Source organism: Wyeomyia smithii, chromosome 3 (assembly GCF_029784165.1).
Source record: "Wyeomyia smithii strain HCP4-BCI-WySm-NY-G18 chromosome 3, ASM2978416v1, whole genome shotgun sequence".
Taxonomy (NCBI): domain Eukaryota; kingdom Metazoa; phylum Arthropoda; class Insecta; order Diptera; family Culicidae; genus Wyeomyia; species Wyeomyia smithii.
The window spans coordinates 129,428,430-129,500,518 of record NC_073696.1 but is presented as its reverse complement, the minus strand read 5'-3'; the positions used below and the strand labels follow the sequence as shown (position 1 = coordinate 129,500,518).

Genomic DNA, 72,089 nt, shown 5'->3' with positions numbered 1-72,089 from the left:
TTCTAAATCAGAATCATCGAGTTTCGAGTTATTTTGAACTGAAATTTTTTTCCATGCGGTCACTATGCACCGCATAAATAAAGGATTATTCATTAATGTTGTTGAAACATTGTTTTTAAGCAGTTTATCTTGTGCGGTCCCTATCCCTCGCACAAAAACAGATTCGACTGTTGTAACCTGTGCGGTTGCAATTTCAGCATCGAGTGGAAGATTTATCTAATTTTGGGTAACGCTGCAAGAGCGTGTTCACGTAAAAATAACCCTTATTATGGGTACTTTTGCGAGGGAGTGTATCAGTGAAAATTACCCGCACTTGAACACCCCCGCAGCAGCGTGTACCCAGAATGACAGTTCTCACCACTTGCGCTGAATGTCGTTCACGTAAATTTGTTTAAATTTGTTCGTTTTTTCGTTTGTGAACGACATTGTCGCGTTAGTTAGCTTTGATAATTTTTTATATTTGTTTGTGAATTAATGTTTAGGGTTAGAAAGGCCGGAATTTCCCTCTAGCTGTGGAAAAGTGGTGTGCTGAATGCTGACTTCGACGTCACGGCGGGTTTGTTGTGGTCGGCAACAGAGGCATCCATCGCGGGAAGAGAGGAGTCTAGCCTCGATCACGGTACGAGTGACACGCGTCGTTTGTTTTCGTCATAAAAGTGCGCGTTTCAACTGTTTCATTTTTACAGTTTGTGTCCCGTAGGAGCGAAGGTTGTTCCGCTTTGGTAAGACCAACGAAGGTTGTTCCGTTGGCCCGTGAGTTGAGTGCTGTGTTCTGTGTTTGCTCGCCGGAGAGGGTAAGCAAAGTCATTAGCTACCCCCGGCTAAGTGTCAAGGAGCAGATTTAAACATTACCCCACCGGAGTTCGTTGCAGCAGGAGCTGTTGGAAACGGCCATCCTGACAACGAGAAGCAACGTCCCCGCAGCACCCCCGCCACCGACAGCAAGAGGAAATAAGGAATAAATCGCGATAAGTGTTTATTTTGTTTTTTCTTTTTCCTGTGTTCTAGCAAAAGTCCGTAATCCGATAGAGGTATCTGGCCGCCCTGTAAGGGTTTCGCCGGGCAAATTTTCGTGTGCACAGGGTAACCCCCTGTTACACTGTATACAAAATACCGTTAGTCACACATAAAACTTTGAAAAATTCTGTATTATTGTTAAAGTTTGCTGAATCATTTTTATAATCAGCAAACAAGTGCTGTCAGAGAAAAAGACCGTGAACTAGGTTGTTCGCGCCAAAACTCCCGCCTCAGCTGGGCATTACTGTCATCCGTGAGTGCTGAGGCCCAAGCGACGCTGGTTTGCGCGCGCTTATTTTCAGCTTTGTTCTGGCTCGACAATGCTGCCGTCCAAGAGGCAGCCTATAAAAGCGCTCTCTACAGCTGCGCTTGTGTACAGTTCATTTGTAATTAGTCGATAAGCGTACGGCGGCAGCGCCGTCACGCTGCCAGTTTGTAAATACTCTTAAAATAAATATACAGTAGCTAAGTAAAGTTTGTGCGTTTCGTGGTGCGCGAAAGAAACCTTCTCCATGGGCCTTAATTGCCCATCGTGGTGCCAAACGGCGAAAATTAACACAACGTAGGGCCGTGCGCGATCATATTTGGTGCCGTGACCAGGATCGCGCCAATTTGGCATCACCCGCGAGTGTTCGAGCGCCAATTTTTACTAACGGGACGTCACCCGCATCGAGCTAAACCTACACGGCTAAGTAAAGTGTTGACGTTTTTACGTTTACGATCCATCCCTCACGCGTTGAATGTCAGCCGACAGTTAGCAGTCGGTAGTCAGCAGTGACGCAACGCTGTGCCAGTCTGGCCGCATCGCAATGGCAACAGGAAAAATGGCAAATGTGCGGTGCGGTGAGTGGAAACAATAGTCAGATGTACATTTGTACGTACAAAAGTGAGTAGATATCGGACTACAAAGTTGTGAGAAGAACAAACTGGCGTATTTTACCAATTTGCAACCGATTGTGTGAAAATCAGTAGTGTAAAACATCTTCGGACAATGATTCACGTGTGCCACTCAGTGCTGAGCCAACGACGAACAAGAAGTAGGAAGTTGCCTTCAACAATTGGCGGAACATGCCGTTCGCTAATTTCAAGGAATGCTGATCAACGGAATGAATCGACATTCATCCGTTTCATCATGGGCAGCCACAAGCTAAAGGTGGCCAGGTGGTTCCAGTAACCGATGCCTCTAGGGGTAGCGCGTTTAGGTCAACCGCGGCGACCGAAAACTGCTGCCCCACAATCCTGCTTAGTTAAGTATTTATTTTTACATGCAACAATGCAGTACGTTTACGCTGTGATAATTTTAGTTCACGTCAGTTACCTGACTGTTTTCGACGGAGTTAAGCCTCCATCCGGACCGCTGCGTCCACGAGTGTTCGGAGTCGAACCTCCGCCTGGACCTCTGCGTCATTGTGTGTGTTTGGAGCCGTGCCTCCACTTGGATCCATGCGTCCCCGCCATGGAATGGTTAGCAGCCGTGCGTGCTTTCGATGGAGCTGTGTATTCATCCCGGACCCACGCGTCTGTACGAAGTGATGTTTATGGAACAGTGCCTCTAATGACGGACCTGTGCCTCCACGCTGTTGTCGGAGCCGTGCCTCCACCCTTTCGGAGCGATGCCTCCAGGAGCCTAGCCTCCTTTGTGTAAATATTCGGAGTCGTACCTCCACCCTTCGGAGCCCTGCCTCTTCGTGTAGATAGTCGGAGCCGTGCCTCCACCTGCCAGACCCCTTCATTCGGAAAACGTTGAAACCTATGGGGTTTCAAGGGAGGGAGTATGTTCGCGCCAAAACTCCCGCCAAAGCTGGGCATTACTGTCATCCGTGAGTGACCAGCTGTCACGCTGCCCCGTGGTAAATATTGTACGGTATAGAATAAAGTTGTACAGTAGCATAGTGAAGATTTGCGTTTGTGTCGTCGGGCAAAAGAAAACTTCTCCCTGGGCCTTAATTGCCCCATTCGTGATGCCAAAGGGCGAAAGTAACACACAACGTGGGGCCGTGCGCGATCATATTTGGTGCCGTGACCAGGATCGCGCCAATTTGGCATCACCCGCGAGTTGTTGAAGTTTTTTTACTCTTTCGATTAATTCCTCACGCGTTGAATGTCAGCCGACAGTTAGCAGTCCGTAGTCAGCCGTCGGCAGTGTAACAAAGCCGCTAGCCTTACCGCAACGGCAGTAAGAACAATTAAAATGTGTGGTGAGTGGAAACAATAGCTATTTGTACGTAGAAAAGTGAGTGGATTTCGGACTAGAAGGTTGAGTGAAGGTCAAACGAACAAATTTTACCAATTTGCAACCGACAACGTGAAAATTAGTAGTGTGAAACATCTTCGGACAATGATTTCCGTGCGCCACTCAATGCGGAGACTGCGACGCACAAGCAGTAGGAGTTTACCGTTACCGTGCCGTCCACTAATTTCAAGGAATGCTGATCAACGGGACAAATCGACTTTCATCCGTTTCATCATGGGCAGCCACAAGCTAAAAGTGGCCAGGCGCTTCCAGTAATCGATGTCCCTAGGGGTAGCGCGTTTAGGTCAACCGCGGCGACCGAAAAACTGCTGCCCCACTATCCTGCCTAGTTAAGTATTTATCCTTATCTGCAACAATGCAGTACGTTTACGCTGTGATAATTTTCAGTTCACGTCAGTTACCTGACTGTTTTCAACGGAGTCGAACCTCAACCCGGACCGCTGCGTCTACGAGTTTTCGGAGTCGACCTTCCGCCTGGACCTCTGCGTCATTATGTGTGTTTGGAGCCGTGCCTCTCCTTGGATCCATGCGTCCAGCCATGGAATGGCTAGCAGCGGTGCCTGCTTTCGGAGCTGTGTATACATCCCGGACCCCACGCGTCTGTACAAAGTGATGTTTATGGGACAGTGCCTCCATTGACGGACCTGTGCGTCCCCGCCGTTTTCGGAGCCGTGCCTCCACCCTTTCGGAGTCGTATCTCCACCCTTCGGAGCCCTGCCTCCACGTGTAGATAGTCGGAGCCGTGCCTCCACCTTTCGGAGCGATGCCTCCAGGAGCCCTGCCTCCTTGTGTTGATAATCGGAGCCGTGCCTCCACCTGCCGGACCCCTTCATTCGGAAAACGTTGAAACCCATAGGGTTTCAAGGGGGGGAGTATGTTCGCGCCTAAACTACCGCCTCAGCTGGGCATTACTGTCATCCGTGAGTGACCAGCTGAGGCCCAAGCGACGCTGGTTTGCGCGCGCTTATTCCAAGCTTTATTCGACAATGCTGCCGTCTGAGAGGCAGCCTATAAAAGCGCTCTCCACAGCAGCGCTAGGGTTTCATTGTAGTTAGTCGATAAACGTGCGGCGGCAGCGCCGTCACGCTGCTGCCAGTTTGTTAATAGGCTTAGAATAAATGTACTTAGTATAGTGAACGTTAGTATTGTGTTGTCGTGTCGAAAGAACGCTCGTCCCTGGGCCGTAATTGCCCCATCCGTGATGCCAAAGGGCGAAATAACACACAACGTAGGGCCGTGCGCGATCATATTTGGCATCGAGGCATCGATTACTGGAACCGCCTGGCCACTTCTAGCTTGTGGCTGCCCATGATGAAACGGATGAATGTCGATTCGTCCCGTTGATCAGCATTCTTTGAAACTAGCAGACGGCACGGTAACGGTAAATTCCTACTTCTTGTGCGTCGCTGTCTCTGCACTGAGTGGCGCACGGAAATCATTGCCCGAAGATGGTTGACACTACTTATTGTTACGTTGTCGGTTGCAAATTGATAAAATTCGTTCGTTTGACCTGCACACAACCTTGTAGTCCGAAGTCCACTCACTTTTCTACGTACAAATGTACATCTGACTATTGTTTCCACTCACCGCACCGCACATTTGCCATTTTTCCTGTTGCCATTGCGATGCGGCCAGACTGGCACAGCGTTGCGTCACTGCTGACTACCGACTGCTTACTGTCGGCTGACATTCAACGCGTGAGGGATGGATCGTAAACGTAAAAACTTCAACACTTTACTTAGCCGTGTAGGTTTAGCTCGATGCGGGTGACGTCCCGTTAGTAAAAATTGGCGCTCGAACCAAATTGCCAAATGATGCCAAATTGGCGCGATCCTGGTCACGGCACCAAATATGATCGCGCACGGCCCTACGTTGTGTGTTACTTTCGCCCTTTGGCATCACGAATGGGGCAATTAAGGCCCAGGGAGAAGTTTTCTTTTGCCCGACGACACAAACGCAAATCTTCACTATGCTACTGTACAACTTTATTCTATACCGTACAATATTTACAACGGGGCAGCGTGACGGCGCTGCCACCGTACGATTATCGACTAACCACTAACGACTAACACTGGCGCTGCTCTGAAGAGCGCTTTTTTAGGCTGCCTCTCGGACGGCAGCATTGTCGAGCCAGAACAAAGATTAAAATAATCGCGCGCAAACCAGCGTCGCTTGGGCCTCAGCTGGTCACTCACGGATGACAGTAATGCCCAGCTGAGGCGGGAGGTTTGGCGCGAACATACTCCCCCCCCCCCCCTTGAAACCCCATGGGTTTCAACGTTTTCCGAATGAAGGGGTCCGGCAGGTGGAGGCACGGCTCCGAATATCAACACAAGGAGACAGGGCTCCTGGAGGCATCGCTCCGAAAGGTGGAGGCACGTCTCCGACTATCTACTCGAGGAGGCAGGGCTCCGAAGGGTGGAGGTACAACTCTGAATATTTACACAAAGGAGGCTAGGCTCCTGGAGGCATCGCTCCGAAAGGGTGGAGGTACAGCTCCGAAAACAGCGTGGACGCACAGGTCCGTTATTGGAGGCACTGTTCCATAAACATCACTTTGTACAGACGCGTTGGTTGGTCCGGGATGAATACACAGCTCCATCGAAAGCAGGCACGGCTGCTAACCATTTCATGGCGGGGACGCATGGATCCTAGGAGAGGCACGGCTCCAAACACGCATAATGACGCAGAGGTCCAGGCGGAGGTTCGACTCCGAAAACTCGTGGACGCAGCGGTCCGGGTGGAGACTCAACTCCATCGAAAACAGTCAGGTGACTGACGCGAACTAAAAATTGTCACAGCGTAAACGTACTACATTGTTGCATATAAAAATAAATACTTAACTAAGCAGGATTGTGGGGCAGCAGTTTTCGGTCGCCGCGGTTGACCTAAACGCGCTACCCCTAGAGGCATCGATTACTGGAACCGCCTGGCCACTTCTAGCTTGTGGCTGCCCATGATGAAACGGATGAATGTCGATTCGTCCCGTTGATCAGCATTCTTTGAAACTAGCAGACGGCACGGTAACGGTAAATTCCTACTTCTTGTGCGTCGCTGTCTCTGCACTGAGTGGCGCACGGAAATCATTGCCCGAAGATGGTTGACACTACTTATTGTTACGTTGTCGGTTGCAAATTGATAAAATTCGTTCGTTTGACCTGCACACAACCTTGTAGTCCGAAGTCCACTCACTTTTCTACGTACAAATAGCTATTGTTTCCACTCTCCACACATTTTTATTGTTCTTATTGCCGTTGCGGCAAGGCTAGCGGCTTTGTTACACTGCCGACGGCCGACTGCGGACTGCTAACTGTCGGCTGACATTCAACGCGTGAGTAATTAATCGAAAATGTAAAAAAACTTTAACACTTTAACTAGCCGTGTAGGTTTAGCTCGATGCGGGTGAAGTCCCGTTAGTAAAACTGGCACTCGAAGTGTCCCAGCAGAACCATTTGCGGTGGTTGCGAAAATTTGCACACTAACACGTTGCGAACAAATTCATTCAAAACTTGCGCGGCGGAATCTAAAACGTCACCGGTGGCTTGCGATAGCCAAACGTGGCTGCCACGTGGGCAATGATTTCCGTGCGCCACTCAGTGCAGAGGCAGCGACGCACAAGAATTAGGAATTTACCGTAACCGTGCCGTCTGCTAGTTTCAAAGAAGGCTGATCAACGGGACGAATCGACATTCATCCGTTTCATCATGGGCAGCCACAAGCTAGAAGTGGCCAGGCGGTTCCAGTAATCGATGCCTCTAGGGGTAGCGCGTTTAGGTCAACCGCGGCGACCGAAAACTGCTGCCCCACAATCCTGCTTAGTTAAGTATTTATTTTTATATGCAACAATGTAGTACGTTTACGCTGTGACAATTTTTAGTTCGCGTCAGTCACCTGACTGTTTTCGATGGAGTTGATTCTCCACCCGGACCGCTGCGTCCACGAGTTTTCGGAGTCGAACCTCCGCCTGGACCTCTGCGTCATTATGCGTGTTTGGAGCCGTGCCTCTCATAGGATCCATGCGTCCCCGCCATGAAATGGTTAGCAGCCGTGCCTGCTTTCGATGGAGCTATGTATTCATCCCGGACCAACCAACGCGTCTGTACAAAGTGATGTTTATGGAACAGTGCCTCCAATAACGGACCTGTGCGTCCACGCTGTTTTCGGAGCTGTGCCTCCACCCTTTCGGAACGATGCCTCCAGGAGCCTAGCCTCCTTTGTGTAAATATTCGGAGTTGTACCTCCACCCTTCGGAGCCCTGCCTCCTCGAGTAGATAGTCGGAGACGTGCCTCCACCTTTCGGAGCGATGCCTCCAGGAACCCTGCCTCCTTGTGTTGATACTCGGAGCCGTGCCTCCACCTGCCGGACCCCTTAATTCGGAAAACGTTGAAACCCATGGGGTTTCAAGGGGGGGGGGGGGGGGAGTATGTTCGCGCCAAAACTCCCGCCAAAGCTGGGCATTACGGTCATCCGTGAGTGACCAGCTGAGGCCCAAGCGACGCTGGTTTGCGCGCGATTATTTTAATCTTTGTTCTGGCTAGACAATGCTGCCGTCCGAGAGGCAGCCTATAAAAGCGCTCTTCAGAGCAGCGCCAGTGTTAGTCGTTAGTGGTTAGTCGATAATCGTACGGTGGCAGCGCCGTCACGCTGCCCCGTTGTAAATATTGTACGGTATAGAATAAATGTAGTTAAGCAAAGACTTGCGTTTGCGTTCGCCGGGAAAAGAAAACTTGTCCCTGGGCCTTAATTGCCCATCGTGATGCCAGAGGGCGAAATCAATAACACACAACGTAGGGCCGTGCGCGATCATAGGTAGTTGATATACTTATGTTTGTATTTCGATTTCGTTTGTATTTTTTCCGAGTTTCTTCATACATAGGAGGCTAATAACTTCTCTTTGGGATAAACAGAGATCATTACGGCCATTTAAAAATAATATGAGTCATGCCAAAAATTTGAAAGTTGAGTGAGGCTCTTAAGGTCAGAGAACAACATGAAATATAAGTGCACTGCAAAAAATAAAATTAAAAAAAACCTAACGGAATGTTCATCATAAGTCGATAGTGTGCAGAAAAACAATTGCATTATATACGAAAATGAGATGGGCGTGTTCTACTAAGGTAATGAAACTTCATGTAATATTCATTCGTCTTGATAAAGACGGTTGATTAAATTGTTTATTGTTATTTTTAGTATGTTCAGCACTAGAAGCTAAAATTTCTATTATTAAAATTTGCTATGAATCACATGGCTCTAGCTGCACAACAAGACTATTGTTATTTCAGTGAAATTGAACATAAAATTAAAGAAGTATAGGATATAAAAACGCGTCAGTAATAGTTGTTGTTAGCAATTATATCTTGAGATTAATAACTAAATTATCTTCTTGGCCAACATGAGAGAATAATCCATGTTTACTTGAAAAACAATCTGACAAACATTATCACTTCGAATTATTCCTAAATGATCACACAGATTCAATCACACAGTGCAACAAAAATTGACTTTTTTTCTGCTTTGATATCTATATGAATTTTTGTGTGTATTTTGATGCAAAACCAAATTTCCCCGTGTTCGAACATAGTTCAATTTAAGGAGCAACAATTGCGCCATTTTGAATTTTTGAGAAATCGGAAATTTTCGATGTTTTTTCGACGCCATTTAAAGCCAAATATCAAAATTCTCAGAGTTTGTCCACATATTAGCGTTTTCTTACCCATCTTAAAAAAAAAACAGATCTTAAATCAGACAAAAACTGAACTCAAAACGGCGATTTTACAATAACGGTTTTTGCATGGTTTAGTATGTTTCACATAGCAAAATAATATCGAGTATGTCTGAGCATTGATGGTAACGCGCTAATATCTAAAAGTGGTAGTCAAATTATGTCTTATATTGAGTAAAAAACTCTCAGGTAGGTGTCTGTTCCACGTAGAATGTCAGCAACACATAAATTTTGCCCCAATTCCCCTACAATACTAAAAAGGTTTATCTCGACGTTAAGTTCACTTATTCGAAATATGTTTAATATTATATCATGAGTGTAAGCGATACTCAAAGATACAATTACAATTTGTCTTCACATGACCTTCTTTTTTCTGCGGGGATAATAAAATGGCGTCGAAAAAAAGTTCGAAAGTTTCCGATTTCTCAAAAATTCAAAATGGTGCCATTGTTACCCTTCAAGTTGAAACATGTTCAAACTCTAAAAAATTTATTTCAGCATCAAATTTCATCAAAACCCATACGTAGAAGCCAAGGCAAAAAAATTGCACTGTGTAATTGAATTTAAGTGAGTTCAGTTGAGAAACTAGTACATTACACTGAAAATAGGCAAACAAGATATTACAACCATATTTTGCTAGTATGACATTGCAGAAATGCAAAAGTGATGATTAGCAGCAGATGATGGTGAATACCGCCCACGCTCAGTGCTCAATTCCAGGAGTATCACATATCATGATCCTGCGAGAGTATCGGTTGTGTAGCCGAATACGGCTGCACACTGATGAAGGCATCATGATTCAGGATTATTGACTGTAAATAATAAACTTTATGAATATCATCATTTCCATTTACTACACACAATCGAAAGCGTTTATGGCACAGAGATTACTATTAATTTCAGCTCGCTCCGTCTCACTTTGGCATCCACCGGGACCAGCACTTGTCGAAACGGAACGGTAACGGCTCCGGATGAATGCCTCCAGAGAGGTGAATATGAGAAAGCTGATTTTAATGGATAAGCAAATTAAGGAAATGCCAGGTCGTAAATCATTCCTCGCCGAGCCATCCATAAAACTGTCCATATAGCTCGATGCGGAATAACCTAGTGGCAGTGCGGTTCGAGTGAAGATTAGCTTGCCTACGGATTTGATGCGTGTGTTAGCAACATCCTCGAAAACACCCTTCTTGCCACCACCACCATCTGTGCAGTGGAAAAGTATCGAGCAAGTCACCCGCTGGGATGCATCATACCATCATTTAAAATGACTTTTGATGAATTCAATTTAATTAGGAAGCCAAGGGGTCTGCTGCTCACCGTGGGAGATGATGTCGTGAATAATTTGTGTAATTGGATATCGGTCCCAGGAGAGTTTGTTTTCGATAATGGATTTAAATTGCCAATATCCGATGCGACCGGCTTGTGGCTGTACACTAATGGAGACGCCCGGTGTGCTTTATCGATTTCCTTACTTTTCGTTAGAGACGTCCAACCTACCTACCTACACATGTGCAAAACCAAAAACAGTACGATGAATGGCATATTGGCCCCATATTTGTGACTCACATGAGAAAAGCGATAATTAACAGAACATTATTTATAGCAAGTAATTTATTATCACTTCCCGATCGACGGGATAGTCTGGCTTAATAGAGATCGTTATCAATTCATAAATAACGTAACTTTATTATACTGTTTAGTCGCTGATAATATGCTTGGATACGAATGATATGCTAATTGCTACACAGGCTGGTTTTCGTATCCACTAACTGTACGTAATACATTCTTTATAGTTTCATTACACAGCCTCTACTCTGTAGCTAATTCGGTCGAAAACATCTCTATCATTTCACTGTTCATAAAACACTCAACCTTATAAGTGAAATCGTACGATGTCAACAGATTAGTTAAGTCACTTTCTATACAGCACATTTCAACAGTGGCCATAAAATGGAAACATTTTCGTTGTCCGGACTCACAAGCATACAAAATTAATTTACGACGATTTTTGATCCCCTCTAACGATTTTTAAACGGCTGTTCATTTTATTTTGTGTCATAAATTCAGACTTGAGAGCCGGTGATTTCTCCTCTCTGCCGACTGCGGCTGCATTGCATCTCGCATCAGCCAAGTGATCCCCGAAGAAGCCAGGTTGCTTCGGGCTGACAACACACACGGCTGTCAAGAGAATTTATGTCCATTAATAAGCGAGATTCAAAATATTCGAAATAAGGCGCTCCGCGGACCGCGGCATGTGAAGAGCCAAAGATAAATAAAACCGCTGTCGGGCAGTCATTTATTTATTTTCGCTGGTAGCATGTAACAACATTTCGAAAATGTCTTGGGAAGCGGTCCATTTAGGGCGAGAGTTAATTGACGCTGTGACGACATGCCGTGACGACCAAATGAGTTACTCAAATTGAGCGAGAAGTTCAGCTGTCGATTGTCACCTATCGAGTGGAGCTGATAGCAAGGCCATTTAAAAATGGTTAATTTCATCCTTAATCCAGATGCAGCGAAATGCTGTTCATGGGAATCATGAGCGTAGACGTGATTATTTAGAGATAGGCAGAGAGAATGTTGTGAGCCAAGCGAACTGTCAAGATCTGAGCCAAGCGAACAATAAAGAAAACAACACATTGAGAGGTATTGCAATCAGATACAATAAAGGAGGTATTTATTTTCACACGTTTTTCTTGTTCTATTGCCAAACAACAAAATATGAATGCTTCAAAATTGCATTATCACAGTTATTTTTAACCGAATGTTTACAAACCTTTTGTATGATTAAAAAATTATGCTCAATTGTGGAAAAAGTGTATAAATTTAAACATAAACATAAAATTTCAGATCTTCCATCGTCACCACCGATTATACGAGTCGAATGAAAAAAGATCTGGCATCTCTGACATGTGAAGCACAGTTGCCAAATGGGCGGTTTAAAATCACCAATCTCTCTCTCTCCTCTCTATCTCTTTCTCTCTCTCTCCTTTCTCTCTCTCTCTCTAGCTCTCTTTCTGAGAATCTCTAGTATTTACTATCACAAGAAACTGTTTTCTTTTTTTTGTGCAAATATCGCATATTGGCTTTTTCTTCAATTATGTGCAGAGTAGGCGTCGGCGAACTTCTTTCGCCCGTAACTTGTTCTGCGAAACAGTAAATTTATGACAGAAAAACTGAGAAGAGTAGGTACGATGGGGAATGTTGAAATTGATTTGCAGTCGATATTTCCTTCTATAATGTCGAACTCAAACATTGGCGAAAAATTGGCCGCTTCGGCAGTTGATTTTGAACATATTCTATTGAATTTTTTATTGAGGGGCAACCTAGAACTAGCCTTCAATGACTTCAAATATTTCCAAAAACAGCCGGTTTTTGCCTGAAATTCCGACATGTAAAAGCGTTGTCTCGTGTGGAGTAGTTCGGTGGTCTGATCTGACAGAGGTAGCAACTGAAGACGAAAAAGCGGTTTTAAAATGATCTGCAAATAATTCACATTTAGAAGAAATTGTGTTAGCAGACAAATCGCCGGGGAACATGGAAGCTGGTAACCCATTTTCCTTTCGTTCGAAACGAACAAAAGACCAGAACTTTTTGGGTTGTTGACGTAAACTTCTTTGAGTTTGCCCAATGTACCGAGAGTACAGGAATTGATTCCACACGAAAGAAAACGCTAGAAACGTGCGATTTGTTTCATAATTACGGTGAGCAACTTGCCTATAAATTTTCAGTTCACGGAGATGTCGATTTGCCATAGCAGGTTTCATCGGCGATCGTTGCAGTGGAACATGAGCTTCAACTACTGTTTGAATTCTTTTCGGAAAAGCTCAACCTAGATCTGGCCAACGTTGGGAACAAAAGTACATACAGCAGAAATGGTGAGGAGTCGATCATTGATGTGACGTTCTTTAGCCCCGGACTGATCAAAAACTGGAGGGTAGACGATGCCTACACTAATAGCGACCACCAGCCGGTCTGCTATAGTGTAGACAACGACGAGAGGCGGCAAACGACGGGTAGAGCCAACACTCCGGCCGTCCGCAGATGGAAGATATCGCAATTCGATGCTGAGGTTTCCGAAAAGGGAAGAGAAGAGAGCGCGAGGGGGCAGTTGGCTCCGCCCGACTGCTGACCAACTAGTTGCCATGCTATCGCAGGCGTGTGACGCCACCATGCCTAGGACTCGCCATCCTAGAAATGGAGAGCTACCGGTTTACTGGTGGACGGCATGCTTGTCTTTTCTCCTCAGAAAAGCTCTAGAGTGCAGGAGAACATCTTGCACTGCGAAAACAACTGCTCTCACACTAAAGGCAAATCTACGCACTTGCTAGAAGAGAACGATAGACCATTTTTATCTGGTGAGCTTCCAGAAAGCACCGCGGTGAAATCTGAAATCTCTCTCTTGCGAGACAATGAAGTATGGTGTACTTTACGGTAATTACCTACACAGCAGAGCTATCTGCGGTGCTTTTTACAGTTTGTTTCTGAGCATAGCAGAAGAAGAAAAGAGATTGGGTGAAAAACAATAGACTGCGTCGCTCGTGCCGGTCGAGTTTATTTATGTCGAATTCGTTTTCGCGGTGTAGCTACACGAGGACCAAACTTTTGCCCGGTAGGTTTTGCCTTTCTCCTAGAAAGGTATAGCAATCACTGAAAAAACCAAAGGTATAAAAGTGCTCCAAAGGGTCGAATCTCGTATATCAGTCAACTTAGTTCGACGAGCTGAGCATTTTCTGTATGTGTGTGTGTATGTGTATGTGTATGTGTATGTGTATGTGTGTGTGTGTGTGTATATGTATGTATGTAACGGTCTCCCAATCTCACTCGATTTTCTCAGAGATGGCTGGATCGATTTTCATGAAACTAATTGCAAATGAAAGGTCTAGTTGCCCCATAAGACCCTATTGTATTTTATTGTAATCGGATGTTTAGTTTCGAGGTTATGTATCAAAATGTGAAAATCACAAAACTTCATTATCTTAGAAACTACACAACCGATTTGAACAAAATTGGTGTCAAAAGAACGGGCTTGTTTTTTTGAACCATTTCTCAAATAATTTTATAATTATTGGATAAGTAGTTCAAAAGTTACGTAAAGAAACGTGTTTCGAGGACTGTTTAACTCACTCACTTTTCTCAGAGATGGCAGGACCGATTATTACAAAATGAGTGTCATATGGAAGTCCTTGTTGCCCCATAGAACCCCTTTTGAAATTCATAGTTATTGGACTTCAACTTCGTTCGTTATGTATAATAATGTGAAATCAGGCTATGAAAAGAAATATGTTTCTTAGACTGCTTGAACCCATCCACTTTTCTCAAAGATGGATGGACCGATTTTCACGAAATAAGTTGCAATAGAAAGGTCTAGTTGCCTGACAAGACCCTATGAAATTTCATTATAATCGGACTGTAACTTTGTCTGTTTTGTATCGAAATGTAAAAGTTATGAAACTTCATTATCTCAGAAACTACACGAACGACTTTAACAAAATAGGTATCAAATGAACGGAATGTCTTCAAAACCCCTAACTAACGAATGTTATGATGATTGAACATGTTGTTCAAAGGTTATGAAAAGAAATGTGTTCAGAAACTTTTTTTTTAATTTACTCCTTTTGGACTGATTTCAACAATCTTAGTTTTAAATTGAAGGTTTAGTTGCTTGGTAACCGTTTTGCCTTTCTCCTAGAAAGGTATAGCAACCACTGGCAAAACCGAAAGTATAAAGTTGCTCCAAAGGGCTGAAAGGCATATATCACTCGACTCCGCTCGACGAGCTGAGCATGTTCTGTATGTGTATGTGTGTGTGTATATGTGGAACTTTTCATTCTCACTCACTTTTCTCATAGATAGCTGGACCGACTTTCATGAAATTAATTGCAAATGAAAGGTCTTGTTGTCCCATAAGACCCAATGCAATTTCATTGTAATCGGATTTATAGTTTAGAGGTTATGTATCAAAAAGTAAAAATCATGAAACATCTTTATTTAAAAAACTACACAACCGTTTTAAACAAATGTTTCAAATGAACGGGCTACCTGAAATACCCTTAACTTTTGAATTTTATAAAGATTGAACTTGTGGTTCACAAGTTATGAAAATAAATGTGTTCTGAAAACTGTTTAATCTCACTCATGTTTCTCAGAGATGGCTGAACCGAATTTCATAAAATCAGTGTCAAATGGAAGGTCTACTTGCCCCATAAGACCCAATTGATTTATTTTGCAATCGGACTATTCCTTGCCTGTTATGTTTAAAAATGTTAAATCCAGCTATGAAAAGGAACATATTCCGAAGACTACTTGAACTCTCTTACTTTTCTCAAAGATGGCTGACTCGATTTTCACAAAATAAGTGTCAAATGAAAATTCTAGTAACCTCATAACACCCTATTGCATTTTACTGTAATCGGACTGTAACTTCGTCTTTAATGTACCGAAATGTGAAAATCACGAAACTTCATTATCTCAGAAATTACACAACCGATTTGAACAATATTGATATCAGATAGCTATTTAAGGGTTAACTGATGAATTTTAATCGAACACGTGGTTGCAAAATTAGACTGCTTTATACGGTTCCACTCCATTTCATCTTCGAACTTAAACAACCGTTATGTATTAAATTGTTGAAACCCCGAAAGTCTATTATCTCAAAGATTATACGACTTATTTGAACATAACTAGTGTCATACGAATGAGTTATCACTCAAACTTATAAATAACAAACTTCATAAGAATTTGATATGTGGCTCAAAAGTTATGGAAAGAAAAGAATTTCAAAAACTATTTAAAACTATACCTGCTTTGATCAATATATGTGGCCTCAACGTTATTATATATGGTATCGTACTACTTGAACGTTCCCGGTATCGCTCGTGATTAAATTGTTCAAAATTAAGAGTCATTTCTTTTATTTCGCTATTCTTAAGCACTAACATTACGTCAAATGTCACATTTTATACTTCAATTACAACAGCAATATTCTAGAACACAAGGAGTTCATTCGTTGGATTGAAGAGTTCATGTAAATCTATTTCTACAAAAAATAAGTCTGAATGAGAAAGGCTTGGTCTGACCGCTAGGTGGATTAATTTAGGTTTTTTTTTTCAATTTCTGGACAACTCGCCAGTGAACACTGTGGTGTACTTACTTTACTTTTAAGGCGACAGACCGATTATCGATCCTGTGCCGAATCCAGAATACGTCGCCATGCCCCTCGGTCTTGGGCTTTTATCCTCCAATCGCCCCCTTACACTTATTTCGCGTGCATCCTCGTCGACAGCACACATCCAACGAGTGCGGGGTCTACCCTGAAGTCGACGACCTCTATCGGGATTCCTGCTAAATATAGCCTTCGCTTGACGCTCATCCGGCATTCTCGCTACATGCCCAGCCCACTGAAGCAAACCGTGTTTTATCCGCTTGACTATAACCGCCGATTTGTATGCCTGGTACACTTCATGTTTCATGCATCTGCGCCAAACACCATTTTCTTGTTTGCCGCCAAGGATCCTACGCTCAAAAACACCAAGAGCTCGCCGATCAGCCTCTTTAAGCGTCCATGATTCAAGGCCGTAGAGAGCCACCGGAAGAATCAGTGTTTTATAGCAAGTTTAGTACGGATTTGCATACTGCAGGACCTTAGCTGGTTACGTAATCCGTAAAAGGTCCTGTTTGCGGCTGCTATCCGCCTCTTTATCTCACGACTAACTTCGTTGTCACATGTCACTAATGTTCCCAGGTAAATAAATTCGTCGACTACTTCAAATGTTTCCCCATCTAGCACCACCGCAGCACCAACCTCCGACGGACTACCACGCACTCTGCCAGCCACCATGTATTTCGTTTTGGCAGAGTTTATGACAAGCCCTAATCTCGCAGCTTCCCTTCTGAGAGGTCCGAAGGCCTCTTCCACAGCTTTACGGTTGATACCAATGATGTCGATATCGTCCGCAAAACCGAGAAGCATGTGCGACTTCGTAATGTTGGTGCCGCTTCTCTGCACACCAGCCCTCCGTATAGCCCCTTCTAATGCGATGTTGAACAATAAGTTCGACAGCCCGTCACCTTGCTTCAAACCATCTAACGTCACGAAAGAGTCCGATATCTCACCGGCTATCCTGACGCTTGATGTGGAACCTTCAAGGGTGGCACGTATCAGCCTAATTAGCTTTGTTGGGAAGCCATGTTCGAGCATAATCTGCCATAACTCATTTCTCTTAACTGAATCGTAAGCTGCCCTAAAGTCTATGAACAGATGGTGCGTCTGCAAGTTGAGTTCTCGAAATTTATCGAGGATTTGCCGCAAGGTACACATTTGGTCCGTCGTGGAGCGTCCTCCTCGAAAACCGCATTGGTACTCGCCAAAAAAGGTCTCCTGCAACGGCCTCAGTCTGTGGAACAGGATGCGGGAGAGAATTTTGTACACGGTATTGAGAAGAGTTATGCCCCGATAAATGCTACAGTCCAGGCGATGACCTTTTTTTTAGATCGGGCATATGAGACCCTCCAACCAGTCCGAGGGCGATTCTTCACCAGACCACACTCTCAGCATGATCCGATGGATGGCACGATACAGCTGTTCGCTCCCGACTTTGAAGAGTTCGGCGGGAATGCCGTCCTTCCCTTGCCTCGCAGTTTCTCAGCTCATTCACTGCTTTCTTCACCTCGTCCATGGATGGTGGATCCACAGCTTGACCATCATTCTCAATAGTCATCCTGCTCCTTTCGACTCCACTGTTTCTCTCACCGTTCAACAGCACACTGAAGTGTTCCTTCCAACGCCTGGCCACCTCTGTTTTATCGGTTATCAAGTTCCCCTCCCTAATGTTGCACATGACAGGGGCTGACACGTTTCGCTTCCTGATTCCGTTGACCTTCTTGTAGAAGCTCCTCGCATCGTGCCTGGAGAAGCAACATTCCGCCTCCGCAAGAATACGCTCCCAATGCGTCGTTTCTTTCGGCGATGGAGTCTCTTTTCAGCGGCTCTATCATCTCGATATCTACCCACGCTCTGACGAGTCACAGCCGTGGCCAACATGTGACCCATGGCGCGGTTCTTCTCCTCCGTCACTCGCTGGCACTCAGCGTCAAACCACTCATTGGACGCAGCTGCCGCAGTTGTACCCAACACTTCTCGCGCTGTAGTGCTGATCGAACTGTGGATGTGCCTCCACTGTTCATTCAGGTTCCATTCAACTCTTTCCTCAATCCGTTCATCAACCTTCTGCGAGTACTCTGCAGCCACTCCTTCAGTTGATAGCCGCTGGATGTTCAACTGCATCCTCCTCGTTGCCTTGGATTTCAGCACGTTGGACAGCCGGGCGCGGATTTTTGCTATTACGAGATAGTGATCCGAGTCAACGTTCGGTCCTCTGAACGACCTCACTGTGGCGTACTGTGGTGTACTTCTGCGTATACTCTGTAGAGTGATTCACCCCTTTTGTTTCTATCAGATGTGGGGTTAGCTGGAAGTATGTTTGTGTCTCTGTAAGTTGCTTGAGACACTTTGGGGAGTAAAGAAAGAAGCAGTGTGGTGAAGCAGCTACACGCAGGCACATACTGATAGGGCAGTGCGCGGTGAATTTTTTCTCCGCTCTTTCCACATACTGATGAGAATGACAAGCATGGTGGATGGACGATGGCCGACCTTCGCAGTGCGTGCCTCCGTGCAAAACGCAGGATGCAGCGTGCGCGAAACGAAGAAGAGATATATTTTTTCTAAGTTTTACTAGCAACTGCATACATTTCCAAAAACAACTTGAATATCTGACCGCCAAACAATCAAGATTTGCAGAAATCATTTCTGAAAATGCAAAAAAAAAAAAAACATTTCCTGCATGTACCTACTACACTTCCTTTATGCAGAGTTATAGACAAGTGCTACCAAGCCAAATATTACAAAAACAATACTTCGATTATTTATTTAGTTGTTTCTTTGCAACTTTTGTGAATTATTTTCCCTTGGTTTTCCGAAAAATAAAAAAAATAAAAGATGATAAAAATACGTACTTTGTCAAAAATAAAGGCTAATACAATTTAATGTTTATTGGAGCCTGTTATTTAAACACAACACAATTTATTCGAGGATCACATTTACTGCTCTATTTACAAAGTAATACATTGAATTATTGAATAATTTTAATTTTTTAACCCTGGCTAGCAGTTTGCGCATTCAAAAATAAATATTTCATTAGCTCAATTATACAATATGATTGCTATCAGGTTGCATTAGACCATTTCTACACCTGCCAAAAAGAATATTTCCATTATACTTTGTGAATTGTTCGTGATTTTCAGTAGACAAAATTTCATCATTTCAAAGTATACGGCAAGTCTAGGTGGATTTATAATCTTCATTTAACTTGCATTGTTTAAATGTTCTGAGTTGAGTTGAGTTGAAAATGGCATTTCATTGAAGTAAATCGTTCATAATATACACACAAGATTTAAAATTTACTTATTTTTATGATTTAACATATAGATAAATCAAAACTGCACAGCAAAAACGTTATATCGTACATCAGAATGCACCGAATAGCTACAAATACAAACGCTATTTTTTCGCAGTGAAATATACAAGTACACATTAACCTTACTCCGTCATTCAACAGCAAAAAAGCCGGCGTCGGTCGCCATTCCACTTTCAGCGAATGATTTATCACCAGGGTATAGGTGCGCAATCAATCATGCTCAGAGCAATATTTCATAAGTATAATAAATGACTGAAAGCCTCTTTGTTAACGATCATACTTTATTAGTGAGCATTAATAATATCTAAATTAATGAAACGCGAGCTGTCAAACTGTTGTTGTTTGTTGCCTTGTTTCGTGCCGAGACTTTTTGGTATTGGTTGATGGGACTGGAATAAAAAAGGCACCAATGCGGGTTGTCCGGCTGATCTAGGTGACCATGGAAGTGTATAGTGAGAGAATCAACGACCTTTGATGAAGCGATGCCATGTGGGCGCACTCAGAAGTGCTAGAGACCCGCCGGGCGGTGGTGGTGAAAAATGAATTAAAACGAACGTGAGGTCAAAAGGTATGCAATAAACAAAGTCAAACAAAAAAGTTTCATCTATTCACAAAAGAGCTTGTTTCGACGTTAACGAATCGTTGGAACGATTGCTGTTGACTTGTTCACTATAGAGTGCCTTGGCCACAAAGTATGACTCGTTGTCCTGTCATGGCACGGTGCGGTGTGAGCTGTCGGCTGACTGATGAGGCCGCCAGCTGAGCCCTATCTGACTGGGAGGTCGCCCGGGTGGACGGGACAAGCGTAACTGCCAGACAGGAGTGCAGGGGCACGGCTCAATTGTTGCCTTCCCGTCAAGAGCTTGGTTTTCTGAAAATAAATATTAATTGATTATGATATTTTCAGAACATGATTGATTACTCAAATGGTCAACACAGATTGATGGTATTTGTGGATAATTAATAGCTTATTGCGCGATAGCTTCGGCGAGAGTCGAATGTGTTGTGGAGTGCTTCTTACAATGAGATCATTGTATTATTTTACCTTGCACAAAAAATCATATTTATTTTATGATTCTGAGTTTAAAAGTGATACAGAAAACGAATTGTTTAAAAATGGTTAGCCAAATGCAAAAATATTATCATGGTGCTCTCTAGAAGTTGCTATATCAGGCCCGTCGTTTTCTAGATTCTGGAAATATCAAAGACTGTAAATACAATCGGTTGTTTTATGACTATGAAAGTCAATAACACTAAGGGAGCAAGTAAACAATAAGTTAAACGTTCCTTATTTCAAATCCATAATGAATTAAATCGAACAGGTGGAAGTGGTTTCACACTGCGAAAAATATCTACAAAATAAATACTGGACACTGATAATGTTCGAGTGAGCTGTGGAGCCATTTTTTAAATCAATCATAGTGATAATCAAGTTTTTGTCAGACTATCGGCTTGTCAGTCTGCTTAATGGATTACCTACGGCCACGCGGAGCCAAATTAGAAGCTTTTATTATATTTCGTGTAAGCGCGACAGGCGTCCTCAAATGCCACTGATTGTAGGGTAGTAGTCAGCATCATCATCCCTTTATGATTATAAACTTATTTACTCAAAGAAAGAGTTCAGGGTAAAATTGCTTCTGAATGTTCAGGCTAAATATTTTTCATACGTTACTTTCATTTTCAGATAGAAAACACAATTTCAAACATCCTTTTCGCTTTTCAGAACAAATTTAAGTGATTTTTATAAATTTTTAATGATGCGCGACTCGCAGCATAAATATTGGATGTAGGATTTGTAGGTATTCATTTTAATGACATTTTTACTTCACGTGAAATAATATGTCGATAATTAAAAGGTACTTTTCGTTGCTGAGTTGATTAAATTTGGTTTTGTACATAATAAAATAAAAAGAACAAAAAAAGCCGAAATAGACTGAGTTTACCCTAAAGTACCACTGTCGGAGCGGCCGTAACCGGGCAGCATCTATCAAATCGAGCTCCGCTCGCTAATCGCTAACTGCCAACTGACAATCGTTTTTGGTCTGCCATTTAAGTGGCACAGCGGACGTGTTTATGTAAATTTATTACAACTTCTGCTGTTCAGGTGAGACTCGACTGGCGCAGAAAAATGACGCCGCTAAAGAAAAATGTCAGCGGGAAATTAATCTCTAATGCCGCCACGGTCGACTGTGGGATTAATAATTAATGATTTACGACGGCACCGGGCATGTTTTTCTCCCTATCCGATACATGATTTATGGTCGTGTGCTCGCGGTTACGAAATCTGTTTTGTACCGGGGAACCTTTTTAAATGGATTGGGTGATGAATCAGTAACAAAAAGACTGCTTTGTCGGTATCCATTACATATACTTACTAGGCATTCTGATTCGGGAAATGCGTAAACGTGCTATTTGTATTGACGTAAACGGGATGTCGAATCTTTTTTTATTTTAAGCATTATGAAAGTTAGTAGGAAATTATTTACATGTATATGCAAAGCAACGTAGCGCGATATCATGAATATCAATTTTTTTTGTGTTGCAATGAATATGAAGAATTCAATTTAAAAAAAAATCACATTGCTAGTTGAATTAAGTAAAGGTGTCCACAATTGTTCTTAAAAATAAAACAATAAGTAAAATATATGAAAAACGACGCACAATGGGGCAAATTGGTCCGTTGGTGCGACAAAACCTCATAACTCCTTAACAGTTGTTTCCACAGTGTTCATGTCTTCGGCAATGTTGCTCACCATAAAACCATCTTTTTGAAGAATGTATTCATGCCGCTTTAATTTCTTTTTTCTACAGATGGCGCTGACATTTATCTTCTGAATAAATGGCGCTAGCTATTTTGTTTCTTTGAGAAAAGTTGTTTATATCATCAATCGACATGAATATTACAACTTTAGGACTGACCGTTAACGAGATAAAATTATTTTCATTATTCACAAACCCAAAATTTCAGTAATTAATTATAACTGGTACTTAAGAACATAAGTTTCAACTTCAGATATATTCGAACTTATGAGTTATTGACAGTTAATAGTTGACTTAGTGGTCCCCGTAGTTCTGTGGTTAGCGATGTCAGTCGGCTAGCTCTCCCACACGGTTGTGATATCGGGTTCGATTCCCGATCAGGTCGAGGAACTTTTCGAGCTGGAAATTTTCTCGACTCAGAACTGGGGCACGGTGTATCGTTGTACTTATCCTACAACATACAAAAATGTGCCGAAAACAATATCGATAATGAATTCTCTCAACTTATCTAGTTGATCGAGACCGCATTAGCCCCCAGGCTAGCGTGCGATATTGTTTAATAGTTGACTTTGTATAGTTTTTTGTCAACCTATGAAGTGTCATCATTTTTGAGAAAGGATATAAATTACCCAACTTTATTGTCGTGTATACTATATTATATCAATTCTGGTGAATTCAGTCTTCACCTTCGTCTGAAGATAAGTAGACAACATATTGATACGAACGAATCTACAGAACAAACATGTCAACACGTGCGGGGGTCATACACAAATTATATGTTTTTATTATATTGTATCCCAACAATATAATTTCGAAGTTATTGTTTGTGACAAAATATTTCGAGTAGGAACATTGTTCAATTGAAGATTAGTTGGTCATGTTCCCTTTCTAAGAGCTCCTATTATTTAATTTTATTCCATTTAACATGGATACTAAAATCTTTTTTTTGTTTAAAATACTGTTCACTCAGTAACAAACTGTTTCCTAGTACTAATAACAATTTCCGAGGGGTCTTCATACTACTGGACGTCAGTTTTGAAAGACCCCCGAACACAATTATGATCATGTTACATACACCGGCATTCAGCAAAGCCTATTGTAGAAAAAACATCGATACGTACACTGCTGGTTAACAACGTACACTGCCCACACGAAGGAAGACCCGACGACGAGAAGGAAGCGTTCTTCGCGCAGCTGGAGCAGGTCTACGATAGCTGCCCATGGCGAGACGTGAAAATCATCATTGGGGACATGAATGCTCAGGTAGGATGGGAGACACGTTACAAAATGGTAATCTTCTCCGACATCATCAACGTTCGCACCTACCACAGTGCGAATATAGATTCGAACGTTGTGTAATACCCACCGAAGTTGAACGCCGCGACAAAATATTGAGCAACTGCAAGACACCGGGTTTAGACAGGAATAAACCCAGCCGCTGGAGGCAGTGCTGCCCATGGAAGGACAGTTTATCTACTATTGAAGGATGCTGGAGGTGCATTCGATATGCATCATAGGTAGCACTACTGTAATGCTACTAGTTACAAGAGCATAAAAACCATTGGTTTGACGTCGGATGCAAACCGTTAGTCGAGGAGAAGAACAGGTGAGAATGCTGGAACACTGTATGAGAACAAACGTGGAACAAAACCGACGAATACGGAACAGTCAAAACTCAGTTCTCCCCAGGAAAAAGCGCCGACGTAAACCGAGATTGCATAATGACGAAAGAGCTGCACTAAGCTAATGACACAAGGAAGTTCTTCGAAAAGCTGAACAGCTCCCGCAAAGGTTACGCAGGCCACAAGCCGATACTTGCAGGAACCTGCATGGAAACCTTCTTACAGACGAGTTTAAGGTAATCGAGAGAGGCAGCACTTCGATGATCATCTGAACGGCGATGTAGGGAGCAAGGAAGACATACAGTGGAGAAGGACTGGCTAGAGCCATGTACTGGTTAATTTTCAAGATTTGGGAGGAAGAACTAATATCGAAGAAGTTGCTGGAAGGTATTGTGTTGCATCACAGAAAACAGACAAATTTGATTGCTGTAATTACAATGTGGTCACTCTACTATACATCACCTACTCTCCTAAATATTTTGCCGTTTAGTGGTAAGATACTTTAAAATTCGGTACAACCGTCTTTTAAAATATCGTACCGGCACGAGCCGTTTTAAAGATGGCGGATACGTACATCGGAGTGAAGACCATAGCCAAACGAATTTGACTGTTTATTATTGAATCGAAGACGAAGTAAACGAAGGGCACAGGTTCAAGAGAAGATGTTGATAACTTCCCACATCGATTTCGTGTACCTGGGCCCACTGGTAACCGAGGACAAAAAGCAAGAGCAAAGAAATTCATCGTCGCATCATGACAGGAAAACGCGCATATTTTGGTCTCCAGAGGACGCTCCGATAGATTTGAATTCACCACCGCTGCAATTCGATTATCTACAGAACACTGATCAGAACGGTAGTCCTCTGCGGCCATGAGACAAGGACTATGCTTGTGGAGAACCAACGCGCTCTTACGGTCTTCCAGTGGAAGGTGTTGCGTACCATCTTCGGTGAAATGTAGATGGAGAACGGGACGTGGAGAAGGCGAATGAACCGCGAACCACAGGAGCTCCTTGGGCAACTTTCTATCGTCCACACCGCTGAGGTTGGTAGGTTGTGTAGTTGATATTCGTAAGAATATCAGACTATAGCCTGGTGAAGATGGTTGCTGAAACGAATCCGTCTGGGACAAAACAAAGAGATGCAAAGCGGGCGAGGTGGATCGATCAGGTGGAAGACGACCTACGGACTCTACGCAGACTCCAGAGCCGGCCATGGACAGAGCGGAGTGGAGACAACTGCTACGTACAGCTGTAAGACACATCACTTGGCTTGGGACTATTTGGTAACGTAAGGTAAGGTAAGTAAGCAACATAAATCTATGACGAAAAACAATATTTATCTACAAAATTAAATTTGTATCACATTTTCCATTCGGAATTTGACCATAATATAAAAAAAATAATACATGGTGTTACCGTGAAAGTGACACACACATTTGAGTGCATCGGCTGTGTTTGTTTTGATTGCGACACAAGTTTATAGTTCAGAGATAATGACTGTGTTTCACTTTTTTCAGAGGAGAACTGTAATGGATTCAAGTAGAGAACAAATCAAAATGATGTATCTTGTTGGAATAAACAACATACAGATCAGAAGGAAGGTGTCATATCTGAATTTTAATAGATTATTCGTGTGCAGGATCATGAAACGGCACGGTTGTCCCCGAGCAGAAACCGGGTATGAAGTGTGCGGACTGCAGCGGCAAACAAAGTTAAAGAATGTATCCGACGAAATTCAACCCGGTCGGTAAGAAAAAAGGCTAGTGAAGTCACAGAAATACTGCCGACAGAGTTGTCATATCTCGATGACTACTGAAGACGCAGATGAAATTCGCGTTGAAGGCTGCTTTAAACAAGGAGAGTGTATGGAGCATGTCTTCGTGTTATTCAAACCGATATAAGTGGATTGTAACGATTCAAGAATGCTTAAGCTGTGATGGTTCGGGGAGCAATATCCAACAGAAAAAAGTTTCCACTGCTGCTTATCGACAGGGGTGTAAAAATTATTTAGAGTACTAGGGGAGGAGTACCAGTTATGGCAATACCTAAAAAATGTACCAGTTATGGCATGAACCAGTTATAGCCTATGAAGTTTAAATGGAGTATTGCCATAACTGGTACCATTGCGCTTATGCGATATAACCATAACTGGTGCACTTGCCATAACTGGCTCACCTACCCTATATACAACAAGTCATTAAAGACCATTTGCTGCCTTGTGCCAAGGATTTATTTGAAGAATAAAGTTTCTGATTTCAACAAGATTCAGCGCCAGCGCATAAGGCATCGTTGTTCAGAGGTGGTGCTACGAAAATTTACGGCGTTTTATCAGTTCAGTTACTCTTGAAGGTGAATCGTTATACCTCTGAATTGTCTGCATTCTCTTCCGATTTGAATTCACCAGACTTCAGCATTTGGGGGTACATGCTAAGAAAACTTGTGATAATTTTGAGAAGCGTTTGCGGGCTGTAATCAAATACAAAGGCGAAAGTTTTGAATGGGACTGATTCAACTGTATCTTTACTACTCTACCATGATAATAAAAAAAAGTAGAGAAGAAATATTCATCTGTTCTAATTTTTTGGCATAAATACAGTGTATCAATTTCACGGTGACACCCTGTATAATAGCACCAAGCGTATGGGATTTCTTACTAAATGGTAAGGATCGGTATAGATTTAGAACTTATGAAGTACAATTTTTTGCTCACCATCTACATCATTGAGATAGAGTTAAACCGATGTCCGATCGCCATTTGAAAACAACTTTAGTGGTTCATAACAGTAGAAATACTCTCCCATCTTTCCCGTTAACCCCGCTACTGAAACACAACAAAATCAATGTTGCAGGAATACGCCTCGTAACCATTTCCACACAAATATACAGGGTGATTAAGTTAAATTTTTTAAAGTTTATAATGAACCAACTTACCTCTCCTGTAAAGTCAATGAATTTTGACATAATCCACAGTGAAGTCTCAAACGGTACATTATTATCACAGAAGCACACCTCGTTCTCAAAACCTTTAATTCTGTGCTCATATTTTAAATTCTGAATTACTTTTGGAATGTTTAAATATTGATAGCGAGATATGTAGCACAGACAGACAAACGTGCCAATCGATGACAATTTCATCGACCAGAAAAATAACGAAATTTTGCTTAGTGGGCAATAATGCCGCTAGTGTCGCTATAAGCAAGCGTGCACATTCATTATCTAAAACAAAAACCATCAGTTAAGCCGCTTGAGTTGGTTTAAGCAAGCGTGCACACCAATTAGCGAAGACAAAAACCGGTTTACGAAAATAAGTTGGTAAGCAATAAGCTCACAAGGTGGCACATAAGTGTAACGTTTCGAATAAGGACAAAGATTTTCCAGGATTTTTGTTCGAAGAGGCACGTCTGTTTGTCTGTGTATGTAGCATTGCCATGTTTATTATTTTGATGCCTCAAAAAAATGTATTTTAAGATAAAATCATTCTTGTACAGTGTTTGTTTGTAAACAAACTTAGTCTCTGTCATATTTTTCTCATTATGACTGATTATTCTTTTTGACACACCGTTACGTCAAACCTTTACACACCATGGTTTTTATTATTGGTAAGATCATGATCATCATCATCATTTCGTATTATGGATTAAGTTTAGCTATGTGATCAAAGTTAATTTAACCATGAAATAACACCACAAAACTAATGGTTGCGATTTATGATTTTTTCTATACAGTAATATTTTGATTGGTGCGATATTTTAGCTGGTATCCCACCACCCAGTAGCAGGAGCAACATTCCACAACAATGAAATGTATTCTCGTTTTTCAGACCTGTCAGAATGTCAGCGAGACCAGGGGCAATGATATCTCGCGAACGATTTATATTCCCACTGATAGCAACCTAACAACGTGTTTGACATATTTATTTAATTTGCACGGCTCCGTTTCGTACATTATTTTTCATTCCGATTTATCAGTGCTGATCAGTTGTGCGATGAGTGACGTGACGTTGAAGGCGTACGTGATTCTTTTGAATATGTAAAGGCGTGTGTAACACGCCACCACCCACTGGATCCATCCCCAGTTCGCGCTAGCCATCAGAGCTGATTCGCACCGGGCGCACTGGCATTTTATGCGGCAACGTGTCCCGCCGTGTGGTTTGAAGAACCTCCTGTTTGGCCATCGATCTCATCTAACCCGGGAAGCCAACGCAGTGCCAGTCTGTTTGACACGTTGAATGAGAACGAAGGAAATGGATATAAATGACCGTGTACGAATATGTGTATATTGATTAATTAATCATTCTTGAAAAGCATAAATCAGCTCACATTGGAATGAAAAATGCGAAACTGCAACAACAGTTCTGTCGAGGGAACAAGCGAGACAGATAAATGAACGCGTAAAGGAGTGGATGAATTATTAGTTTGAATATTTCATATGTTTCACAGTGCGGAGGTCTTTTCGTACCGGCTCCGTTAGTTCGGATTTGTACAGGTTCGGTTTTTCGATTTTTCTTCTATTCCAAATTGTACGCAATGTAAAGCTATGTCAAAATCATTTAGTTTTAGAAAAATCAAACGTTTATCAAAAATCCTAAATTTGCACCTTATACTCTATTTTTACTATTAATCAATGAATACCACATTTCACTTTTAGATTCACAAGTAGTCACAAATCAAACCCAGGCGCAAATTGAAGCGCAACGGCCGAATCGAGCCGACAACTCAAAAGCTTATTAATTATTCAATTAAATACTCATTTTGTTGTTCGCTTGGATCGTTTACCAACAGCAATTTATTTTTTTTTCAGCTCCCGCCGTTTCGTGATTCATGTTGATGACTTCACGGTGCGGTGATACAACGGCGCAACCGCACGGCTTTGGCGGTTGGACATCATTCAACCGTTGTTTGGCTCAGTGGCTGACTACTTCGTTGCGCTTCTACATCGAGATTCAATTTTACGCGAATGCTTCTTTGATTCGCATCGCATGTTCAGGCAGAGAGAAAGAGACTTCTTCTTTCCGCGGGTTGACCACAATGCAGCGGAAAAGCTAGCATTATACGGTGTATCAAATAAGGAATTGATTTACAAAAAAGTTAATATGGTGAACCGACAGTACATAAGGAATATGTTTGTTAGTGGTGCCTTTTTGAAGTAGAATACTTCTCTCAGGGAGTTAGGCTACATAGGGATGTGAAATGAAAATCTAAAACCGGAAAAAGTGAAAAATATGTCCAATTTCAAATGCTAAAAAATCGGTTAGTATTCGATGGATTTCCTTCGTTCTTGCAGCAATAGATTGGAAAATCTTCTAAGATTCTTCCCAAAAGAAGATAATTGTAATTTTATTTTTCAAACTATTGTACTATTGAAAATAGTCAAGCCTTGTCAAAACGAAAACTTCGGCCTCTGATTGGTCGTTATATGATTGCTTCCCAAGCTCGGTTGACAGAATCATAGACCTTGGCAATTGAAATGTGCTATTTGGCCTACATAAGAGCCTGTTTCACCCGAAGCCACTCATTATAATTCTAGACTGCAACAACAGCAGTCCGTCCTTAGCAGTGCAGTGGATACAGCAGCAGTAGCAGTGCAGCAGACAACGGCCACAGCTGTGGTATGGCAACGGATAGCGGAGCGCGTCTCAGCATCGATAGCAGGACCAGGTGATGCAGGGCAGCGGATACCAATGGCAACGGAAGCGTCCACTACTGTGGCAACGGAGATAGCGCAGCGGTTGACGTTGGTCCCAGCATCAATATAAGCAGGGCCAGCTGATGCAGTGTGGCATTTTAGGGACGAATGACCGTTTGGGGTTAAAGTCCCTTCAAAAGAAATCAATCAATCAAGCAGTGTGGCATTTTAGTGAAATGCTGTCTCTGAGCGATAGCAGGCACACTAGCAAATGCATCCAATGAAAAGAACGTTCTGGAAAACTTCTCAGTGTTTATTTTCCCCCAAGGAATATTTTATTTGCACTGCCAGCGATAACGCAAAGATGTGATCGGCATCTTATCAGGCATTGAATTGAACAACAAATTGTCCTTTTCAGGATGAAATAAAAACCTAATAAGAGAGTAAATTTTTTATCCTAAATCAATTTACACTTTCAAGAAATTTGGAACATATATATTTGGCTTCATCTCCGTGTCTCAGAACGTACTGAATTATCTTTTCCTTCAGTCATGAGCACAACATCCGAAAAGCTTTCATTATCAGCATAAATATTAATTTTTCGCATAATCAAAATTCAAAAATTATCAAGTCCAAATCATGAAAAGCAACTATATTATTGAGAATGGTCAATCCTTGTTGAAGTCCGAAATTTGACTGATCTGATTAGTCGTTAATATGATTGCTTCCCAAGCACGGTCGACAGAAACATAGACCTTGCAATTTGAATATGCTACTTGTCTGTATAAGAGTAAGGATGGGAAATATCGACTGAAATGATTATCGATAATTATCGTTGATTTCCTACCACTATCGATAACTATCGATAGGTTTTTCATCCCTATATAAAAGCCTGTTTCAGTCGAAGCCGCTCTTAATAGTTCTAGACAGCGACAACAGCAGTCTTCCCTTAGCAGCAGCAGTAGCAGTGCAGTGGATACCAGGCGGATAGCGGCCACAGCTGTGGCATAGCAATGGATAGTGCACTAGTTGCAGCGGATCTCAGCATCGATAGCAGCTGGGCCAGCTGATGCAGGGACAGCGGATACCAATAGCAGCGTATAGCGACCAAAACATTGGCATGGCTACGGATAGCATAGAAGTTGCAGCCGGTTTAGCATCGATAGCAGCTGATGCAGTGAGGCACTTCAGTGAAATGCAGTCTCTGTGCGATTGCGGGCACTAGTAAATGCATTCAATGAAAAGTTGACTCATTTTGACGGCTCATGTCGTCTAGTTTTGAGTGTTAAATCAGCTTTTCACTGTTTATTTTATCACAAAAAATACTTTATTCGCACTGTCAGTGACAACGCCAAGATGTGATCGGTATCTTATCCGATATTGAATTGAACAACAAATTAAAAAATGACTGACACGCAAGCAGCCGGGTTTTCTTGTAAAAGTATTCTACTTCATCATTGCGGTCGTGGCTTTGCACACAACCCTCCTGTGATTTTTGCGTTACTAAACTGTTGGTCACTACGTGAACTAAAATATCGGCTCGAAACTCGAAGAGGTTTAGGGTAAGGTGATGGTCTCTCGTGCCCACTGTTTAATATTGCCCCAGAAGGTGTGACTAGAAGAGCGGGGATTAACACGAGAGGCACGATATTCCTAAATTCGGTTTAACTGTCTGGTTTCGCCAATGATATCGATATTAAAGTTTGGACTTTTGTGAAGATGGCGGATACATACATCAAATTGAAGGTCGAAGCCAAACGGATTGGACTGGTCGTCGATGCATCGAAGACGAAATACATGACAGAAAGGGGTTCACAAGAAAATTATAGTAACGTCCCACCCCGAGGTCAAGTTGGTGGTGATTAAATCGAGGGGTATGGTGAAACGGTACGGTACTGAAGATGACGTTGAGCCACACGAAAATCCAGCGTGGAAAGTAGTCGAGGAGAGTGAGCTCATCCACTGAGCAGCTTTGCGGCGAAAAACACCTGTTGAATTTTACGCCTTTTTCCAAGTGTGTCTAGGTTCAGAAGTCTGCATCGGTTTGCGTATTCAGGAAGAACTTTCGCCAAGGAAGGTGATGTAAGGCCAATCGGATAAATCTTCGCTGAACGTCTCCAATTCTATCGATCCAGCACGTATCTACAGGATTCCAGGCAATGCAAGCGGTCTCAAGAATTGGTCTCACCACTCCGCACTCCGGTTGAATTGCAGAAGCTCGAAGATATACAAGAGTCAACTTTAACACGAAGTTCACGACCAGTTAGGTAAAACCTAATCCACGATACCAGCCTCGAGTAAGAACCAAGACGAGACAGTTTGGCCAACAGTTTATTGTTCATTGTGTTTTGTGTAGATGGCATCAATTTGAGTTTTGTTCTCCACTGCAGTAACACTGGTGCTGGTGAAGACCAACAGATTCGTGGTAAATGATCATTATAGATGTAGCTCATAGACTGCTGCGAATCACATCACTGACGATACTTTCGAATAGCTTTGACGCTGCAGACAAGCTTGTTATGCTTCGATAATTTCTTACGTTCCTCTTGTCGCCAGTTTTGAACACGGTAAACAATGAACGATTGTTCCTGAACTTCGGGAGAAACTCCATCGTTGAGCGAGCGGGTGAAAATGGCTGCGAGGGACGCAGCAAAATCAACAGCACAGCGATAGTACATAACCGATGGTATACCGTCAGGTCCCGGAGAATTTGAACTTTTCAGCTTTTTCGTAGCAGGGATAACGATCGCAGGTGTAACCCCAAACGACGTCAGATTCAGGCAGTCCACAAGAATGATGTATGATGCAGTTTCATGTTCAGAGGCAGGAGTTTCGTCGAACACCGATGCAAAAAATTTAGCAAAGAGCTCGCAGGATTCGGCAGGAGATTTTGCTTCATCATCATCCAATACCAGGTATGCCAATGGTGCCAAAGGATGTGTGTATCGCATACCAAATGTTATATGCAACCATACATGCTATCGTCGACGGAATAAGGTGAACAGCAAAGAGAAAAACATTCGTGTATGGGGAACGACGGCAACGGTATCGTCGCAATATATTTTATCTGCCGGCTGTCTTTATTTTGCCAAAACCAACACTGTCATAGAGGGACGCTCTCGGATGTTACCAAAAAAATGTCATCGCTCGGTACATTTTTTTCCCCTGTCCAAGTTACACACAAAAGGTATTCATGTTCGTCAAAAAGTTCTTGATTTGTTGAGCGATTTGTTCCTGAGGATAGCGGAGCAAGTAATATGATGTTAGCAAGTAATATGAATTGACAACTGTAATGGGGAAGCGACTTCTCTCTCGCTCCTGAAGGCTCACAACGGTCCAACGATCTTTGATTTAAAAATACTATAAAATAGAGAGCCGACAACGATGAGCGTTATGGTAATTGTACATCAAAAGAAAATTGTAGGTTCCGCGGTTGTACAAAATGTCAAAGTGCGAACATTCGGTTACGAAAGCGAAAATTTAATCAGAGATGTCGGAACGAACATTAATTTTTTTTTCTTTACACACTGATAATTTGATGACAATCGGGAAAAAAACCTGAATTTTAAGAATTAGTTTTGTGTGTGTTGGTTAAAACCGGTAGGGGAAGTAAGTGAAGACGGACACTGCGGGTAAGATGGACACTTTTAATGTTTTACAAACTATACATTCTAGTTTGATAGTGATAGTTGAGTGCAGCGAATATCTTCTTTGTAGTGTGTTAATACTTTTGATATGCATTGTCGGTTTTCAGCAAGCAAACTGTCAAATTATAGTTTTCAGTTATTCCCGATAGTAAAGTGTTCAATTAGTCTTTCCTCGGTTTTCTACTGAAAATCCAGCTGAGTTTCGACGTTCCAATAGAGAGCTACGATCGTTTGAAAAATTTACAGCCAGGTCGGGCAAGACGGACACACTAAGGTACGGAAAGTACTTGAAACTCAATGAAAGGCCAAAAATATAGAAAAATGTTTTTGCAGTTAACTTCACACCATTGAACACCGCTTTTCAGATCATCATCATCACCGTTCGAATTTTGCTCTTCGTCGGGTGTTGATGACGATGGCGTTGTTGTTTGTATAGACGCGCCTGTCGGAAGGTATGGACAAGCAATCAGACATTAATCTGAACCGGCATGATTTGGTGTGAGCCGCTGGCGATGAATTTTTTCGCCCCCTTGCCGCACCGTTCCTCCTTTAGATCGTCTTGATACGCTGTGTGTGTATTATCTTGCTTCTTTCTGGACTCGTGGGCTTTGGTAGACGCCCTGTGTGTCGTCTTCAATAGCGTATCGGTTTGTTTGCTGGACTTGTTTCACCTTGTGGTGTTGAAATGTACTGTAAATTAATATATATTGATATCTCGATCCTGGATGAGCACTTGAAAGAATTGGCATTATTTAAAACTGCAAGCATTACATCAATTAAGTTGACGCTTAAGGCAAAATAAAATTGGTTTTGTTTTTCCAACATCTTGCTCAAAGGCTTAAGTTTAGCGAAAACATTATCTTCGAAATCAGAGTTCGCAAAAATACTTCGAATTCAGTATTTTGAATCAACTAAGAGAAACCTTTGATAGTAGAACTAGTATCGACGTATGGAAGTTAATAAAACGAAGAAGTTTTGTTGCGAATTCGCGATTGTATGTAGGTTTTACTGATAATTCGACTGTTCTATAATTATATATGTTAGAGATGTTTCCCGCTAAGCAGTCTTAGTAGTTTCGTAATATTATCACACGCCATCATAGCGGGGGCCCACACAAAAGTTCACTTTTCATGACTCTTGACTATATACAAAAAAATCAAAATCCAAAATATTTCGTAATACTTTCTCAAACAACTGATGTTTTAATAAAACCTAGCACAATGTTTCTATAACCTTTAATTAACTTTCTTTAATTTATGATTTTGTACGACATATTCCATTACTGAATATTTGTCAACTGAAAAGGGGGATTGCTTATGATAATTGGTCCCTGAGCCACCACGTTCCTCAATCCAGCCTTGCCTTGTATACAAAATGGCAACAGCTAAAGTTGATAAAAAGCACCTTGACAAAAAGAACCAAATATATCTATCCTGAAGAATTCACTGATTGATGGCGAAACGTAGGACAGTATAAAACAACGCAATTCTAAGAATATCAAGACATGCTTAAACTAAATGGTGCAGTCGATTTTCGGAGCTCTATGAAAAAAATGAAATGAATCGGTGTGATTTGTTATGTTGCTGTAATAGCGGTCATTCCAATGCTGTTAGCAATGATTTTTAATGAAGGAATCTTGTTTTTTACCGTGTCTCAAACTGTCGACATACAAAGTAAAAGTAATTTCGTCATCTTGAGAAAATCGTAGGTAAAGATCCACAGAATATATTTTGACATTGTTTCAAACTTTTCCAATTTTACCTAATCGTGCCAGACAAGGAGCTAGTTATTTTCGAATAAAACTAAAAATTATACTTCAATATGACAGCATATACAAGTGCCATGATGATGATCCCAATTAGAATCGGAAAATTTGACGCAAAGGTCGAACCAACCATTTAATTACGACTCAATAGCCGAAACAAATTGAAAAAACAAAAATTGTAAACACACAGCTGCAAAGTAACGATAAATGCTGGTGACAATCTTCATATATCCAGTTACTATATTATTGTTCCACTACAGTGACTGCTAGAAGCTAATACTAAAAGCATTTCGAACATCAATTATTGTTTAATTACCTGCACGTCTTTACGGGCTTATCAAAGAAGCAATGAGGAGTAGTATCAAAATGTGATAACAAACAATTGCTCTACGGATTGTCGTGATTGAAAGTCGAGCTCTCAGCTGACAGACAAGTCCATAATAGCAATGTTGTTGACGCAGAAAATGAATGTTTGCTATCACTCTTGGAAGCACTAGAACATATTACGATGACAGAAGACTCTGCAAGTGTCGATTCAAATCAAATGATTTTTTTCTATCGCTGTTCCCTCATGGGTTGATATGTCAACTACCGAATCAAACAGTAGTACGGTCACCAGTGTGTAACAATTTCCAGTGACATTGTTTGATTGATCGATTTAATTATCGATACAGTGTTATAAATTTTGTACAGCATCTTGTTTGAAATCTTGCCCCCGAAAGCATGACTGATTATTGTTCCAGCTGCTGTGTGATGTAATTGCGTCAATATCAGCGTATCGGGCTCCGAGGGGCGCGATATCGTTAATTGAATGATAACAACCATCAGTTATTGTCAGTTGACTTAGTTTGCTGTGGCTCGCGTTAATTGCTGCCAGTTCACAGAAGCTGAACCTAAACATCGCGCTCTACCCTCATGCGTTGAAAACATGATTTGACGGAGCCTGGCAGTGGTAAATAACACAACCACTCTGTCGATGATAGGTGGGTACCTACTGGCTACCGATAATACACAAGCCTTGGAATTGCCAGACAGTGAAAAATTGATTAAAGCTCCATCGGCGTGGATGTATTTCAGTCAGCGACAATCGATAGACGTGTGGACAGCTGTCGCATGATAAAAATTGAATAATTTAAAGCTGCTTTCAATGGTGGAATTCATTTGATGGATTTGCTTTGATCGATTGCATTCCAAATTTCCTATATCTTTTTTTCTGTCCACATCGCTATAACTCATATGTAATTGGCATTTATAATAAATTTGAAACGATGCAACCTATAGCATTATAATGTCATGATTGAATGTTTTCTAATTAGGCAACTGAACGGATTTTTTACCATTAACACGTACCTCATGGTGTAGAAGAATAAAAAAAGCACATTATTGAGAGCGATTTACGACGTTACTCATACAAAAATATGAGGTAATGCAGATTTTTGATATACATTTTGTTTCTACATGATTCGCAAAGACCATTTGAAAAATGTTATTTTAAAATTTTCCAATTTGCCACAGTAGACACTAACTAAATATGAAAGCTAGACATAAAATAGTTTGGACCTTAGACTATGCCAAATACACATCAGAAATGCGTCAAATTCGTTTGAGACGTCAAACAATTTTGCACGAGTTGAAGTCATAAACAATGGATATAAATGGTTTCAACAAGGAAGTAGTTAAACAATTTTGACCTCCTTCGTACAACGTTCAGAGAAACGGAAGGACTGGATTTCTCTACGAATAACTTCTTTCGAAAATATAATAACTAAACTATAACACTATATAATTCACACACTATATAATTCACACTAAACTATAATTCACACATGCAAGAGCCGTTCTCCTCGACCGAACATCCGATAGTTGCACAACCTGCAGGCTGCCAATAACTGCCAAGCGCTTACTTGCCGAGGCAATACCTTCCACGAAGGAACTATGTGCTTCAACTCTCGACGATAAGTGTAGCAACCAGGTTTGCCCATCGGAAAAACCGCGGCACTAGGAGAAGTAACTTTGAACAGAATGGTTGATTTGACGGCCATCGCAACAAGAAGAACGCTGCTAAATATCGACAATCTTAATATGAGTTGACCACGAGGAGAAAATAACATGCGCAAGTTTTTTATGAAGGTGAACTAATCTTGTAAAGGCTACACACCGAGATATGCGTAGGGACGTGATCACAAGCGAGCGCGAGGTGGTCGACAGGTAGAGAGAAGCAGTTCTACAATGAGCAACTCAATAGCGGAGCTGGTAGAAGTGTAAGGGAATTCGGCCTTAAAATACAAACGATCAGTTCCCGATATTCAAAAAAAAAATTGATGGGAGGAGTTGTATGCTCCATCTATAAACCGATCGTCCGGTTACAATGCAGTTACTGTGCGTGTCATATCAACGCCGCCTACAAAGTTCTCTGCCATCTATCTTCTTTAGCTAAAGGATTCGTAGGGCAGTATCAAGTGGGCTTCACGCAAACACGCGCTACCATGGATCAAATCATCACTCTCCGGCAATTCCATCAGATATGCCGGAAATACAATGTGCTCATTTATAACGTTTTCGTGGACTTCAATGATGATACAGTCGATCGAGACCAGCCATGGCAAATAATGCACGACCTCGGATATACTGGCACGACATATCATTGCTACTTTGGGCCGAGTCATGTGTTATATGTACGTATTAATCACTCTCGAATCCCTTCGAAGCGTGCAGGGGGATGAGACTATCCTGCACGCTGTTCAATATTGCTCTTGAGGAATCCGTCGAGTGGCATGGAAACGAGAGGCGCAATTTCCAGTGATGGCGAAGGTAATCTACGCCTGACTAGAAGCCGAGGCTAGAAGCGGTGGTCTAAGAATCAATCCGTCGAAAACCAAGTATATGACTGGGAGATTCGTCTCCTCCTACGGACGGTGATTATGAACGGTAATGGAGTCGAAGTGGTAGATGAGTTCGTATATTTGGCATCTCTGCTAACCGCCAACAATAATACAAGGGAGGAGATCTAATGACGGATTCAAGCTTCATTCCGCTCGTTCTATGGTTGCAGTTCGCCAGCTCTGTAGTCTGCATAGGTTTCGTAGGTCGTCTTCCACTTTATCGATCCACCTTACTCGCTGTCTACCTCTTTGTCTCGTCTCAGACGAAATGATTTCAAAAACCATCTTTACCGGACTGTCGTCCGACCTGCCAATCTTAGCGGTGTGGACGATAGATAGCTACTCAAGCAGCTCTTGCAATTCGTGTTTCATCCGCCTTCTCCACGTTCCATTCTTCGTCTACAGCCTACCGATGATGGTGCACAACACTTTTCGCTCGTAGACGCAAGGGCGCGTTGGTCCTCCATGAGCACGGTGTATGTCTCATGACCGTAGAGAACTGTCGGTCTGATCAGCGCCTTGTAGATGGTCAACTTCCCAAGTAACACACAAAACATGATAGAAAATAAGTAACAACAAAAGTAGTCATATAAGTGTACTACAAGCGCAATTGAAAACTTGTGTTATTATATTGTGTTTGAAGTTGTTTTTAATCAGTAATACAACCGCATTTCGAAAACAAGCTCGTTTTTTTCTGGTTTTGGAGATGTTTTTAATAACATGAGTTCAAGAATGACAATCACTATCACTTGGTCTTTTCGTAAGACATTACACCATCTAATAACAACACTACGTACCTGTAAAATACCTTTCCTTAGTACAATAGTCGTAGCATTGAACACCTAACTTAAAATTACTTGATCAATTTATTATTTAAATTATACGAACGATTTCTATATTTATTCGAAGCGGGTCAAAACGCACCATCAAATGGTAAACAAAACGCTTGCAGTGTAACCAATATCACTTCAGATTTTTGTTATTGTATATCTAACAACGTTTTCTAGTTTTGTTAGATTTTATATCCAGATAACGTTGAAACTATGCGAAAACAGTTTCAATATTCAAGCGGAAGAAACAACTCTTTTTGAAAGGTTGAATATTATTTTTTGTTATCATTTTATAATGAATTAAAACTGTCACTGATAAAAGAAATTGCCGATCTGGTTGCACTGCGCAGACATAACACATTTGCGCATGCGCTGCGTAACAGTTGTCATAGCAACAGATTTGCGCATTGCCCTATTAGTACTCGAGATGTATTTTGCCACTTAATTATATCAAGTTGGCTTGCTTTCATGCAGTTATCGGTACTTGTTCTACTAGTCTTCATGTTTTGCGCTTTTCTGGTGATATTGATGTCATGGAATAGGTAACGTCAACTATTATATACCAACGTGTGTTACTTGGGTTGGTCAACGATATCGTCGGGGAATTCAAAAAGTTGAACCGAATTTCGGAATATCGTGCCACTCGTATTAATCCCCGTTCTTCTAATGACATCTTCCAGAGCAATATTGAGCAGCAGGCACGAGAGACCATCACCTTGCTTTAAATCTCTTCGAGTTTCGAAAGGGCTTGAGACTGCCCCGAGAGTGATTTGCGTAGCTTACTTCGAATGAGACCGTGAAACCTTCCAGAATTAGAAAAGATACAACATTCCGCTTGTTTGTATTCCTGTGCATTGTTCCGTCGGTTATTTACTTCTTATATTGTCCGTGATTTAGGTTCCCCCTTGACGACGCAATTAAAAATTCCTGGTTCAGGTATAATGTTTGCCGTCCTGATCCCAGTTTTGCGAGGTAATCAGTATTTTTATATCCCTCGATACCACAGCCGTGTTCAGAAAAAAAAACACAGTGTAGGTTAAAGATCGCCATAGTGCAGGACAACATCCCGATTATAATCACTATATCATGAGGAGTATAACCTTGGTTTTCCGTTAGCTACTTGGGATTAACCTGTAACGAAACTTGCATGAATAAGTTCGGATGTTATGACTCTAAAACATTTACTTAACTTTTTAAAGTTTGGCGTTTACAGCGACAGTGCGGCGAAGGCTTCTAACATTCATTGGGTCTGCTGCTACATACTACATAAAAACACAGGGATTTATGAAGCATGAATGAAGATCCATGAAAGCCTTTGAGAGTTCGTCTTGTCCCCTGGTTCCGCTTCAAGTGGATCCCTCGACCCAGGGGAATGCGTGTCCGTAAGCACCTGCAGTGATTTCTTTTATATGGCAGAGAGACTACCCTCCACTTGTTTTGACAGTGTTAGGTTGAGGTGGACTTTGAACATCACTTTCTTGGAATCGTGTGTTTTCAGCATCGTTAGAATTTTCTCGCAGAATGTCGTCCTGAACTTTATCGATCTTACATAGTTGAGTGTTATTCACGACGGAGATTATTTAGCGTTTCATTCTACCAGAGCAGATTGCGACACACAGTCATTTTTTTAGAGAACAGTTTACCATATAGGTATCAGTAATGTTATTTTCAAGATATCGTGATGAAATATACAATTTCGACTGAAGTATAAATGCCGTTAGAGTTAGAGTTAGAGTGACCAAATGTTTCCTAACGGAACTGTAGTTAATTTGCTGTGGATTCCTGAATTTTTCGCTCTGCAGATTCGTCAAAACCCTCATTTTTCGACTTAACGGAAATATTTGAACCTCAAAGAGTGAAGTCAAGGACCTGGGACTACTCAAGGTAATACTATTATCAATAAATTTTCGTTAGTAAAATAGTTTTGGGCGACCAACGCACACTGGGAAAAAATGAACCCAAATTCCCACTAATTAGAAGCCGCTTGGCTGGGTACCTGAAATTTAGCATTTCTTATGTAAAATTAGTCAATAAACCAATTGGTGTTGTTTTCATTCTGTGCAGGGCACGGGAAAGGGTCTATATTTCCAAAAATACGCAAAAATATGGTGAAATGGGGTAAAATAGACCATTTCCCGTACCCTGTCCATAATGAAACTATCACCAATCGATTTGTTGACTAATTTTACATAAGAAATGCTATATTTCAGGTTGCTAGTCTAGCGGCGATTATTTAGTGGAAAAACCGGAACCCACAATTTCACTAAATAATCGCCGCGATGATTTTATGTCTGATATACGTTCCGTTATAGGTAGTTATATAACTAGTTATATTACGTAATAGTATATTCAGGCTACAAATGTTTTACAAAGTTTTCCATTTTGGGCTTTTTGCCAAAAGTTTTATTATAACTTCAGTTTAGTTTTCATGAAAAATATATCAATAACACAGTGCAACAAAAATTGACTTTTTCTTCTGCCTTGATTTATATGCATAGTTTTTTTGTGTATTTTGATGCAAAACCAAATATCCCCGAGTTTGAACATATTTCAGCTTAAGGGGCAATAATGGCGCCATTTTGAATTTTTTAAAAATCGAAAATTTTTGAGATTTTTTAGACGCCACACAGTGCGTTGAATGTAGGGTAAGACGTGACAAAAATCAAAACTACACGATTTTGTTGATAAAACATGTTGATGTAACAAGAAAAGTTGTCCGTTACCTTCAGAGCTACTAAATGCATAAAGGTCTTATGTGATACACTAAATCACAAAACTGTCCCAAACGCCAACGCACTTATCCTATACCAGAAACCGTTAATCTCTTTGTAAAAGTTGTACATTGTAACGAAAACTGCGATTTCTATGTTTGATTTACTTTTACATAATTGCAAAAGTGACTTATACGCAATCATAACAAAAAAAAAAGATTTTTCTAGGTATTCTTTCGCGTATCATTTTTATTATTTTTTATATATTTAATTACCAGAGTAACAAACAATTTAAAATTCTTCATGATGCATATTACATTATCAAGTCAAGTTTTGGGTCATTTTTAGACGAATCGGAATAGTTGTTCGAAACGGTAGCAGCAAATACTGATTTTTTTGGGGAGTTATTTTCAACGAGCTCTGCAACTCGCCGTCTTTTAATTCTGGTTGAGCAGCTTTCAAGAAGTTTCTGAGGACGCTCACGAGAAGAAATGTGGTTGTATTCATAATTATTATTCTCACCGAATCGAGGAAGAGCAAGCGGTGACTCCAACAAAATTTCATGCTTTTTCATAAAATACTTTTTTATTCTATTGCATTTCTCCCATTTCGAGCGCAATTTCGGACAATATACAGCAGAAAACTTGTGCAAATTTTCATAAACATGCTCGACTGTGTCTTCTGGTAGAGACAATATCGAAATACACATGATGTTCTTCTGCTTGCATTGCAGTTAAACCACCTTTCAAATATCTGCCGCTTCACGAGCGATCGGCATTGACATACGAAAAATTAAAAATCTCTTAGAGTTGCAGGAAGATGCAGCTAAGTTTTATATATTTTGTAGAGGACACTTAAGGCAAACTTTTGATGTATGTTTTAGAGAGGAACTCGGTGGAACTTTTTTTTAAAACGCTAACGAAAGTTTGAGTTCGCGTTTTTTTAAGGATTAATACCTTCACCAACTCATCATACCGATTAATCATACACGCAATCGAAACCAAGTCTCTCTATCAATGAAATATATTGCACTAACCTTGATTGTTATTTTCCATTTTGTGTTATTGGAATACACGAAGTAATTAAGTTTTACCAACGTTTAGAAAACGCCCAACAATTTAGCACGAAATGTGAACCTAATGATTGCTCTGGACGCTAACGCTTGCTATGCTCGTATTAGTATTTGTGATGCTTCCCAAAGCTCACCTATACTTGTTCACAACCCAAGACATATCTGTGAACACTTCTGGGTACTTGATGCATCCAAATAAAAGAGAAAGAAAAACGATTTTTGTCTATGGCTCAACGCACTGTGCGCCATTTTGTTTTAAGACCAAATATCAAAATTCCATGAGTTTGTCCACATATGAGCATCTTCTTACTCATCTTTTAAAAAAAAACAGATCTTAAATCGGAAAAAAACTGAGCTCAAAAGCGCGATTCTACGAAATCGGTTTTGGCATGGTCTTAGTATATTCCACAGAGCAAAATAATATCGAGTATGTATGAGCATTAAAGGTAATGTGCTAATATCTAAAGGTGGTAGTCAAATTATATCTCATATTGAGTAAAAAAGCCTCAGAAATCGATTGGCAGGTGTCTGATTTACGTAAACTGTCAGCAACATGTCGATTTTGCCCCAATTCCCCTACAATACTAAATTAGGTTTATCTCGACATTAAATTAACCTATTTGAAATCTTTTTAATGCAATTTCAAGAGTGTACGCAATACTCAAAGATACAATAACAATTTGGCATCACATGATCCTCATCTCTTGCGGGGAGGGGGTTGCATTTTTGGCCAGGACCGGTAAAAACATAAAAATCTCGCTTCAGCTATGAGATGGAATCATCGCGTCTTCGACAAAGTCAAATGCGCCAAAAGGCGAGGATCATGTGATGCCAAATTGTTATTGTATCTTTGAGTATCGCTTACACTCATGATATTACATTAAACAGATTTCAAATAAGTTAATTTATCGTCGAGATAAACCTAATTTAGGGAAATTGGGGCAATATCGACATGTTGCTGACATTTCGCGTAGATCAGACACCTGCCAATCGATTTCTGAGACTTTTGAAGTAGAATACTCCTCTCAGGAAGTTGGGCTACATAGGGATTTGAAATGAAAATCTAAAACCGGAAAAAGTGAAAAATATGCCCAATTTCAAATGCCAATAAATCGGTTAGTATTCGATGGATTTCCTTCGTTCTTGCAACAATAGATTGGAAAATCTTTTAAAAATTTTTCCAAATGAAGATAATTGTAATTTTATCATTCCAACTATTGTACTATTGAAAATAGTCAAGCCTTGTCAAAACGAAAAAAATCGACCTCTGATTGGTCGTTATATGACTGCTTCCCAAGCACGGTCGACAGAATCATATACCTTGCAATTGAAAATATACTATTTGGCCTATATAAGAGCCTGTTTCAGCCGAAGCCGCTCATAATAATTCTAGACAGCGACAACAGCAGTCATCCCTTAGCAGCAGCAGTAGCAGTGCAGTGGATACCAGCGATAGCGGATAGCGGCCACAGCTGTGGTGTAGCAATGGATAGCGCACTAGTTGCAGCGGATCTCAGAATCGATAGCAGCTGGGCCAGCTGATGCAAGGACAGCGGATACCAATGGCAGCGTATAGCGGCCACAACTGTGGCATGGCTATGGTTAACGTAGCAGTTTTATCGGGAGTGTCAGCATCGAAAGCAGCTGGGCCAGCTGATGCAGAGGCAGTGTTATCAAAGGTAACGTATAGCGGCCACAACTGTGGCATGGCTACGAATAGCGTAGCAGTTGCAGCGGGTCAGAGACCATGAAGCATTTACGCAATAATTGAATAAAAATTGCAATTGCAGCAATCGGCTTTTTTAAGGCTACTAAATGTATTTGGAAGAGCATAATGAATGGTTATTAATAAACTGCAACTGAGGTTTGATGCTGCTGCAAATGCACAGCAGTGTGATGTTTATTACGATTTGTTGATGCTGTGCATAGCAAGCGGTATATACGAAACAAATCCGATTTCAAAAGAACTGACACGCAAGCAGCCGGGTTATCTTTCTTGTAAAAGTATTCTACTTCAACCTTGCGGTCGTGGCTTTGCACACAACCCTCCTGTGATTTTTTACTCAATATAAGATATAATTTGACTACCACTTTTAGATATTAGCGCATTACCATTAATGCAAATACATACTCGATATTTTTTTGCTTTGTGAAATATACTAAAACCATGAGAAAACCGGTTTCGTAGAATCACCGTTTTGAGTTCAGTTTTTGTCCGATTTAAGATCTGTTTTTTTAAGAGATGGGTAAGAAGATGCTAATATGTGAACAAACTCATGGAATTTCGATATTTGATCCTTTAACAAAATGGCGTCAAAAAAACAACGAAAACTTTCGATTTCTAAAAAATTCAAAATGGCGCCATTATTCCCCCTTAAGTTGAAATATGTTCAAGTTCGGAGAAATTTGTTTTCGCATCAAACTTCATCTAAAAATCATAAATAGAAGCCAAGGCAAAAAAATTGTCGCACTGTGTAATCAAAAATTTACCAGCCCGTGTAGTTTCTGTAACATGATGCAGAAAATTTTTGTTATAATACTATTATAAATTGTTCATATGATTCCGTTATTTTCAGGAAAGATAGATTAATAATTTATTCATACACTCAATTAATTACTCAATTTGAAGAAAGTGGCGTTTGATTTGGAATTGGAATTATTCTAGCGTTTCAAACTTGAATTGCATTTTTAAAAAAAAAAAAGTGAGTCATAGTCCAATTTAAGTGAACAAAACTTTGAACGACCATATCCTTAATGTTTACGGTCCAAAAAGATAAGAAAACTAGTTGAGGTGTCGATATTTACAGTAAACTTATTGCCACAGGTATTTCCTGCTGTCTTAAACCACTACCAGCGTTGCGGAACATACCCTAATTGCAGCAAAAGTAGCCACAGGCATTATTGCGGCAGCTGATGAAAGATTAAATGGACTATTGGGATACGATGTCCATCTTCTTCTACAAAGCCCAGCAGGTTGCTTTTCATAATCAACTTATAATTTATGGGTCATAAAACATCAACCGTCGAGATGTTACTTCGTCAGGTAGTGCATGTTGTGCTCGCGGCGCAATTCAGCGAAGGAAGCCAGCTCATGTAGAGACGCAGGAATAGGGTTGCTCGCAGACCTCGCCTGTCCGATACTAGCGGCATGATACACGTGAGCAAGGTATCAGAGTGTATAATTCTTTCTTGAAATACCGCGCACAATTGTATCTGCAACCGAAAGACTTTCAAAACATTCACATGCAAGCCCTTCTACTTTTGTATCGCTCCTCGGGCTGTTGTTGCCATATTAAACCCGCTTAAAAGCTCCATAAATTGAAATAAAATTCTTGTTTCGCTTTTAATTGAGTAATTAATTAGTGGCTGGCAATAACTTCCTCTGAATTTTTATATTTTATGCGCACGGTTATTTAATAATTCATAGCGCCCGGCACAGGCAATTACTACATGGTGTCAGTTGGTTAGGGTGGTGCACACTTGAGAATTAAGAATAATGTTTAACGAATATTCGACACCAAAAGATGAAACGGCATCGAATTTTCGCACAGTTTGATCTATTTTCCGGCAACTGGCTTTCCGGAAAATTTTATTGTTAACCTAATTCAAATAAAACTTCCAATAAAATATTTGAATTATGGATATACCGTGGGACAAACTATTTTGTTATTTTTAAGTTATTTCAAAATGATAACACATTTCATCGAGCTACGTTGTTACACACCATATATCCCGTTTTGTCCACAATACGTGCGTCTATCAAAATGTTGCAAACAAATCGTAAAAATAACACACTAATTAGTGTTTAACAGCTAAGCCTATCGCGTAGGTTTTTATTACACCTAATGTATTCCAAACTTACTCCATAGAGGCAGTCTTTGGGTACAAGCGGAGGTTTGTGCTAATGTGATAGGATATTTTTATCAAATTGACCTGCAATTTATGTCGGAATCTGATCTTGATTCGAGAAATGGCGTACAGTAAAAATTCAGTTGAATGTTCGAATAACTTTTGTGACTGGAAGTCGTTATCGTATAGAATCAACGTGACATCTATCATAATTTTTGACATTTCATTACAGTTATAAAGGGTTGAGTTTGAGTTAAATAACAAAACACGTCTTAGTGCATTCATTCGACAATTTAGTGGTTTGTTGAGAGCTTTTTTCAGTAATATAACCAGAGGAGAAAAAAAAATTTTTCATGCTGGATTCTCGACATAAACAGGAGATGATTGCAGAATACGCGACTTTTTGTGAGCGATACTTTTACAAGAAGGTTTTTGATTTGTTGAATAATTTTTTAGTGGAACATAAGAATAAAAGTCAACATTTTGTAAAATGCTCCAATTACATGTATATCTGGAACGAAATTCCTAAGTTTTTTGTTGACAGTTAGCAAACGAATGAATCACTTGTGCTATTGGTGATCGTGCAACAGTGCAATCAAATTGGGTTAGCATTCCCAGCCACCACTGGTTCCAATAAACTAGTGCTATCTATTTACAACTACAGTTAAATGATCTCATTCAGGGCTGCCAAGTATATAGATTTTCTGACCACGATACAGAGATGATACAGAATACAGAATTCATACAGAATTTTGATTTTTAATACAGATTTTTACAGAACTTCAATAATCGGTTTTCAGTTTTTCGAATGCGTTTCTTGCATGATCAATAACATAAACGGATGATAATCCATATGGTTTAACGATACAGTCATGTTTATGGTATACAGTCGGGACTATACCCCAATTATTGACTTTGCGGGTTTCCACATAACCGCCAAACTGGCCGATTCACATGAGGCAATTCACGAGTGACGTTTCAATGCTCGTACCTTAGTTCTTGTTGTTGTTTTTCAAATTGCAAAACCAAAATACAGCCAAACTCGAAATCTTTTAATGGAAGAGAAAAAAATCTAAAGTAATTTTCTATTGTTGTTTAAAGGATTGCCAGTGCCACTTGCAATACTAGAGCAACCGATCGGACAACGTTTGTTATTCACTCTTTTTAATCCGGAATAGCATCCAAAAACTTTGGAACAAAAATACCTGATTCGATTGCTTCCATAGGGGAAAAAACACGGTTATAGACCTGAGTTTCCTCTCAGGAATTTTACCAAACCTTTTTACGGTTTCAGGCGAAGTTTAGGATTCCAAGCCCAGTTACCCCAAACCCGAGCATTTGTAGGCACACGAACAAAATACAGAAAAATACAGATTTCTTTACGGGTGCATACAGATTTTCCAAAATAAAATCTGGCAGCTTTGATCTCATTATAGAACTGGCAATTAGCATGGTTAGCTGAAAATTGCAAGTAAGACAAAGGTACCTACATGGATATTATTATTGATTCAATTGAAAGAACTCTTTTAATATAAAATTTATTTCTTGTCATTGGTCATTGGTAAACAAATTTAATGCGTGTTTTGATTGATGGATAGAGACAATCGTTATATCTGTACTTTTTCGTGTGAAATCAAAAAGAGGTTCAAAGCTACTGAAAACATAGATAAAGCATTGTTGAACAGATAATCAATCATACCATATTTTTTGAATATTTTGTTTCGTTGAATGTTATCAAGTTATTGAAAGCCTTCGGTTTGAACCGGAAATTCCATGTTTGCCAGCGATAAATCTGAAGCAGCTACTGGAACTACCGTATTGATGAACATTGATTGATTGCTTATAAAGCATACAAATTTTAAACTACGAAGCTGAAAGCATGTATGTGTAAACAGCATATTAGTGACAGTTTGGTGAAAGTTGAATGATGTACAAACCATCAACAGCTCTTAACTAGATACGATGATGGACAGCGATTTCGATGATACCTATCTTATCATTCCAATCATTCATTTATTTTTAGTTTTCAGTGAGGCATGTGTAACATACCCCCGGGGGTTTATTATTATTTAAATTCAATTAAAAAAAAAACAAAAATTTTCGACTTTGTTGTACAAATATTGTTTTGTTTTTAACAAATTTCTTTCAACAAAAATATTATTGATATTTTATCATTCAAAACTTATCCATCAAAACTATTGAAGATAAAGGATAAGAACTGTAAAGACTGTTTGCTTTTGACATAGCTTCTGATTTGCCTTTACCGTATCTTCTAATGTTTCTTTGATAACAGTAAAATCAGATTGGTACTGCATGAAGTATAAATATTATAATTAATTAATTAATCAATAATCATAGTTAAGCATTTCTGTTAATAGCAAAGAACAATTAGCCATCTTTAATGTTTATGGTAATAAGTATTGCTCCAGATATTGAGTCAATCATTCGGGATTAGATTATATATGACGACTGACTTGCAAGACATGCAGCTTACCTCGAGACAAAAATCTGTCTAAGCTTGTTTCTAATAAACAGATGGTCAGTTCCGATATCGAAGTGTAGAACGTGTCGTGAAGAAAAATTTATTAATTTCTGTTGAGCTGTTGGTAGTACCACTATACACTTTTAATCTACTTGACCTTTAGATTCTATCAATGAAAGTTATATAATCGAAAAGTCAAGTAGAATTTAAGTGTAATGTAAAGTGAATATTCGAAAATGTTTAATACATCAATACACATAAAGAGGTGCAATTATTTTTACCGTGTTTCTTAGTATATAGTATATTGTTTACATACAAAAAGTGTTCGGAAGTGTTAAAAACGTCGCGCATCGAGTTGAACACCAAAACAAAGTTGCGCACACCGAATATCAAATAACATTCAACCAATTCAATTCAAAAATACTGCCGAGGCCTCAGTTTTACACTAAAATGATCAGAGAGAGTGTACCAATAACGAAAACAACTGTTGAGATGGAATAATTTAGTCAAAAATGCTGAACTGGCAGCATCCCGCATCATCTTTCCAGTCTTCTACATTTTTCTCATGATTATTATCCAGAACTTTTCGATTGGACTGAATTGGGGGCTATTGGGTACTAATCCTTGGTTCGCCTAGCGGGAAAGAGGAGAGCTCCGGGGCTTGGCATGCGCGAAGCCCCTTGCTCCGCGACAAACAGTACAGGGGTAACTCATAGGGAGATTCTGGAGGCCAGAAGCCGACTATGCCTACTTACCCCTGAGCTGTTCGCTATGCCATCCTGGACTGCATTACGGACCAGGAATCACCTGCCATCAGGCCCAAGTTCAGGATCTGCCGTCTAAAAACCGATATCCTACAACTTGACTGTGCCGACAACGCTGGAGACTACGGCGTCCTCTCTCAAACCGTGGAAGCGAGCACACCTTCGTGTCGTGCAAACGAAAGACCTACTAAAGATTTATAGGGTAATTCCAGGACAGTGTGGACACCACAAATGAGAGAATTCTCCGTCTACTCCAAACCAGAACGACGGTTATTCAACACGTGCATGGCGAGTATGCCATCGAAACGTTACTGGAAAGACTGTTGAACTGATGGTGGACCTTGGTCTGCTAACCTAATAGCGGCACAGAGCTTCCTACCAAACTATGGTGTATGGTGAGGTATGTTCGGAGACTCCTTTAAGGAGTGCACCGCCACCACCTCAGAGCCGCATACCGCCTCCAAAACTTGGCTACGTAGTCGACCCAAACCAGCACAACCGCTGATGGCAACCGTCCGCCAATCGAAAATCAACTAGATCCAATGAAGGACGCGTCGTCAACATCATGAGCCGATTACGCTGTGGTTAGGGGAATCTCCATTTCGCAAAGGCGCCTCTGGTGTTCTTTACAGGAGATTCACCAAAGATCAGTTATCCGTAGCGCTGATACAGGAGCCATGGGTCCACGACACCAGGATCCTTGGCTTGTATGTATTACCTCATTTGGATTTGCATACCAGACCTCGAAAGGCTCCATAGTTCCTTTTCCAAAGGCTCTTATACTGCGCTGTATTAATGCAAATGTTCTGCGGTTTCACATTCGAACCCACAGAGGCAACAAATCTCGTCATCCGACTGACCAATTTGTTTTAGGTGATGCTTACATTCCAGCTGAGTTTCTGATCCAAAACCACTCCAAGGTGTTTGGTCTCAATGGAAAGCATAAGTGTGGTTCCACCCAATTTCAGGCTATCTAAGTTATACCTTCTTTTCCGAGTGAAGGGAATAATGGTTGTTTTTGAGGGGTTAATGGTCAGCTCCTCTCATCTACACCATTCTAAAGTGCAGTTCAGAGCTAACTGCATTTTTTCCGATACTATACTGTCAAATTTGCCCCTCACAAGAATTACTACATCGTCGGCGAAGCCGACTACTTCGAAACCTTGTTCAGTCAGGTTTCTAAGCAGCTGGTCTACAACCAGTGACCACAGCAAAGGCGATAAAACTCTACCTTGCGGGCATCCCTTTGTTGTTTTTCTTGTGAGGGTGGTATTTCCCAATACTGTAGTTATTTCACGACTGTTCAGCATTGTTTGAATCCATTTTGAAGTATATATATCGAATCGATGACATCTCATTGCTGTGAGCATTGAGCGATGGGATACATTATTAAAAGCTCCCTCTATGTCTAAAAACGCAGCAAGTGCGATTTCTTTTGCTTCTATAGATTTCTCTGTTTTTGTAGTCAGCATGTGTAACACATCCACTGTTGACATGTTGTTTCGGTATGCAAATTGATATTTGCTTGGCGGAGAGGTTTTGACGTGGTAATCAATGAGTTTTTCCATAATTTTTAACATTATGGCTGTTAGACTAATTGGTCTGAAGGCTTTTGGAAGTGTTCTATCGCGCTTCCCCGCCTTCGGTATAAAGATCACTCTCGTTTTTCTCCAATTAGTGGGTATATAATCAAGTGTTAAACTAGCAATAAATATCTCGGTTATGAATGGAATTATTACCCTTTTACACCGTTGAAGCATTATTTGCAATAATCCATCCAATCTCGCGGACTTATAGGGCTCAAAGGAGGTAATTGCCCATTCCACTCTCGATTCAGTGAAGATATCGCAGGTTATATGATGCGCATTTGTGTTAGCGATAGTCGAACCAGCACAGAACGCATTTGGATCCTGAATTTCTTCTTCTTGAATAGATTGTGATCCTGGGAAATATTTCTCTATCATAACATTGAGTGTTTCAAGGGAATCAGCAGTAAAAGTACCGTCGTCCTTCTTTATTCTGCCCAAGCCATTCGTGTGATCTTTGGACAGGGCCTTGTGTACTCTTGCAGCTGCAGGGGTGCTTTCAATTTGTTCACACATCAATCTCCATCCCCTCCTGCGTGATTTCCTGATTTCTCTGTTGTATTTTGTAAGGGACTCTCTGTAAACATCCCAGTTTGAGGTTAGCTTGGCTCTGTTGAACAACCTTCTAGTTACCTTCCTTAGCTTTTCTAGATTTTTGTTCCACCAAGGCGCGTCTTTGCTAGATACGCGCGTTTGTAGTGGACAGCTTTCGTTATAAAGGGATATTATTTTATTTGTAAATACCTGCGATGATTCCTCCAGACCTTGTATTGTGTGTATTCGGCCTTCAAAGGTCGATTCACCGCAAAGTATTTTAGAATAAAAAAGTTCCCAGTTTGTTTTTCTAGGGTTCCTGTAAACTTCCGTTACTAAGTCCCCTGCGTTCTATTCGAATATAATTTGCTTATGGTCTGATAGAGAAATCTCATCAGATACATGCCAATCAGTAATTTTTTCCGATAGTTTAGCACTTGATAAAGTAAGATCAAGTACTTCTTGTCGAATCGTATTTACAAAAGTTGGATTATTACCTCGATTACATATATCAACATTGTTAGATAGTTTATAGTCAAAAAGGCACTCACCTCTTTTGTTTGTGTCTGTACTTCCCCATATTGTATGATGGGCGTTTGCGTCACACCCAACGATGAACTGTTTATTCAGCCTCTTGAAGTGCGCTATAAACTCCTGAACTTCCCTGGGAGGGGCTTCTTCTTGTTCCCCTGGAAACTAGGCGGAGGCCACCATTACTTCAGCTTTCCCTCGTGTCGTTGGCAGTTCCACTTGTACAGCAACTATATCCCGTTTAATGAATTCTGTAATTGGCGTAAAGTTAGTTCTACTACTTACCAAAAGCGCTGACCTTGGTGCTAGCGCAGTTCATTGTTAAAGGGTTAATTGCGAGAAGACGGGCCTCTTCTCTGTCGTGCCCATCTTCAAGCAACCGCTTCCTCTCCGAACCACAAAGTCGCCTAGGAAATTTCCTGCCCTGAAGAGCCCCTTGCATGCGCCGATTCTTCATGACTTTTTTGTTCAGTCTCTGTGGTGGCTTTCATCTCTGAATCCCCCACAGAAGCCAATACACAATCGGAGTAGGTTTCCGAATCAACGACCTTCGGTGAGTTTAGGATTGAAGAAGAACATGAAGCAACGTCTTCTAGTGAACGGATTTGGAGTTGGTACAATTCGTTTCCGATTTCCATTTTTTGGTCATTTTTGGTAGCACTAGAATAGGCGGAAACCAAAATTATTTACAGTGGAACACATTGAATTGATAGCGATACATCAAAACGTTAATCATTCGTAAAAACAGAAAAAAAATTATCGATTAAATATCGCAATCTAAATATCGATTCTTAGATATTGATTCTATGCATCGCCCAATATGTGCAGGCTAAATAAGATCGGAGTTTGTATGTAAGATTTAGATGGCAGGGTAATTTGGAAACGAGCATTAATGTCTGTGAGGACGACATACCATCATCCGAAGTCACAGCGCTTGTGCGGGACTGCCGAAGCATCAACAAGCCAGTCATCGTTGGCGGCTATGCCAACGCACACCACACAGTCAGGGGCAGTTCGGATGTCAACACACGAAGTGAGTACCTGTTTGAGTGTCTTACTTCTAACAATGTTAATGCATGCAATGGAAGAAACGAGCCAACATTAAGTAATGCTTATCGACAAGAGGTTCTAGATCTCACTCTATGTAGCGTCTTAATAACGGAGAAAGTCAAAAACTAGCAAGTCTCTGATGAGCCCAGTTTATCAGACCCTAGACACATCAGATATGACGTCGAGGGCACACCTCTTTGTTAACTAGAGAACATCCTGTCATAAAAATCCCAGCAAGTGACCTATAGTACAGGATCACGAAAGCTTTCACATCAAACTGTCCGTTAATGAAACGAACAGTCTGTTGTGATGTGCCCTGGTGGAACGAAACTCTCAGCATCCTTCATCGGGAAGCCAGACGCTTGTTCAACAGGGCTAAAATGACGTCCAACTGGGAAGGAGATCCAGAGTTCGATTCTGTGAAGACATCCAAACTCTGCCTGAGGCAAAGCGACTGCAAAAAGCGATGTCCAAAGATCATACTAATGGTCTTGGACAATTAAAGGAATATGGAAGATGAAATGACTATCACAACCAGAGAAACACTGGATGTTCTTATGCACATTCATTTTTCTGGCTCGACAGTGACCTCCGAGCTCAACAATGAAGAGCTACAGAGCCTCGGATCCAGACGCATGATGTCGCGTGACTCCGCAGGGCTCGCTCGTCGACTGTTCACGAAGAATTTTATCTGTTATATGCTTAACCACTATTGAGAGTACTTTGATATGCTTAATATTCATCCGTGTCTGGATGTATGTATTTAACCTCCTCTTAAGCTAACTACTCTACTATACCAATCCTCGTTCGTCTTGTTAAGTATCGCCAATTACAGTGCTGGGCACCATTCCGCTAATTCGCTATTCTCTAATTAGCGATGCTGATCGCTGATCGACGTGAATCGCTGATGGCTTACAAATATTGCTTCGAATGATGAACATACCTTACTGCAAAAGTTACTCTTGGAACATAAGAACGTTCAATTGTCTTAGTTGTCTAGAATTCCTCTCTTTTTTTGTCGAGTTTTAATTGAATTTCGGTGGGTTTTCCTTACTATTTAAAAAAAAGAATTCTTCTCTTCACGACGAGTTCAAATAAGTCAGAAGCATTCTGGAGAACAAGTTCAAGGTGATCCAGATTAAATTTTTGGAACGTCAAAAAATTCTGCATATTGCCATGCGCTAGAAATTACGGCAACTTCGATTCTTTTTTCGATCCATTTGTTTTCATAAAATTCTCAAGTAAGACCGTTTTGTGGATTTTGAACCCCTTATTGTAAGTAGTACTCAAAAGTAATTGTTTTCATTTGTTTTTATGAGCAATAAACATAACCATATGACAATCTACATTAATAAGTTAGCGATTAGCTAATAGCGAAAGTTCCGCTAATATGGGTTTAGCGATTATCGATCTAAATTTTCCAGTTAGCGGATTAGCGTTTAGCGACGCTAAATTTTTAGTTAGCGGTACCCACCACTGGCCAATTATAATTCCCTGGAGAGGTTTCAACTATGTATCTCTCTCACCAGTTATGATAACATAAGAAGGAGAGTTATATTCTTATTGTAGAGCTTAAGTGGGATGCCTGAGTATAAAGCCATGCTTAAGTTCTTTGACATTGATTGGGCCTGATTCCACTATGATTCGTACTATCTGCTTGTCAAACCGGCTTCCCGGGGAGCTGTAAACGGATAAAAAAAAGCTAACTGCACTATTTATTAATAAATCTCGGTAGCATCATTGAACTCGAGAAATCGATTTAAAATAGAGAGAATCATAATAATATCGATGTAAGAAAAACTGATAATAGCAGTTCAACAAAATGTAAAATGGTAGAGAAACAAGAAACAAGCAGACATAACAACTAATTATCAAATAAAACCAAATGCAACAAAAATAAATTATTAAATTATTTGCTTCTTACTATTTTATCCTGTAAACAAGCTGAAGATTTCCACTATCAGCACAATGATTTGTTTCTTGTTTCCCGCCATCACTGCTTCATTGACTGTCCGTAAAATGCAAAGACATTTGACAGCATTTAACAGCATGTTTGTAGTTTCACTCGAGATAACTTAAACCGCTTCTGCCGTCTTTTTCTACCTCACATACAAATCGCCTCGAACGATAGATGCAGTTTGTCATGCAAATTCTCCATGCATCACTGGCGTGCCAATCAGCTACTTCTAGTATTACCGAGCTCCTACAGTGCGAATGAATGAAAAACTGTATGATGTTGGGAATCATGCACAGTTTCAATATTAATACCAACCAACCAACATAACTCGATTTGTTGACATGTTGACAGACTTATCATGCAACGGGAAATTTTAATTGATGGGTGGACAGACAGGTATAAATGATTAGCAGGCGAGATGGGCCGTGAGCGGCCTCAGCCGACCTGACAGGTCATATCAAAGAAAAAAAAAAAAAAAGATTAGCAATGCAGGAGGGTTGATATTATTTCGAAAGCACATAAAGTCAGTAATGGAGGGTTAACGGCTGGGTAAAAAAATAAGATGGATTTAAACTAAAATGTATTAGACGATTCATATTACACTCCATCTGTTTGCTCCAATCCACCTAATCCTAAGATTTAAACAGCTTTCCACGCCCAAAGTGGTTTAAATTCACTGTTAGTAGATGGAAATAGATCTTACTTGTTGATAGTGGTTTACGAACCCAATTGTTAAAAACTGGGGAAAAAATTAAACTGCAACCTTATGCTATGAAATTTAAAGATAATTAGGTTCGTTTGTGAGGTTAGCAACCGGATTTTATTTTGTTAAGTACTGAGTTAAAGTGGTAAGATTTTAATTACAAAGCGTGTCAGATTATACGGCTGTTTAACTTACAATGATATCGAGCCATCACAAGTTAAATACACCGGATTCTTTTTTTTTGCACGGTTACAATTTTTCAATTTTCTCGATCTGTAGTGAACGTAAAAAGTTTCTATCAATGTCAAATTAATGTTCCCGTCGATTCTGATCCTTTGAAATTAGTTACATTCAGGTTGAACTTAGTTATAAGATAAAAGAAGACAAAATGCAACCGTGCAACAAAATACAGTCCAATCGCTTTCGTCGTTATAGAGAAATGTCGCATTAAAACGAAAATTTTTCAATAATGTTATGTCGCTATATAAATTGTCGTAATAGCGGGATTCAACTGGAATCCGGTATAACACTAATATCCTTTGGTTTCTATCATAATCAGAAATGTTTTTTATGCATTGCGCTCTCAATATTCAAATTTATTATTTCACAAAACAACGGTACTAATAAAAAGCGTGTTTGTCATAAGTCCAATAAGTCACATATTCGGATAAATAACTTTAAACTGAACATGAAGGTTATCGCTTCCGTTAGTGAGTTTGTCATACACAGCGATTTCTATATTAGAAATTCCAGTGTTGCGATATTCCACCAGTTTAATTTTTGATTGATTCTAATCAAACTGTATAGTACAATGTTTGATTGATCGGAAATCTGATCATAATGCTCCTCAACGAATTGTGGGAATAGTGCGGTTGAGAAAAAAATTTAAAAAAAATCTGATACTAATGATACAACTTCCATTCCAATTTCCACGCTGGTTTTAAATGGCCATTTTTTTTCCGCGCTTACATGCGAAATCGGCTTTGGTGTGCTAGGAAGCTAGGAATCTTTGAATAAATTATCAAAAACCCATCAAGAGTCGTAAAATTCCTATCTCTCGCACGAAAAAGACCCCTTTTCGAAAACATAGTTGGTTTTGGTGAGCGTGCCTCATAAAATAAATTACCTGATGATCGGTTCTCAGGCTCTTCGAGCCGATTGTGTCGTGTGGTGATTACGAAAACCGATTGAAATCGTACCCTCGAACACCGTTCGCTGCTGTGCCCATTTATTTGATACCGTGGCGGCCGCGGCCAGTCGGTTGCGCCCGGATGTGTGGTTGGGATTAGTGTAGTTTTATTTATTCGAGTATAAAACATATCAAAGCGCAATAAATAAAGTTAGCCTCGAACGATAGTAATTTATCGTTTTCCGAATGGTTTCGGAAGTTTTTCGGTCCATATTTTGGTGATACAGCAGGGTTTTTTTTTTCAGCTTCGAAAGGCATTAGTTCAGACCGCAGGATACCGTGTATGGAAAGTTCTTGTGCTATACGCCTTTTGAGAGAGCCATTAAATTTACGAGATTGTCCTCGACAGGCCGACAAAGATTATTTAGTTGGAAATGGAACAAATTAAGAGCGCTTGATTTCTAAATTTATGTCCGTGAAGGTGAGCACAAACAAACGATATAATTTATATCAGCTCTGATTGGAATCCCGCTTTTATCTGGGTGCACTATCTCCAATCACGATTCGCTGGCTAAAAGCAGCAAAGCGTTTCACCGTCACCGGTTTTGTTATGGGCACGAAACAGTACCCAAGCTATCTGCCAAGGGCAGCCCGAAGAATGAAACGTTAACGAGGAAGCCGATATGTAAATGAAATCGGCACCGATAAAATCACTAATGATATTAAGTCCATATTAATAAATATATCTAATATATGTAGCAACATTAAACACGCCACGGGTGAGAGTCGAAAAAAAAGTTAACGCAAGATTAAAACGAGCGATAAGTTTTGTATTCACGTTTGTTTAAACAAGATGCGTATCAAGGCCAAGTTGCTACATTACTTGGGTCGTTTAAATAACACTGTTTATACTGTAGTAATAAAACGAAATAAATAGTGAGATAATATAATAATGCTTGACAGTTTGATGAATTTCACAGTAGTTCCAAATTATTTATTTACTTTTGCTAATGATGTCTCTAAGTCTACAGTAGCAAATCATCTCCTGGTGAACTCATTTAACTGAGTAGTAACGTAGCACATTTGTTATTAAGTTTGACACTTAATAACACAAAAGGTCGAGGATATTTTTGTATCATCACAAGTTTGAAAAAAGGAGTTAGTTTTAGTGGAAAAATACTTATCTGGTAGTGTGGTAATGTATCAATCGTGTTAGTTGCATTTAAGCAACTTTCTATGATTTTATCTGTTTTATAACCGCGCCAAAAAAAAAAAAACAAAAAAAAACAACCAAGAATCGCTATGCATTTGTTAGCTGCATTTGTAGTGGTAAAACGTTCAGATTAATTTCGAACCCTTTTACACACACATGCGTAATGTTCCTGTTTATAAAACATAAGACCACAGATAACAGATATCCAAGCTAACTTTGCTTCATGTGTAAAAAGACGCAACGGTTGTCGCAATACGCAGTATGGTGGCGCTAAGAACACTTAGTGGTCAATGATTCGATAAAATCGATAGTTTTCCAGCTTTTATCGATATTATCGCAATGAAATTTTGAGCAGTCGTAATGTGTGCATTATCGACTTCTTTATTCAATCCCTCTGTATATTTGCGATAAATTTGTTTGTTTTAGTGTTGGTTTGAAAAAATAAATACATAAACCTCTCAAAATCTATGTTATATCGTTGCATAAACAGCGACTGTATAATCTGTAAGAATTTTCATGCGTCTGGCAGCTTTGACAGTGAACCAGCGCTGCCATCACTAAAGTGGTTGAAGTCGCAAGTTGCAGGAAGATGTCGTTAGCATTCCAAACGAGTAAGAATTTGAAATCTTACACACGATTTCTGGAGTTTTTTGTTCTAGCTTGGATGTCTGTTATCTGTGATAAGACGTAGAAGACAATAAGTTACCTTCGATATGACTCCCCCCTCTTGAAATTACGTAGCGCTGAACGATCTGCTCCCCCTCCAAATTTTTAATTCCGAGTAACTGTCTCAACAACCCCTCGCCTCCCCCCCCCCGTGAAAATGCAGGTACTCAAGCTTGGAGCATCGGCCATCTTGTAATAAAGCGGCGGGAATCACTTGGTAAGTAAAAATGAAAAGAACAATAACTAAAAGCCAAATCGTTATCGGAGATCCCAATGCACAGGTTGACAAGGAGAAGGAATTCAGATCAGCGCACACCGGTTCACGAACGAAAACCCGATGGCTGTTTTTGACGTCATTGACTTCACCGCCTCCAAGAGCATGGCCATACGAAGTACTTACTTGAAGCACAGCCTCCCATATCGGTACACCTGGTGATCTCCACAATAGACTAAAACACAAATCGATCATGTTTTGATTGAAGGAAAGCACTTCTCGAATATTGACGTACCGATCCAATCGGGCGAAAACGTCGATTCTCACCACTATCTCCTGATGGTCAAAATGCGCCAAAGACTTTCGGTTGTCGACAACATCCGCTACCAATCACGAAAACGGACATCGTGCGGCAGTTCGTGGACACCGGATACGCCCGTTCCAGCATCTACAACATCTTGGCACTATTGGACACCAATCAGAGCATTGAAAGCCCGGTTCCGGACGGCCGACGACTCTTAGCGACAAGAAGCTCCGAAGGATACTAAAGAGGAAGACCGAGGGAAAAGTGGCTACATCGCTGCATGCGTCAGCCTGGAGGTCTGTGCAACCGATCAAACAGTGCTTGGCGAACATGGGCATACATGTCAGGCGAATATGGACGGCCAATACCCGTTTACTAGTCTCGGAGCTGCAGGCAATGAAGCAGCGGCAGCGCCTGAATAAGTTGGTCAAATCGATTTCCCGGCAATTCACGACGTAGTGGTGGTGATGGAAGACGAGACCTGTCTCACCCTGGATTGCAACGACTGGTAGGGCACTTTGTATTTACTTCCACCACGAAAGAAGTAAGCACTAAGGTGAAATTTCTTTCACACACCAAGTTCCCCAAGACGGTGTTGCTGTGGCTGACAATCAGCGAGAAGGGAATGTCAAAGCTGGTCTTCTTTCGCTCCGGACTGGCCGTGAACGGGGGAATTTATAGTACGAAGTACCTGTCGGAAGTTCGATCGTTCACCAAAAAAATACTATAAGGCCGAAAACACGGTGTTTTGGCCGGATCTGAAGTCGGCTTACTATTCGAGGCGATCGTTTGAGGAGATGGAACGGCTAAATGTCGATGTGGTACCCAAGTTGGCGAACCCGCCCAACGTTCCCAAGTTGCGTCTCATCGAGGATTTCTGGCAAGCCTGAAGCGTAAGATCCACCTACTTCAACAATTTTGTCGTGAAATTTCAGGAGGAATTGATAAATTAAACGAAAAAAGAATTAAAAAGCATGCCTACGCGCATGTTTTCGTCCGCCATGGCGAATATTCCGGTTAGCTGCCGAAAGGCCGCACGCAAGATCGTAGATTTTTTTTGCAAGTAAGCTAACATAATTACCTTCCATAGGAAATTAATGAAACTCAATTATCTGTCTTAGTTATTTTTTACCACCATCTGAAAAAAGTCCACTTTTTTAACGCACATTAGCACAAAACGACATTTTAGCCCATTGAAACAGCTGTGTAAATATCAGCCAAATAACTGATGTTGCGTGGAACTGTGCGGGTTTTTCAGTTGATCCATTAAGGACATTGCAGCGGCAACAGTACCGGGCAAATCCGTATTGATCACTAACTACTAGTATTTATTTTTATTTTTCAAAATACCATTTTTTTACTTTTAAAATTTTGAAGAACTTGACCCATTCCCTCCACCCCTAATCGAAATTCCTGCTAAGCCCATGCATTGTTTAAAATAGCTGGATATCCAAAAATTCACGGATAACATTAAATCGCCGTTTTCTCAACATCTTGTTTTTCATTATGGGACAGTTATCCGGGTACCGGAAGATTATCTCCCAAAAGGAGACCGTTTTCTTTACAAGCATGCGATCAGAGGATCCACCGAACCGATCTTTCTCAAGGTTACTCGTACATCAGTCGGTACCAAGTTGAGATAGGGATAGGAGTTACTGGACAAGAGGCCCACACGGATCTATTTTATACCTGCAGATACGGGATGTACCAATAATTTGCATTGTCCAGCCGTGTACAGGACAATTGCAGGGCTAGCGACACGATCCTACTAACACTAACAGTATTTCTTGAGCTCCCGAAATTCGAACATCGCACCTCGACACCAGCTGGGAGACTTTGCGCATCTTGAAGGTAAATCAAAAGTGAATACGATGTACAGGACTGACCCCAAGTTGAGACACACCTGCTTTAACAGGAAATCTATCAGATGTTGAATTCGGGTAGACAACGTGCAGAATTCGATTTTTGTAGTATATTACACCAATCTATATATTTTCGTCGTTAGCAATAAAATTTAATATTTTAATTTTTGTCCCGATGCACACTGGGAAAAAATGAAACCAAATTCCCACTAATTAGAAACCGCTGGGCTAGCACCCTGAACTATAGCTTTTTTATGTAAATTTGGTCAATAAATCGATTGGTGATAGTTTCATTCTGTGCAGGACACGGGAAAGGGTCTATATTTCCACAAATACACAAAAATATGTAAAAAGGGGCGAAATGTACCATTACCAGTGACCCTAAATGAAACTATCACCAATCGATTTGTTGACCAATTTTACATAAGAAATGCTATATTTCAGGTTGACAGTTGACAGCACAGCGTCTTCTAATTAGTGGGATTTTGGATTCATTTTTATCCAGTGTGCGGTGCTTCAATTAGTTTCCATATAATTCGATAATCCGCCAATCACTTGTAAAACAAAACAAGTTTCATTTCACCATCAACAGTTGGATCGTCTGGTTAGCTAGCATTTCCAGCATTCTTACCAAGAGTCATTTTTCTTTTTCACGAAAAGACTGCTCATTGCTTTTCGCAATTGCCAAGGGGTTCCTCTTGCGATTGAGCGGCATGGCTTTCGAGCAATGCTAAGCTTGATGCTTTGACCCGAATCCATATATCATCTCGACTCGGTAGAAACCCGACTACACTCTTATGCAAAAGTGCGGGAAATTGTGACATCCTCCGCCGGTAAACTTGCTGTTCACGGAACTACATGACAGAGTGTTTTTGCCCTTTGCAGAACCGCCGTTGGTCACCTTCAAGGCATACTGCATAAATAACTGGTCAGGTGAGGTAGTTCAAGATAGTTGTGTAAATGAAAATTAATTACGTCTTCCTTCGGCGGAGCAAGTCATTTTTTATCCCTGTCGACAGCAATTGGCGAGAGAGCAGTCAAGATGTGTCAGTGAATAATGTATATGGCGGGGAATCAATTCGGAAATGTTAATTAGTTTCCCGTTTCACTGGACTGACATTGTTACTATTAGGTGTTGACTGTTGACTGTTGACTGTTGGGTGTGATGAATTATGAGCCGATTCTTACATTCCGACTTATGAACTACTCACGATTCATCTGGCAAAATAATTTGAACTGTTCTAGAAATGTATATTCTATAAATCTCTCCAGTAATATCATACTCTATAGCTTTTGAATAACCTATCAATTGTTTTTACGCTCATTTTATTTCTTTCGCTGATTTGTTTCAAATCGTCTTCTAAATCCCACACAGAAAGTAGCAAAACAGTTCACAGCACAATTTCCGCTTGCCAATTCTTCACTCTACACTCTCACCAACTTCTGGCAATCTACAATTTTGACAAACTAATTTCTCCTGCTCGCATAATTAATGCATGACATCCTGACATAAATTCTGTCGGCATTGCCGTTATTGCATCTCTTTATTCTTTATTCTACTCGACGCGGAGCACGCACAGCCGAACCGAGATAAATGCTTGATGCCAGCATATATCGAACAGCAGAGGCGGCAGCGCGCTCAACCGGAATCATGCATCGCAAGACTTATGTAGTGGTTCATACGCCGCCATACATCGTTCTCGGGAAGAAATATGACTGCCGATTAATGATACACGAGAAAGTGTTCATTTTTTGTGCGAACACCTCTTCCCGCTGAAACGGAACACCGTGAATAATCGGGCTCGACTTTGCGGAATATTTCCAGTTTTGATATCTCTTTTAAAAGCCAGCACCTATTGTTGACTTCATTCGTGTTGTATATAGTTTACCTTTTTTCACGCAATTGAAATGAAATGTACAACTTTATGTGATAATAAAGGAAAACTCAAATAGTGTTGCATCTATCCAAGTCAATCAATAATCATTTTTATTATAATAATTGAAACGAGAACGAGTTACTAATTCAGAAAAAATATTTTCAACAATACCATGACAAACGAACTTGAAAATAACTGATTACTTACCTTTTGCAATTTTACTTTATTAAGCTTATTGCGCTTTCGTTGAAAACCTATCTGATCAAGAGGAATGATCGCAAAGTTTCTTAATTATCTGAACTGATTCAAATTGTTTAAAAATTGTTCAAAAGGTCACGTGACAGGAGGCTTGATTTTTTTTCCCTGTAGGGCCGCAACACAACTGCGTCCATTAATAAGGACTATTGTTGTAGGCTTGACTTTAGTTACACAGATGAATCCGCCCGCAAAATTTCTTGCCATATCTGCAGTTAAAGAATGAAAACAAATTTGTTTGCCACTGTACTGACAATAAACGAACAAATTTCCAAGGAGCAGGTGAGGTTCGGTGGAATTCTGGGGCGCAATAATTTCAGTACAATAATGTAGTTTTAGTTTATTATTTAGTAGTTGTTTGTGTTGCAAATAAAATCTTAACTAGCAGAATGAAGTTAGCTAGTTAAGGGCGTAGGCATCTCGAAGGAACGCGTTAGTCAATCACAGAATTCATGAATTTTGAAGAAGCTGTGCGTGCAATGAGTGCCACGATTCTCAACAATTGGTCCACTACACTCGTCGGTCCAATCGGTGTCGGTAAAGTGGCTTTTGCCTGGTGAGAGTCATCCGAAGCACCCAAAAGCGCAGCTTCAAATCTTGTCAGTTTGCCGGCATAGCCAGATTAAGAGGTGGGCCAGGAGGAGAATGACCCCCGGGCTCCCACATTTTATGAGTCCCCACAAAACATCACTTCTCATGACTCATGACAAAATACAAAATATTAAAATTCCGAAAAAATCGAAAATAACTAATATTTTATTTAAATTAACGTAAAGTTTTGTAAGACATATTTCTTTATAAAAATTTTTACAACTGAAAAGGAATCCGACCCTGCATGTTAAGTTTTCGTGAAATTAATCAAAAAGTGAATTAAATGTTTGTACGTTCGGAAATGTTTAAAAATATACAAAAACTCCTCTTTTGATAGTCATCAATCCACCGAAAAGTGAGATAGAAAAATATACTCTTTCATCAGATTGAGATAGGCGCGTTGTGTCCTTGATCAGATAAAAATACATCAAAAGACTTTGCCGAAGACATCATGTTTCTATCTCTTACAGATCATAAGCTACATAAAGTTTTCTATGAAAAAGCCCTAGAAATTAAAATTTTCGTTTCAACTTCTTTCCCATTTTTTTCCAAATTTTCAAACTTACAGACAAAAGTTTGAAAGTCTAAGTCGTGTGGAATTGCCAGTTGTGAAGAATTACTAGACTTAGAGATAGTTAAGTTAAAATTATTTCCAAAAATATCGAAATATGTTGAATAACTTTTTCATTCCAAGATAAAACAAAAAATTCAGTTTTCAACAAAACATGGATTTTTGGGTGGCTGATAACTTTGCCGGAGGTTTGAAAATTTGGAAAAATCTGGGAAAGGTTTGGAACGTAAATTGTGATTTTTAATGCCTTTTTGGTTATATCTTGAAACTTCTATGAACATTTTTTTCCTGTATTATTTGGTCAATTGTGATAGTGCCCAGGTTGGCAAATGACTGGACACGTGTAACTTAAGCGTGACTCAACACCAATTAAGAGCAAATTCGTCAACTACAGTTTAATCAACATTTACGCACCGAGAAACGACAAATCCGATGCCGTCAAAGATGTGTTCTATGAAACGCTGGAACGAACTTGTTGCGGGACGAATAGGTAAAACGCACTAATTCTGTTTAGCGTAATGCTTTAAGCTGCAAATATTATTTTATTATTTCGATTAATAGGATTTTTCAGAAATATACGTACAAATTCAGTGGATTACGGTTTACTTATCCCACGAACAAAGTTAACTTTAGGTTAGGGTTAGCGATGACCTTCTACTTTAAGTTTAGTTCTGTAAGGATAGTATATTTTTTAATTACTAGATATTATAATTTTATATGTTTTACCTTTTTTATCTAGTAGGCAACAAAGATTTAGTTCCATAAATGGAATTTTGTGATTAATTTCGCATACACGTTGCGAATGTTCCTACCACTAAAGAATTAACTTTATCTCTCTTACTTCCTTTTTCTTCTTCTAATGATTCTTAGTTTTTTAATATTTTATCTAAATTATCTGACGTCTAAAGTAGCTTGTCATTATTTTACCACAGTATCCTTTAGGTTGGTGTACCATAGGAAGAGTTGCCAGTGGTAACAGAACTTATGACGAGTGCCCAAAAAAACGACGTAAAAGTCGTTATCGGAGATGCAAACGCGCAGGTTGGGAGGGAGGAATTCTTTTGCCCGGTCATTGGGAGGCATAGCCTCCACTCGTTAACCAATGAAAACGGCCTGCGGCTCATACATTTTGCCGCGTCCAGAGGAATGGCCATATGAAGCTCCTATTTTCCATGTTTAATTATTCGGAAACACACCTGGAGGATGGATATTACTGATGTAAGGTCTTTTCGGGGACCAAACATTAACTCTGTCGTTTGTAAGATCCGTGCACGGTTGTCAAACGTGCTAAAATCTCGCACAGAGAGGACGATGCGTTTTAACACACAGCGGTTGAAAACTGATGGCGGGGCGGAAAAATACGCCTGAGAGCTAGATCAACGGATCGCAGAACAGCAGGAGTAACGAGTTAAAGACATGAATGGGCTGTAGAGTAACATTTACAGTGCCATTGAAGCGACTGCGAGAGAGGTGCTAGGTATGACACGTGGAAGACAGCGTAACAGCTGGTTTGATGCTGAGTGCCAGAGAGCGACGAATGAGAAGAACCGTGCCAGGAGCTGCATGCTCACTGTGGCTACACGTCAGAACAAAAAGGGAGGCAAAAGCTGCCGAAAATAGAGCCCATCGTCGGAAGAAGCGCGAGCACGAGGAGCAGGTGCTCACCAGCCCAGAGGACAACTTCGTTAGAAACGACGCACATAGGAGTATTTGACTCAAAAAGCTGGCCAAAAGTCCGACATACAAAATACATGATTTCCATTATTTTGGATTGATTTCAGTTCAAACATACCCTCGTGCAATTCCAGAACCCATCGGTGCCTAACCATATACACCAAACGATTATGTTCCAGAGTTATTCCACAGGTAATTGATCGGTTTGAAAAATACGTGCTATTGTTAGGGTGGCATGTAAAATTGAAAAAAAATATTAAATAGTTTTTTTTCTCTCACGGGACATAACGTACAACATAAGTAGAATGTTTTGCGATATTAAAAAAGTTAATTGCATAAAATAATCCCAGGTTGTTTACGAAAAAAGTGATAGTGAAAGCCGACCGCGAAAAATCCATAATATTGTAAAATTAATTTTATGATTCAGTAACCTTCCGGGAAAGTCTCGTCAAAACTTTATTTATTAACAGAAAGGTCAAAGCCTACTCAATATTTACAGAAAGAAAAATCTTCCTCCTGGTTCCTCTATTTTATTTTATTGACATTTTGATAAATGAAGATTTATATGAAAATGGTTCTTTTGGTAGGGGTCATTAATATGTGACAAAACGTGAAAATGAATTTTGATCACAATTTGCGTGACGTTCTTAATGGATATCACCTTGTTTTGTACTTTCTCTAGTTTTATTGGTTGATTATACGTAAATAACACGTTTTTGATGTAAATAGATCCAATTACTACCAAAATAGGGCAAATTGGACTTTTGGCCAGCTTTTTGGTTCAAATACTCCTATGTGCGACGTGCGGTACTTCTACAGAACATTCAACAGAGTAAGAAGCAGGAATTCCTCTGTGCCGGTCATGTGCAACAAGGATGGCAACCTGCCTACGGAAAATCACCGTGGAAGGAGTATTTTCAGGGGCTATTAAGAAGTGAAGTGCGAGAGGAGCAAACCAGGAACAGGATGAGGATTGTGAGCGACGAACAAGCTGTGGAGCTACCAACACAGGAGGAGGTTAAAAAGGCGATAAGAAAGCTGAAAAACGGCCGCTAAGAAGAATGGTATCCCGGCCGAACTTTTAAAAGCGGGAAGCGAGCGGCTGTACCATGCGTTCCACCAGATCATACTGGGAACCTGGGTGGATGAACAAATGCCGAACGACTGGTTGGAAGGCCTCATATGCCCGATCTATAAGAATGGCCATCGACTGGATTGTTGCAACTATCGAGGTATTACGTTGTCAATTTTGCATATAAAGTGCTCTCCAATTTCCTGTTCTTAAGATTGAGACTGTTAACGGAATTCTTCGTCAGCGAATAGTTTTCGACAGGGGCGTTCAACGGCGGTTAAAATTTTCACCTTGTGACAGATCCTCGATGAGTTTGCTCCCGAAGCTCAGCATCTGTTTGTGGATTTCAGGGCGACATATGATTCAGTGAAAAGAAACGAGCTGTGGCAGATAATGCTGGAACACGGTTTCACGGCGAAACTAATTAGGATGAGTCGTATGACGCTGGAGGTATCAAAATCATGCGTGCGGATAGCTAGCGAGACATCAGTCGCGTTCGTAACGTTAGATGGACTGAAGCAGGAGGATGCGCTCTCCAACTTGTACACGTGTAGGGAAACGTTACGATGATCACGAAATCTCACATGCTTCTTGGTTTTGCTGACGACATTGATATCATCGGTATCGACCGTAGGGCCTTCAGGCCTTCCAAGAGGGAAACGGCGAGGTTGGGGTTCAACAATAACTCTGCCGAAACAAAGTAATTGGTAGCTGGCAAGAAGCGTAGGAATTCCCGTGATGTTGGTGACAAAGTGGAGATTGATGAGGAACGATTAGAAGTGGTTGATGAATTCGTTTATCTTGGTACCCTTGTGACATGTAACAATAAAATGAGCCGCGAAGTGAAACGATGAGTTGCAGCTGCGAACAGAGCCTTCTACTGACTACGTAACCAACTAAGACCCCGTAGTTTGCAAACTTCCACTAAACTAGCGCTGTATAGGACGCTGATCCTCCTGGTCGCCCTCTACAGACATGAATCGTGAACGCTGAAGGAGGCTGATCGACGAGTGCTCGGAGAATAAACTGGAATATTGAGTGTGACGCAGACGCATGAATCACGAGTTGTACCGGGTATATAAACATGCTGATATAGTGAAGGTAATACAGCGGGGCAGGTTTCAGTGGGCTGGCCATGTGGACAGAATGCCTGACGAATGATCCGCCAAAACTATATTCAACAGAGAATCAGGAAAAGGCCGTCGACTCTGTGGTAAGGCTCGCACTCGGTGGATGTGAGCGGTGAAAGAATAAGCGCGATTTGCTGGTGTACGAGGTGACTGGAGAACAGCTGCCCAAGACAGAAGACGCTGGACATCCCTGATTCGTTCGGCTTTAGACCAGTAAACGGTACGTCGGCCAACAAAGTAAGTATGTAAGTAAGTGATATTGCCCAGGTGTTTTCCGCACTCCGCACTTAATATTATTGGCAGTATCACTATTGAAGTAAGTGATACGCTTATCATTCATATCCGTGCTTGTGTGTGAGTTTTGCCCTTCTTTTTCAAGCTTACTCTACTATACCGAGCCTCTTTCCATCCTACCAATATCGCCTAATTACAATTCCCTGAAGAGAAGTATCACACGTTACGCAGTCCAATTCTATTATAAGAGGAACTTATTATTGCTAGAAGACAAGTCAACAGGGGTGCTGTTGAATTCAGCTCGATGGCAGGGTATGTGGTGGGGAGTCTGAGAATAAACCCGTGTCAAACTTCTTTGGTAACCAAATGGTCTGATTCTACTAAGATTCGGTCAAATCCGACTGTGTAGCCTTACGGCTGCGGAGCTCCCCGGATCTTCTTTTAACATACTTCGTGGCTAAAATCAACATTTGAATTGTACATACATTATTGAAACTATTAGACGAAAAAAAAAATCAATGCGTAACGGCCTTTTATAGTGATGAAAAAATTACTTTTTCACCGAGACAACGCTCCCGCTTATTCTGTTTGCGAAGGGAAAATGTGGCTTTCTGGCAAGCGATTTCACTCGAATAAAAAAGTAGAGTTGGAAACAAACGATTATTTCGAAGGAATTTCGAAATTACGCGAAAATTTTTCGTGATTTTTTTAAATTTTTTTATGATTCAAAACATTATTTTTCAACATATTGTTTTAAATAGTCACTATTGAAAATCTTTTTTTAAACAGTTTTTCATTAATTTTTTTGTATTTATTCCTCAAATTTCAAAAAAAATCCTCTTAAGATGAAGAGAATAACATATTTCAGTGTTGCTATTTCAAACTACTTACTTCCTCAAACTCTGATATTTGAAAACCCACAACAAAGTTCTAAAACAGCAGATAAAGCAGTCAAAACATATATCATTACTTTCGTGTGTAAGTGTTCGATAAATAATAATTGTTGTGGAATGAGAAAAGTAATATCTCATCACTAGGTAAATCCAAGAAGGTCTTTCTTATCGAGAGTACGAAAATAAATGAGAGACTCCACGCATCCAATCGGGAATGTACACCAAAGGCACGATTCCGATGAAATACATCTTTGGAATAAGGAAAATGAATTGAAGTGGTGCGGCGTGGACAAAACCCCAAAAGGACCAAAATGGGAAAAACGTGCAGAAGATGGGGGAAAGGGAAAAGTGTAAGTTACACACGCTAACGAATGAGAATTTATTGCAAACATATATCACTTTTACTCCAAGACTAATGTGTTTATGTTGGCCGGAGTATAAAGAATTACGACTCTCTTTGCCAGTAGGAAGCAATAGCGAGATCGTCATGCAAGAGCAGCGAGTCGACAGCATAGGGTACGGTTGGCAGCGAGCTTGTAACGAAGGCACCTCACAATTCTTAGCAGCGATTGAATAGGGTGGGTGTAGCAGAGAAGGCGGTCTGTCTGAAGCGTTTTCACGCAGCTGCTGGCGAAGAGGCTCTTTGATCAGTGCAGGCAAATGTTACTTATCAATTCTAAAAATATTCGGATGTTGTGAATATATGTGAATCACATATTCTAAATATTACTTGACAGAACTATATTTTGACAGTCTTTTTGTATTTTCATAAAGTTTAGTATACCAAAAAGGTAGATCTGGCAACACTGGTTTTCGGCGCTTCCATCTATTCTGATCGAAACGGGTCCCATATATTGTTTTCTTTTACGGTGTCACTTTCGACAAAAGCTCTCCTCCCAAATGACAAGTGGAAACACTGATGGGTGTTTCTTTGACGAAGGATCTTCCGCGATGCAAAATTGTAATAATTTTCCAAGAAAAATGGGCAAACGGTCACCCGGCAGTCCAAGGAAGGATCCTGGTTTATGGTAATAAATTTACCCACTCAGTCTCTGTTGAACTGCACCGTACGTAGCTCGATATGGCACTTGAAAGGTAGACACGAGACATATCATCAACCTGAATCTGTTCGTCCTTCGCCGCACCCTTTGTCGTTTATTGTATCTGCTATTGTAGGCTGGTGACTTGCTGGTGGTAAAAGAGAAGGAAGATTTATGGGCTTTTGCGACCGATGAAGAAACGAAAAATCAAAGTGTGTAGAGATTGATTGGCACTTTGAGTATGAAACAGCGCGCCCAGCCCCTAGTGGTGTATGAACGAGGAAATTCGGAACGCACAGATAAATCACAGCGCTGACACAGCAGTTTCATCGGTCAATCGAACTTGCAGTAAATTACCTTTTTAATTGACAATGGCAGTACCCTTCTGCTGCCGAGTAAGCAGATGATACGAACCACAATGCATTCATGACAAGGAAATGGCTGAATTAAAAACCATGATAAATGTTTTAATAATCATAATCGTCAACAAAAATTGGAAAAGACAAAATCCTCAGCCACTTCAACATTAAATTACATTTTATCAATCGTTAAAATTTAAATTAAATTTGGTTAAATTTATAACCTTGTTATTAACGTAAGTATTCTCGCTAAGCTGAATAAATTCTTCGGGGAGAACGAAACAAATGGGTTCAATATGAGAACTCAAAAAGGATGCCTGAAGCATTTAAAAAAAAAATCTTTTTTTTTTCGCATATAGCAAGTCAGTAAAATGTCGGTAACGCGTAAACGATAACAAGATATGACATGTCTTTCTTGTGTCATAGCATAGTACGCGCGCATACGTGCATCTCACACATCTCTTGAAAGAACATCATTAGTGTTAGATTCTCTAGAAGAACGTGAGCTTCAAGATTCCATATAGCAAGATGACAATATTGCGTAAAATACAAATAAATCTGACAATCGAAGACCCAAAGAACCATACTTAGTTACATCATTCATTGGTTACTAATATTTTCATTTCAGTGAGACATGCGAAAAAGTGAGTTCCTAGTATTTTTGGGTTTTTGCTTCAAAAATACAGATAATTCGTTTTCATGGACATAACATTCCAGTGTTTCTGCCTGATAAAGCATATTTTTACTGATTTTTATTTCATTTTTCTTTCTGTTATATTTGAGATTAATGATTTATTCCAGTGATACATATTACCAATGGATCAAAGGTACTAACACAGACCCACAAGAATGCTTCATATCCCATAAGTTTCAAACAGCTTTTCTACACTGTTAAAAACACGGTGGATAGTTTCGGTAACAAACAATAAATCATTAAATGCATTACGCTTGTCATAATCCATGTCGAGAGCGAAATGCGAACGGCATCCTACGAGAAGTTAACTAAATCAATTTGGCTGCAGTTTGCTGCATATTCTATACAAATGAAAAATAGGCTTACATCTTTGCGCATTTGGTGAAAATACATGCATTAGTAAACATATTCTTTGCCATAAATGACACGCATTTCGTTGCATCAACAGTAGCCGGAAATGTGAACGCA

At 40.5% G+C, this 72,089-nt stretch overlaps 1 long non-coding RNA gene across 1 annotated transcript; it reads right to left on the bottom strand.

Moving 5' to 3' along the window:
- Positions 1-19,574: 19,574 nt before the first annotated feature.
- Positions 19,575-65,372, bottom strand: LOC129730577 (uncharacterized). Its single transcript, XR_008728882.1, has 4 exons — positions 65,252-65,372; positions 65,109-65,196; positions 64,940-65,053; positions 19,575-20,343 (listed from the first exon to the last, which is right to left on the bottom strand). It is a non-coding gene; the product is annotated as an uncharacterized LOC129730577 (long non-coding RNA).
- Between the last annotated feature and the right edge of the window lie 6,717 nt (positions 65,373-72,089).